The sequence below is a fragment of the Cryptomeria japonica genome, chromosome 9, assembly GCF_030272615.1.
Source record: "Cryptomeria japonica chromosome 9, Sugi_1.0, whole genome shotgun sequence".
NCBI classification, from domain to species: Eukaryota; Viridiplantae; Streptophyta; class Pinopsida; order Cupressales; family Cupressaceae; genus Cryptomeria; species Cryptomeria japonica.
The window spans coordinates 241,171,540-241,243,628 of NC_081413.1; positions in this window are offsets into that span (position 1 = coordinate 241,171,540).

Sequence of the window (72,089 nt, forward strand, 5' to 3'; positions counted from 1 at the left end):
ATGTTAAATGTTAAATTGGTATTGATTAATTTTATAATGGGGTTATAGGTTAATCAGTATCCAATTTCATTCCACGCCTTTGATACCTTTTCTAATTAAGTTCTGAAACTGTCATTTTGCAATTTGATATAGTCGATGTAATTCTACTTGATGATGTTAAATATTATCGTAGGACATATCATCGAGAGATTGAAAAGTAGTGAAATGTTTATCGTTGGGCACTAGAAATTTAAACGATATACTTTGGAAATGATTATCTCCATTTAGATTTTCTTGCTATATGTTTATATTCCGTGTTTCGTATTATGCATCTGGGATTGAAAATATGAAACTGTAGAGGTCGGTTTTAGACCAGCATGTTAATGACGTTTTGATTGGAGATTAAATAGCTTATTTTAGTTGATTAATGGTTGTTTGAGATTTATTAATATGAATTGGCAAAAAAAACTCGTTATGGCTTAATTTGCCTGTTCGATAGTTTGAACCTTAGGAGTTAGAAAACCAAGAACAACTTATCCCTTGATGAGGTAGATAACTGTAATCTGATTTGGACCTTGTAGAAAACTTGATCGCCTTGTAATGAGTAAATCAATTTGAGGAATATTGTCTTTTCTGATTATTGCCTTGCGAGTTTAATTTCTGTATTCGCCTTTAATTATGAAATGGCATGTTTTGCTTTGTTTAGTAGGACCCTGTCGTATGAAATGATTTGGTGTACCTGTTTCAGTCCTCGATTTTCGAGTTGACTATTGTATGGTGGTAGTGTCGTTTTGATCATATCCTCCTTGTGTGTGAGTCGAATGATGATTGTGGTTGACCGTTGTTGGTCGGGTCTCTAGTTAGAGTACCGTTAGTAAGTGTTCATCTTTGAGTCGTGTTTGACCAGATGATTGTTCTTCTTCTTGAACTCCGTTCGTTTGACCATGTGTATTCCTTGGTTTTGAGTTCGTTTGAGTTTCGTCTAGTGTCGTATGGGAAAGTGGCTTTCGATTGGGGGCCGTGCCCAAAGTGGCTGCTGGGTAACCCGTCGAAAGTGAGTCTAATAAGTGATAACCTAAGTAGATTATAAAATAATCTCTAAATAAGATAATGTGCCTTACACATGAGACGAGTGCTATCACAGATTCGACATGCTGTGAGAAGGCTTGAAATGGCAAACTACCTTCCTTGTCTTCACGAGAGGATGTGTGGGTCCACATGAGGCTTGGATGGGCCGGAAGTTCGGATTAGGTTGCCAGGGTTACCAGTGTATGGGCCGGGACCTATGAAGACTTGCCATGGTATCCATACCAGGTTGTGTGATGACACTTGTCCCTATGTTCGCTAGTGTGTTGTCGTTTTGTCCTATTTTGAGTACCTTGTGAGTCGTCCTTTGTCGCTGCCCTTGTGAGTGTCAGTTTCATGTTAGACCTTGGGTGGTGATGGCTCAGTTTTATGGATGCTCTTCTGGACCTTTGTTTTAGCTTTGATTATGTTCAGCTGGATTCTGTTCTTTTCAAGGATCGTTTATGTATTAATGGACCGATGTGGTCGTTTGTATATTGTTTATATATCGCCTTGATGGCTGGATTGTATAGTGTAACCTCTTGTACTCTTAACTTTATTATTTATCAGAGGGGGTCTTGCAGTTGCGCAGACCCGGAGATGTAGCCCTTTAAGGGTGAACTCCGAGATCATTATGGTGTTATGTGATGCATTCTCTTATGTCTCTTTATTCAGCTTTATCATGTATGATTAATTTATGTAAAATGGTTAAGTGGATAATTGGAATTAACTATTAATGCTTATATTCATTTCTTCCTTAAATGCCATGTTGATCGAATGCATAATTGGTTGAGATGCGATTTATCGTAATGCATGTGTGAAATCGTCCTTTTAATGCAATAAGTTGGAATATGGAATAATGTATCTTAGAGTAATGAATTATACTCAGTTGTCATTAAGGAATTTAAATATGCTTGGAAAGATCTCTTATGTTATGATGAAATCCTAGTGTATTAGAATGTTGATGTATGGTTTGTAATTTTAAATGAAAAGCTTGAATGAAGATTATGAATGGATCTCAATGATGAATCTTTTCTTGTGGTTTACATTTCCCCCTTTTGAAAAGAATTATCCTAATTGTGAATTATCTCGTTATTAAGATATTCAGCTGTTGGATTAATTGTGTGAGTAAAGTGTATTGTGAAAAATTAAGTAATCTCGTTGGGAAACTCTTTAGGAGTTAGTTGAAGTCTTCCGCTATGTAACCTGAATCTTGGTATCTTGTTGCATCTTATGTGTTGTAACTTTTAAAAAAAAATTTGCACTCTATTCTTGTAATTTTGGCTTATCCCTTCGGGGTTTCCTGGCGGGGCATTACATTTGGTATCAGAGCCCATGTTGCAAACATTGGGATCTCTGGTGTCGCGTGTGCCCTCTATTTGTGTGAGGTGTATCGACCTTATGTGTATGCTTGTCCTCCTTTTGCATGTGAGTGATTGAGCAGACCTTAGCTGGTGTGTAACGTGTATGTTCACACCTTGTTTTCGCCTTCTTGATGATGGTGTATGAGTGCTTATATGTGCATTGTGTGCTTATTTTGTAGAAAATTAAATGATCATCACCATTCCTCTCTCTCTTTCTGGAAATTAAAATGATTGGGATATGTGTAATTATCTTTGATTTGAGTTTCTTGTTTGAAATAGAAAAGGGTGTGACTTCTTGAACCCTTGTATGAGCCTGATGTCGCTTATGTTTTTAGATGATTAAAAGGGCTATTGGTTAAAAAAAAAATTTATTTTGGGTGATTGGGAGAAAATTGCATGTGTATGTGTAAAGAATTCTCCATGTGTATGTTGTAGGAGTAGCATGATTAAATTCTATTTTAGCAAGGTGCATTCTATGTGGATAGTTGAATTATGTGAAACTGCTTGGTTTGTAGAAGTATTAAAAAGAACATGTTATGGTAGCTTCGGGAGAATATTAATGTGTTCCCTGAAAGATTGTTTTATGTGTTTCTGAAAGATTGTCTTATTTGTCTCATTAAACCAGTTTGATTGAAGATATATTTTAGCAAATGCTCCATCGAACTCATTTTTGGGTATATGAAATTACCTTAATGTGTATAGAAAGTGCGAATGAAAAGCTTGTTTGATGTGCGTGCCTTAATATGTTTTAATTGGGTAATAGCTTCTTGCTTATCTTTGATCGTAAGTAATTTTCTCTAATAGGTTGCAAATTAAGATATGTGTCTATATTGTATTATTACTAAGTGAGTGTTCTTATGAGGTCTTGCATTATCGAAAAGATTGCCTCTCTTGATCTCTGTTTTGGTTTGGAAAACTAGAACCTCCTGTTGCAACCATAATTATTGGAAATGTTTTTGTTAGGCTGATTGTCATCCTTCTAACGGCAGCGAAATGAAAACCGTGTAATTGAAATGATAGGCTTATAGTGAGAAAATGTTTAATGCAGCGTGATCTTGTTTGATCTTGCGTTTTGTAGGAAATGGTTTGGTTATCAAACTCTCTTTCCCTTCTCTTTGCCTAATCATAAGATTTTTAGAAATGATATTGAAGAGTGCATTGATTTAAATAGAATGCCTATAAAACATGTGAAATTGTATGTTTGCTTTCGGCTTCATAGTGATAGATGAAAGTCTTAAGTTTTAGAAATGAATTTGCGTAGCTAGTAATTTAAATTATGAATGCTTAGTGAAATTTGATAAAGCTATAAGAATGATGTTATTTCCTTACATAATTGTGAATTGTTTATGATTTCAGTACTTGAATCTAGAGTAAACTTGATTCAGTTATTTATGTAGAAAGCATAATTGAAATCTTCCTTGTATAGATGTTAGCGTACTGGAAAGTATTCCCCGTAAATGTGACTAAACCCGTGCTAGTGTATTTGTGTGTATTGTAAGAAACCGGTGCTTATTATATGTGCCCATGGATTGGTGAAGTAATCAACCATGGTGGATATGTTGTTTATGAGTATGGGAAACCATACTATTTATGTGATGTTGCTTATTGTTTCCCTGCTGAGTACCAAACCTTGGGTTGTGGGTAACTCAGTATGTTAAGGGGTAGTATTCGAAGTAACCGTTCCTTGAATAGTATGGATTGGCGTACGAGTAATGTCGGCGCGAAGCGACTTTAGCTTCTCTACTTTGAGGAATGATATAGTTGTACTACTAAACTGTATCAAGGTGTACTCAATACTTTCCCTTTGGATGAATCTATTTATAGGTTCATGTGTGCCAGCCCTACTCCGATCCTTTATTTTGAGCATATAGATGTCAGTTTTGAGCTTATTGTTGGATTCTATTGGAGGATCCTTTGCCTTGTCTTCATGAAAGGTAGGTGTATTCACATGTGCTACCAGTTAGTATGTGTTGGTGGGCATGTGGATGGACCATAGTCATGTATACCTCTGACTTATGGCGAGTATCCTGAGAGGAACATCGCTATGCGGAGTGTGACCAGCGCATGCCTTATCTGCGGGGTACACTGCCATGCGGGATACGTCCATTGCGGGTGTTGTCCGCTTGGAGTATTGCCATGCCGTGCTGAGACACGACGCGGGATGTAGTAGACATTTCCATGCGGCCTACCGCTAGGTATTGGGTAGAGCCATGCCACGTGACGACGTGATGCGGGGTGATGCCGAGGTGCACACTGCCATGCCATGCGAGTGTGTGACTTGGCCACACCACATGATGAGCTACTAGGATAGCTAGATGATTGTTCCTTCCTTCCTCGTTGGTGGCTAGCTATTAGTCACGTAGTGATGTAATGTGCACTTATGAATTTCTTTTAATTATTTATCTATTTCTTTGTGGGCCAGCAATTTATTCTACTTTGACCGTGAAGGTTTAGCCACGATCTTGTGATCTTTTGCACTTTTGATTTGGTGTTGAGATTCCGGATTATTTTCTTTCCTTACTGTTGGAATTGAGAATTTATTATCTTTATTCTTCTGTACTTTGGTGGCTAAACTGGTTTATCCTTATTGTTTTCGGATGCTGGTCTTGTGTTGCAATGTGAATTCCTCTCCAAGAACGTAGGAGATGGGCTTGGATGAGTGTATATGAGGAAGTAGACGCAAGGAACCTTGAGGATGGGGGTATGTGAGGCTATGATGCAGCTAGTATCCACTACCTACCTATGTGTGGTGACTATCTCTTGGAGGTTAACCACCTTACACAACAAGGGATATTCACAAAGGTCTTGTATGGAAGGTAGCACCGCTATGGTGTGCCTAGCACCATCAAGCCTTTGAGTGAGATATTGGATTTTTATGATCATATTGTTGTTATGAGATCAGGCATAGAGATGCTGATCGTGCATGTTATCATTGACCGAGCATTAGACATGCTCACATGTGGCCTTTTCTGTTATGCATTCCAGTTTTGTGGATGGTTATTGCTTGTATCATGGAGTAAATTGTGTTAACTTGTCGCTATGTTATGGGACATAGTCTTTGGAAAGGTTTTCTTATGCCTGGCAAGTGTAACAATTGAGTTATTTATGTTGCTCTTATTTCATGAAAGTTGATTTGGTTATAGAAATTGATATTTTGAGCTAGTTCGATTCAATAAAATTTTATGATAAAGATGGATTGGTAAAGGAAAATTGATCTTATGGCATGTTTCTTGTCATTTTTGGTCGATGATTATGGTAATTGTTGTTTACCTCCTTGTAATGCTTTAATTTGGTGAAATGAAAGGAAGAAAATTCTTGTTTCCTTGCTATGATTGTGGATAATTCCTAGAATATTTTAAGGAATGTATGGTTTTAGATGTATCTTGCCAATGGATAATGGCGTCTGTAAAGGATTTTGCAATAATATTTCATTTGATTATGGAAAGATTTCTATGTGCAATTTGATCTTTGTTGAATGAGTTTCAGGGCTGATGTGTACGACATGTTCTTCATCTAGCCTTACGACTTCCAGGAGTAAGTCGGAACCTAGGGGGGGAGAATGTAGTACCCCTACCGTAATCGATCTCTAACCGTGGTTTAATCTTGATTAGTTAATCGTAATATGATGTTACAATCAGATGTTTGATTTAACGCCTAGCTATTGATGTGGTTCTCACACTAGTTGTATGCAGATTTTCAGTGTTCCTATTTCGTGATGTTAGTATCGGACTAATGATTTCATTAAATTGTATATATGTATGCATGTATGATCTTTGGTTGTAGGAAATTTCAGGTGCAACGCCGCATGAGTGTGAGGTTCGTCTTCACCTGGGTGTGCAGGTTTGAGTGTGCCTTTTTAATCCTTAGAGTTGGATTAGGTGGTCATAAGACCCTAGTCGGCCTTAGTCGTGCTCTAGTGAGCATCGCCAGTCGTCGTCGGTAATCCCTTCTTGCTTGGGTTTGCGAGTCGTCTGTTTGGTTGACCTTCTCGGTTTGCATGCTTGGTGTGCCTGGTTAAATTGATTATTTAGTCCTTAGTAATTGTCTTGATTAAATATGCGTTTGTGCATTGATGATTAATGGATTAAATTAATCTGGTTTCCCTTATGTGATTTTCATGGTTATTGGATTGCTCGTTTTTAATTTGGAGTAGATTCGATTTAATGATTGATTTGGAATATTAATGCATTTTATATATGCTGATGAAATGAAGTTTTATATTTTATCGCAATAGATGTAATTGCATTCTGTTGGATTATTAAATTAGAAAGGTTAAATTTGATTAGATGAGAAATCGAATTTTGAATTGATAAAGCAAGTTAATTTGTTGATATTGTTGAAAAGAATTAATTTTTGAGTATTATTTTTAAATAAAGATTTTTATTCCAAAAATAGAAAATTTTGGGTCAACTCTTCCATATAACCCAAATTTGGGAAAAAATGGAGGATGGACATTTTTGGAGGGGATTTTGGCTGGAAAGATTTTTGGGGGTTTTGGAGAAGAGGCAGTTGGTTGAATCTGGCAGGTGGGCTCTCCCTCAGCCATACTAGGATTGCGAATGAAGGTAGGAATTCTGAATTGTCTTCTTGTTGCCAAAAGAATTTATTGTTTTGATTGAAAGAAATGAATTTGTGATTGAAAATCAATTTGTTTGGCTGGAGATTTTAAATGGAAATGTGTATTTTTCTTCATGGCTGTTTGGGTGTTTGAAACCCTTTGTTATTGGAAAGGATGGGAAATCCATCAAGAAAATTTGATATCCAACCCAGTTCATTTAAACCGAACTCATAGTGTATTTGAAATTTATATTCGTGATGAAATTTGGGGATGGCGTTTTTAGCCAAGTTCGAACTGTGTTTTTTTAGGGGAAAAGAAAATTTTAAATGCTTTGTTATCCCTGGGAGTTTGTGCTTATTTACGAACTGTGTGTTCTAATTAAAATTTAAACGTATGTGTTTATACCCCTGTGCGTATCGTGCTTTTCGGATCTGGGCGAAAAATTTTATTTAACCCGTGCTGGGCGTGTGAATGTGTTTTCACTGTGGTCGGGGTTTTGGGAGAGCGGGGAGTGGAGCTCCACCCGCTCCCCTCCCCTCTCCCCCGCTCGCCCCTTACTCCTCATCCCCCGCACGTTCTATGGTTATTCCCCTCTCGCTGTTGTGTAAGCCTCTGGCCGCGGCACACCACGGTGGCCGTAGGGCGCCGCGGACCTGCGGGCACCACAGTGGCGCCGCCCTGTGTGGGTCTCCCTGTGCGAAGCCTTCCTGCGGCGAGGGTTAGGGCACGGCCCGCCCTCGCCACATTACTTAAATGCGTTTTTTGTTGTTAAAAAAAAAGAACATAGTTATTTAAATGCGTTTTTTGGTTTTAAACGTAGTTTATTAAAATTGTTTTTTTTTTGTATTAAAAAAATGCAAATGATATTTATATCATTTTAATGGAAGTATTATTAATGTTAAGTTTAAGTTAGATTCTTGATTATGAATAAAGGTGGAATATCATGTTAAATGTTAAATTGGTATTGATTAATTTTATAATGGGGTTATAGGTTAATCAGTATCCAATTTCATTCCACGCCTTTGATACCTTTTCTAATTAAGTTCTGAAACTATCATTTTGCAATTTGATATAGTCGATGTAATTCTACTTGATGATGTTAAATATTATCGTAGGACATATCATTGAGAAATTGAAAAGTAGTGAAATGTTTATCGTTGGGCACTAGAAATTTAAACGATATACTTTGGAAATGATTATCTCCATTTAGATTTTCTTGCTATATGTTTATATTCCGTGTTTCGTATTATGCATCTGGGATTGAAAATATGAAACTGTAGAGGTCGGTTTTAGACCAGCATGTTAATGATGTTTTGATTGGAGATTAAATAGCTTATTTTAGTTGATTAATGGTTGTTTGAGATTTATTAATATGAATTGGCAAAAAAACCTCGTTATGGCTTAATTTGCCTGTTCGATGCTTTGAACCTTAGGAGTTAGAAAACCAAGAACAACTTATCCCTTGATGAGGTAGATAACTGTAATCTGATTTGGACCTTGTAGAAAACTTGATCGCCTTGTAATGAGTAAATCAATTTGAGGAATATTGTCTTTTCTGATTACTGCCTTGCGAGTTTAATTTCGGTATTCGCCTTTAATTATGAAATGGCATGTTTTGCTTTGTTTAGTAGGACCCTGTCGTATGAAATGATTTGGTGTACCTGTTTCAGTCCTCGATTTTCGAGTTGACTATTGTATGGTGGTAGTGTCGTTTTGATCATATCCTCCTTGTGTGTGAGTCGAATGATGATTGTGGTTGACCGTTGTTGGTCGGGTCTCTAGTTAGAGTACCGTCAGTAAGTGTTCATCTTTGAGTCGTGTTTGACCAGATGATTGTTCTTCTTCTTGAACTCCGTTCGTTTGACCATGTGTATTCCTTGGTTTTGAGTTCGTTTGAGTTTTGTCTAGTGTCGTATGGGAAAGTGTATTTCGATTGGGGGCCGCGCCCAAAGTGGCTGCTGGGTAACCCGTCGAAAGTGAGTCTAATAAGTGATAACCTAAGTAGATTAGAAAATAATCTCTAAATAAGATAATGTGCCTCGCACATGAGACGAGTGCTATCACAGATTCGACATGCTGTGAGAAGGCCTGAAATGGCAAACTACCTTCCTTGTCTTCGCGAGAGGATGTGTGGTTCCACATGAGGCTTGGATGGGCCGGAAGTTCGGATTAGGTTGCCAGGGTTACCAGTGTATGGGCCGAGACCTATGAAGACTTGCCATGGTATCCATACCAGGTTGTGTGATGACACTTGTCCCTACGTTCGCTAGTGTGTTGTCATTTTGTCCTGTTTTGAGTACCTTGTGAGTCATCCTTTGTCGCTGCCCTTATGAGTGTCAGTTTCATGTTAGACCTTGGGTGGTGATGGCTTAGTTTTATGGATGCTCTTCTGGACCTTTGTTTTAGCTTTGATTATGTTTAGCTGGATCCTGTTCTTTTCAAGGATCGTTTATGTATTAATGGACCGATGTGGTCGTTTGTATATTGTTTATATATCGCCTTGATGGCTGGATTGTATAGTGTAACCTCTTGTACTCTTAACTTTATTATTTATCAGAGGGGGTCTTGCAGTTGCGCAGACCCGGAGATGTAGCCCTTTAAGGGTGAACTCCGAGATCATTATGGTGTTATGTGATGCATTCTCTTATGTCTCTTTATTCAGCTTTATCATGTATGATTAATTTATGTAAAATGGTTAAGTGGATAATTGGAATTAACTATTAATGCTTATATTCATTTCTTCCTTAAATGCCATGTTGATCGAATGCATAATTGGTTGAGATGCGATTTATCGTAATGCATGTGTGAAATCGTCCTTTTAATGCAATAAGTTGGAATATGGAATAATGTATCGTAGAGTAATGAATTATACTCAGTTGTCGTTAAGGAATTTAAATATGCTTGGAAAGATCTCTTATGTTATGATGAAATCGTAGTGTATTAGAATGTTGATGTATGGTTTGTAATTTTAAATGAAAAGCTTGAATGAAGATTATGAATGGATCTCAATGATGAATCTTCGCTTGTGGTTTACATTTCCCCCTTTTGAAAAGAATTATCCTAATTGTTAATTATCTCGTTATTAAGATATTCAGCTGTTGGATTAATTGTGTGAGTAAAGTGTATTGTGAAAAATTAAGTAATCTCGTTGGGAAACTCTTTAGGAGTTAGTTGAAGTCTTCCGCTATGTAACCTGAATCTTGTTATCTTGTTGCATCTTATGTGTTGTAACTTTAAAAAAAAAATTTGCACTCTATTCTTGTAATTTTGGCTTATCCCTTCGGGGTTTCCTGACGGGGCATTACACTAGAGCTCTCTCATTTTGCTGGTTTGCTACTGTATTACCCAAGGCTGGAGCTTTTACTTGGTTGGCCCTTTCAAGGAGATTATTTACAAGTGATAGATTATCCAAGTTATCAATTGCAATGCCTTTTCAATGCCCGCTTTGCAAAAGTGACTTGAAATCCATTGACCACGTACTTCTCAATTGCTCTTTTTCTTCTCAGCTCTGGTCTTTTTTGCAAAAGAAGTTAAATTCGTTTGCCTCTTTGCAATCAACTCTTGTTGAAGTATTTCAATCATGGCTGAGATTGCATAAGAAGGCTTTCTTTGCTATCTTATGGTTAGATGCACGAGTTGCCTTGGTCTGAGGTATTTGGTGGGAAAGGAACAAGCACATTTTCCGTAAGGAGGAAACATCTGCGGATCAAGTTATCCACACTATTGAGCAGTCAATTTCACAGTCAGTTAAGGCTTATACTTCTAAAGTAAAAACGCTGTCAGCAACTTTTACCTCTTAAGAATCAGAAACTCTTAATCAATGGACAGGTATTTCTCTTCCATTCAAAAGATCTCTACTTTATAATTAGTCTATTCGAGTTAATAGAAAGGAGATTTGCTGGAAACCCCATATTCTACATTTCATAAGTGAAGTAGTGAACATATATTTTGCATATGTTTGTGATTGTTTCCTTGGACGATTTTCTGATTTTAGAGTAAGAAGAAGCACCAACATACCTATTGACCCTGGGAGAAAAGTATTTGATTAATATCAAGAAGTTTAATTTAGGTATTTTACAAACTAACCAATCAACGCCACATAGGCAGGACCGCCTCCGAAACCATGTTCACTAGGTATTTCCCCCGTGATCTGTAATCGCATTTAGATATTAACGCTTAAAATCATTTCATATTTATATTGTATCGCTTAATGTTTACGTACTCCAAAAGAATCTTTAAATTATATTTTCTATAGCAAAACAGGTTGAATGTAACAATAAATAAGCAAAGTTGTGCGGAACACACGAAAGAGAACAGTTGGTGTCAAAGCTATATAAGCAGTAACCTTTTCCTGATGGACTGCATTAACATTTATTACCTTTGTAGAGAATAGATCTGCAGTTTTCATTTCTTAGATGGGGAAGGGCTTATATGTACTGTTTCTTCTGGTTTCGTTCCTCAGGGCTCCTTTTTCTTTTGCGTCTGGTAGTAAAGTATTTACTATTTATCCCCCTCTTCTAAGATGAATTACATTGTTTTATTTGTTGATATCGGCAACAAGTAGGTACTAACTGATTTGTAATACGGTGATACTGATGATTACAAGAGTCTAATCTGGATGAGTATTGTGGAAACTTGAGCGGTGGATTTCATGCGGCATGCGCGGATTGGAGGAATGGCGAGTGCAACTCTGTATGCATAAACGTGGACCATCAAGAATTCGGAGAGTACGATATGGACAAGAATGGATTGGAATTGATTTGCTGGTGTTTTCATGCTTGTCATAAATAAGCTGCTCACTTATTCCACTAAGTTTGTGTCTCTTTGTGCTGGGAAATTATAGAGCACTTTTGTAAGAATGATGAACAAATAATAATACAGGATATTTAAGTATGTGTTTTTATTATAATAAAGTATTAACATAGATCCATGTAAATAAGATAATGTTATTAGTATAAAAAATATATTTCTTTCTGCATTTGTATTTATATGTTTTTAGATTTTTATTTATTGAGTTTCAATATTATCTAGCATAAAAAAGTTATGGGATTATCTTACTTTTAAATTAATAGGTATGATTGGTCTTTATTCAATCAATACAAGAATCTTAAACAAGTATTACATATTTTTCATTGTGAAATAGTTTTGATAAAATCAATCTTTGATGTTGATCAAAATAATATTTTAATTATGAAAAATATCAATTTTGAGAAAAGTATTAGCATTTAAAAAAATTGACAATATTTTAGATTTTAAAACTTTCTTGAGGTATTGACTTGAAATGGTTTAACCAACTTAAAGTATTATATATTATTATTATTATTATATTTTTGTTTCATCAAATATATATACAACTTCACAAAATCTATTATAACAACACTAATGCAATCCAATATGCTTACTATATTTTTTAAATAAATAATAATTAGTTTAACTTAAAATAATAAAAGAAGGGCTATGTTGTACCTACAATGCCTACCAAAATATATAATATTGGAATAAAATTTATATATAAAAAAATCTATATATATGCAAATAACAAGAATCTTATATATATATATGTGTGTGTGTGTGTGTACGTACACACACACACATGTCTATGTCTACATACATACATACATACATACATACATACATACGTACATAAATACATACATATGTATAATATATACATACATATATACATGTATACATGTATATATGTATATATGTATGTACATATTATACATATATACATATGTACGTATGTATGTATGTATGTATGTAGGTATGTATGTAAAAGATTCTTATTATTTGCACATATATATAGATTTTTTAATATATAAATTTTATTCCAATATTATATATTTTGGTAGGCATTGTAGGTACAACATAGCCCTTCTTTTATTATTTTAAGTTAAACTGATTATTATTTATTTAAAAAATATAGTAAGCATATTGGATTGCATTAGTGTTGTTATAATGGATTTTATGAAGTTGTGTATATATTTGATGAAACAAAATAATAATAATAATAATAATAATAATTTTAGTTGGTTAAACCATTTCAAGTCAATACCTCAAGAAAGTTTAAAAATCTAAAATATTATCAATTTTTTTAAAATGCTAATACTTTTCTCAAAATTGATATTTTTCATAATTAAAATATTATTTTGATCAACATCTAAGATTGATTTTATTAAAACTATTTCACAATGAAAAATATATGATACTTGTTTAAGATTCTTGTATTGATTGAATAAAGGCTAGTCATACCTAATACACATATATATACATATATAAATATGTATACACATATATATACATATATGTATACATATACATATGTGTATACATATACAGATATGTATATGTGTATACATATACATATGTGTATACATATATAGATATGTATATATACATACATACATACATACATACATACATATATATGTGTGTGTGTGTGTGTGTGTGTGCATACATATACATACATACATATATATACACACACACACATACATATGTGTAGTACCCCTATTAGTTTGAACTCATTAGACTCATATTTTATTATTGGTTGTTTTTTAGTCGATACATTACCATGATATGTTATTCATATTTTTATGACATTATGCTTTATTTGGAGATGAGATGTATAATTTATTTGCAGTATTTCAGTATTTGTGATTTATGGCATTTTATGGATTATTGCTATGTACTGACATTTTACTTTATCTATGCAATGTGCAATTATATGTTGCGTGTTTACGAGTGTATTGGATGCAAGGGGACGATTTTCCTTCACTCATTTCGGTGAGACAGGAAACATCGCAATTCTCCTTCATCGGTGTGTATGTCGTGTTTTCTATATTGTATATATATGCATGTGTGGTTCGGTGATGCAGGATATTGCAGGTACAAGTACCGGGTAGGTACGGGGTATCGTCTCCACCTGGCTTCACAGGTCTGAGCGTGCCTTATTTTTTTGATGGAAGTGGAGGAGATAGTAGTTGACCCTATTTTACTCAATTACACTCGTATGAGTGTCGTTAGTTGGTCATCATGTCAGTTAGTTTGGTCTTTGTATTTTGTCATTTTATCTTTTATGGGAAATTGCTTGAGATTTGTTTAATTTGAGTGTTTTAGTGGATTTAATTAATTAATTAATTAAGTTTATGAAATTATCTCATTATTGTATTGTTTATGCATTGAGATTATAAATTTAGTTAATTAAATAAATTATTAAATTAAGCTGCATGGTATGAGAAATATATTTTTATTTTAAAAATAAATTAGATTAATTGTATTTATTATTTTCTAAAGTTATAATTAAATAAATGAATAAAAGGATCAATTAGAATTAAAATATTGTTTTAATTCTTTATTTAGAAAATTAATTAATGTGCATGAGAAAATAAAAGAAAGAATAATGTTTTTTTATTATTGCATGTGATAAATTTAGAAAATAAAATAAAAATTACTATTATTCTAAATTTAGGTTTTTTGTGAAAAAGCTATTGAACCTAGAATTTTAGTTTAAATAGGGGTTAGGTCTTTATTTTAGTTACACAGGAACAAGTCAAGAATTTAGGTGAAGAAATTTATTGGAAGTTATTGAAGGGATTAGGGCTCTTCTACAGATTTCTTCTAGGAAAGCTATACTAGGTTGGATGAATTCTTAGTTGTGGGTTTTTAGTAAATATTTCTATTTTTCTCTGATTGATGTGTGTGTAAAGTTATTTTTAAATACAAACCCTCTTCTAGTGAATTCGAGTTTTGTTTTAAAATCCATGCCTGATGTGTATTTCTAATTTATGGGAATTATGTAATTTTGAGAAAATTAAGAGAAATTATTATAGAAAATTTGTCAAGATTTTAGGATGCATGGAAATTGCAAGATTTGTGAGAAAGGGTATTTACCTGAGAAATGGTTTTAATTACCTTAAGAAAATAAATTTAATTACACATTAAATTTATTTGGGTTAATTAAATTTAAAAAAAAAATATATATGAAGAAGGATTAAATTCTGTGATTATGGAATTATTGGGAAAATATTGTTTTTTTTATTATTTTACTTAAATTCTGTGAAAATGGAATTATTGGAAAAATATTATTTTTTATTATTACTGTTAAAATTTTATTAAAAAAATAAATTTAATTAAAAGAAAATTAAAAAAATAAAAATAAAAAAATAAAATAAAAAACAAAAATTAAAAATATAAATAAATAAAAAAAATAAAGGGTAGGGCATACTACCTGCAGTAGCATCTGCTACCAGCGGTAGTACACAGTACTGCCGACGGTAGCAGCTGCTACCTACAGTAGTAGTGCTACCGGATGGTAGCAGTGCTACCGACAGTAGCAGTGCTACCAGATGGTAGTACTAGCTACCGGCGGTAACTTAGGCTACCGTGCTAAGGACATTAAAACAAATTTTAAAGTGTTTTTTCATTTAAAAAAAAATTAATTTACAACCCCTGTGCGTACTGTGGTATGACTGTTTCGGGTTTCGTACCCAGGGGTTGGATAAATAAAATTTATTATGTATATATGTATATAAATAGATATATGTGTTTATATATATATTTATATATTAGATATGTTTTTCTTATGGTAGTTATTATAATATTTTAAATGTATTTAAAATATTATTTAATTATAGTTTGGAATGTTTCAGGAATAGAGCTTATAATTTTTATAAAAATTTTGAAAATACACTAGGAGAATTATTTTTATTTTAAATGTTTTTGGACAAATGACAAGAAGAATGTTTTTTTTAAATAATCGTATTTTCTTATTATTGGAAAAATCTTTATTCGCAAATAATTTATGCTTTGGCTATTTTAAGAAAAGATTGCCTATAATAGGATCTTGCGTATATTATGTTTTTTAGTCAAGCTTAAATTCCATTGGTACTTTGGTTAAATTGTCATTGTGTCCTATGTTATTATTTCTCCTAGACCAGGTGTTGTTGGATAACCTATTTGATATGAGCCATTGTGTGTTTTTGTCCAAATGGTCAATCTTGGGTTGGTATTTGTGTATCCTTCACCTGTGCTTGTTAGGATTGTTTATGGTTGTCTGTTTCGCCATAGAGTTCTCGTAGAGAGAAACATTTCCTGTTAGTGTCCTAGGAGAGAGAGTGGCTTTCAAGCGGGGGTCATGCCCAAAGTGGATGATAGGATAACCCATCGAAAGTTAGTTAAATATTAATTAGGGGGTGGGTAGATTAAATATTAATTAAGATAAATATACCTTGTGCATAGGTGAGTGCTAGTACAGGGCTCATAATGTTATGAGAAGGCTTGGAATGGCAAACTTATCACCTTGTCTTCACGAAAGGATTGGTAGGGTCCGCATGAGACTTAGTTGGAGCCAGAGGCTCGGGAGAGGTTACCAGGAGAAACCCGAGGATGGGGGCCGAGACCTATGGAGGCTGTACCATGGTAACCATCAGGCTATGCAATGACAATCTCTTCTCAGAGTCATTAGTGTTTTGTGAGTTGAGTCACATGGATGTTTGCAGAGTCTTGTAGTCCTTTCGTACTTGTCTTACTTTGCTTGCTTGAGAGTTTTCTACTATTTCCTAGCACGGTGGGGTGGTTCCATTTCGAGATCACATGGTCGGGTGGTAGTGCTACTTCCCATCGAATGTTCTAGATTGTATCTTCAAGCGAGGAAAGGCTTCGCTAGTGTTTCTTGGTTCATTTACCAGCTCTTGTTTGAGATCATTGTTCAGTTGAGACCTTGTGGTCATTGTATCAGACTCTTATGTAGCCTTGATATGGTATCTTTGTAGTTAGTGGTATTATTGGAAGCCATGTATTTATGGATATTGTAATATTATTATGTCAGTGAAATGAATGTTATTGTTTTGATCTTATGTTCAAATGGTTTATGGAAATTGGATGCATTGGAATACTTTTATTTCTTTATTATGAGATTTGGATGTATGTATACTTTTAAAATTAAGTATTCAATTTATCTAATTAAATGGATTAACTGTGGTGTTAATATAATCTACGAAATTAATCTTCATTGGTTACCCTTAGGAAAACATATGATAGACTTCCGCTGTGTTGTTAAACGTGCAATGGTTTTAGTTAGTGCACTTAGTCTTTAACAAAAAAAAAAATTATTTCACCCTTTTGTTGCCTAGTTGTGTTGTTTTCCTTTAGGGTTCCTGGCGGGGCATTACAATATGTCTCTCTATATCTATGTCTATCTAAATATGTAAGAATGTGAGAATTGGCTATGTAGATATCCACCCAAGATCTAGAGGCTTATTGAATAGCTTAATAACAAGAGAGAACAATAGAGACAAGAATAAACTATATTCTCATCATTGATGCTATGAACTAGTCAATGTACATAAGAGGCTCCCTTGGATATATAGCCAAGGTTAGTGAATTAGAAAATGACATGACATGATAAGTAGAGGGGGAAGATATCATCCAATCTCAATTAAGACTTTGATATGTGGGAGAGAATTCGGTTACTTTAAATGTATGAAATTTGAAAAGTTAATTTATCTTTTTTATTTATAATTATTAAAAAGAAAATAAGATAATAGTTATCATATTTGTAAATATTAGAGTTAATGGTATAATATTTCTATCCAACCATATATCTCTCTCCATCTCCATCTTACATCTCACAAAATCTCTCTTCCCCCTCTATTTGTCCCACTATATTATTATATCTCCCTCTTGATCCCTCTTTCTATCTCTCTACTTTTCCACTATCATCCATCCCTCTATCTTCGTACCTATCTCTCACACTCAAACACACCCACAGACACCCACACACACACACACACACACACACACACACACACACACACACACACACACACACACACACACACACACACACACACACACACACACACACACACACACCCTATGTTTATTTATCCTGGTCTCTATCTTTTCACTCTCACTCATGCACACACTCCTTTCTTGCTTCCTATCCCAGTTTACATCTCTCTCCTCCTCCCACTCTGTTACTTTTCACAATCACATCCTTTATCTCTTTCTTACTCCTTTATCTCTATATTCTTTAATCTTCATCTCTCTTTCTATCTATATTGACCATTATCACTATCTCTATCTTCTATTCTCTCCATCTCTCACTCTTGTTACCTCTACCTCTATCTATATATCACTTATTTATATCTTTATATTTCTATCTCCCCATCACCTTCTTCCCCTTTATATATCTCTTTGATTCTCATCTCCTCTCCCTATTTATCTTCCTTCATTTTCATCCATATCTATCTATTTACATACATCCATGCATCTCTCTCTCTCTCTCTCTCACACACACACACACACACACACACACACACACACACACACACACAAACAAGCCCTACTTCTCCCTCCCTATCTCTATCTCTATCTCACACCCCCCATATCTGATCTTAGATTGAGAATAAGTGAGTAGTAAAAAACAAACCTCATGGTGTTGAAGTAAGTATTCTAATACCTTGCCTTATTTTTTTATTTTGAAAGAAGACTAATAGTAACAATTGAGAATTATTTGGATTTAATTACACTCTATAATTATTACTTTGTAATGTGAATATGTAGGTTTAATTTCAATTAGATCTATTAATTAATTATATTCATTTCAATTAGATCTATACTTTATAGGCCAGTTGGCTATTTATATTATAGCACACATATATAGTAGTCATGGAAAATTATAATTTGGATGGTTTGACAAGCAAGAATTTAAATAATAATTTTTAAACAATAAATGGCTAACTAAGAAGTAGATAAATATTTTCCTCTTATAACATAAAAGAGGCAAGAAAATAAATTTGATAGCTTATATATGTTTATCACATATAAATTGAACTAATATTATTTTCCCATGGGTTATTGATAAGGTATACAAATGCATTAAATGTATATATAATACAACAATTCACAATTATTATGATAATATTTATTTAAAATCATTTATCAACTATATGTATATAAATTATAGATATTAAGTAATAACACATAAAATCTAATAAGAGCTTAAAGAGATGATATATTTATTTTCTAATTTATTAGATAGATATATAATATAATCATATGATATTTCAATATTCTAGAAAAGAAAGGAATGATTATCTATTATATTACATATTTATATAAAATTTTAATAAACCCTCCAATATTGAAGCAACATATCCATGTAGAATTATAATATTGAAAGGAGGCATATGTTTATCAATTTATATTTTAATGGATACAAGATTTATGCTTGTCTTTTCTGCATTCAAGTACAATGTAGAGAAACTCTTCATTTAAAACATTGAAAATGGGGAATCACCTCCTCTAAGAGTAGCAGAAACCCTACTATGTCTACTAAAGAAACAAAACTCCTTAAACTCACACTAGAAAGAAGGAAGTGTTGAATTGCTAAAACAACTAACCCTAATGCCAGAAAATTAGATAGTAAATTCACTATATCCAAAAGCATTCTTATTGATGTTGAACACTCATAACAAGAAAGGACAAATGAGAAGAATAACATGCAGGGTACTATTGAGTAGGATACTAACCCTGGTAGACATTTATTAGTTAGACTAAAGGAAAAGTATAATAAAGCAAAAGGGAAATGCAAAGTAGATAATGAGGGTGGAACTCATTCTGATGAGGAATTTTTATTGGAAGCTAAGGATAATAGTGGAGAGTTAAAGTCTGAAGGTAATATTGAGCCAAAAGTGGAGATTAAGGATGTGGGGGGAGGTAATATCATATTTGAAGAATAGGAAGAAGCTAAGGTGGTTTATCATGAGAGATCTATTGAGTTCTTAGAATAAAAAGGGGATGATACTAGAAAAGAGGAATTATAGGAGATTGAAAATGAGAAAAATAGAGATGGTAACTTGGTGGAAAGCCTAAAAGTCAAAGTGGCATTCATGCAAGTGATATTTATTGATTTGAAAACTAGGGTAAAGAAGTTAAAAGTTTTCAAAAATCAACTTGAAAATGTTGTAAACTCTCTTACCTTTATCGTTCATGATATTATGATAAAGGCAATGATGGGCATGGTTTCAGGATAATAAAGTTAAAGAAAAATCTAAAGAATGATGTAGTAAATTGAAAGGATAAAGAGGATGACACCAATGGATACATCTCTTTATACATAAATTGGAAGAAAAAGTTGAAAAAGTTGTTGAAGTGTTTGGTTTTCATCTTTGACACCAAGAATCAAGTCTTTATGTTAGTGTTTTCTTTTTAATCATAAACTTGTGGTGGCTTCTAGGCCTTATTAGTAGTATAAGTTCTAAATAGATTTAACTAAGATGGGGCCCAAACCATTACAAAACCATCACACTAGCACACAAGAAGGAAGATCTCACAAGCAGTGAGACCACTAGGACAACAAAATAGATTTTGAAAGGCTTTCCTCAAACTTTAACAAGTAGGACCACCTTTAAACTTGGACAAAAATAAAAATGACAATAATTTGGGGACACCCAAAAACCTTGTGATATAAGAATCACCTAGCCATTCCATAATATCATAAAAAAAATTAACCATTGAATAAACTATCAGAAAAAATAATTAGAGGGTTTTGAATGTCATCTTTGAACCTTTGTCTTGTAGAAAAAGCTACAAATAACACATCATGGGCCACCTCAATAGACCTTCTATCAAAAGAAACACTGGGGACCTAAGTGCTTTAAGGTAATAACATAGGGTCTTAAGAGTCCCATCCAACAACCCAAAGCTAAGAAGAACCCAACCCTTGCTCCAAGAAGGAGGTCCTAAGAGAATTTCCCTAAAATGACACACCAAACCTCTAGGTTCCACCTCCATAGGGCCACTATAAGGAGCAGAGAAAACAACACTCCCATTTTTCACCCTAGAAAAGCACACCACATGATTGATAGAGAAAGGGCCTAAAGTAGAGACACCCAAAAGAAGTAGTGTCCACCAGAGGAGACAACCTTCCACCATAAATTTAGGCACAAGGGAGGAATCAACTTCTTTGGTTAATCTCCCACAAGATAACTAACCCTTAGCACTCCTCCAAAGCAAACCCATAACTACCAATGGAGAACCAACTCCAAAATAGGGTAACTTATTAGTAATATACATTTATATGTTTTTTGTAGTATGATTGTTGACTCTTTAGATGCTAAGACTCTATGTTTAATTCTGAAGACTTTGTTTAGGACCAAGTGCTAGATTTTAATTATGGCTAGATGGTATACTATCAGTATAGTTTTAAGGTTAGTGGGTAGATACTTGTTGAAAAAGTTTGATTATGAAGAATAATTTTAGTTAATTAAGGGACGGTTCTTTTTGTGCTTATTACTAGATTGACAACTTTTGGCTATTTCTAGGCTATTAGTTATTTCCATTGGTTGAAGCTTTGAAATACTATTTTGTATATAGGATCATGACCGTTGCCCTTCTTAATTAATCAAAAAAATTATATATATCATATATATATTAATATAATTTTTCTGTATAAAGATGTTCTTCAGTAATAATATTCACCATACATACTAGATCAATGAGCACTCCTTGTGAGAGAATTCCTTTTTGTTTTTGTAATAATATAATGGTCTATTACTGCCTCATTATCTCTCTTGAGTCAAAGATAATGCAAGGGTTAGGATTAGGCTTGTCTTTCCCAATGAGGTTCACAACATGGTTGTTGGGTTTTTATAGACATGTCATTAGGAGTCATATAGATTGGGTCCTTGCATTCAACAACAGTAGTAGAAAGGGAGGCAAAGGATTGGTAAAGATTTCTAGGTTTTAATTATGGGGTGCAACAGATTTGTTTCCTTTATCATTCATACTTTCCACAGTTATAGTGTTAGAATCAATGAGGTCTTAGATCACGTGTTTTAATTTATAAGACTTCCTAGTATCATGGTCAAGTTGACATTGGTATTGGAAAAAGGCTTTAGAATTAAATGAAGCTAGAAAAAACTTAGAGTTGTCTATGGGTTTAATGAGAGGGAGATTCATAAAATTAGCATTAATCAATTTAAGCATGAAAATATACAATTATTTAGAAAGAGGAGTAAAATAACAACATGTAGAATTTGTTGATAAAGGGGTCACATGTTATGTTGCAGCTACCACTTGTATGCCAATATGATTGGAGGAATTATTATTGAGATTAATGAAATTATTGTTTTGTTTACAAAATATTTGAAGGGATTGATGAACTTCTTCATTATATCAACTAGAGCCATTATTGAAGAGGATTCACATTGAATCACTTGAAGTTGATAATTATGAGACATTGTGCATAAGTGTGTAACAAGAATAATAATAAAAACAAAAATCTTAACTATATTATCCTTTTGCAAATTGTTATTAAAAATTATTCAAACATCACCATTAGGCACAAGATAAGAAATTTGTGAATGCAAATTTTTGTATCTATCAAATCCATCAACTCCATTAATGTAATTTAAGGATATATATCATTTCAAAAATGTTGCACAAATGCATTAGAAATTTTATGGAAATATTTGATTGAACAAGGAGGCAAGGAAGGTTTATCTCTTAATGTATGGGTTAATAGTTTTTCCATGAGTATGTGATCATAAGAGATGTATCTACAAAAAAATTGAAATATTTTCACATGAGTTTGGGGGTTACCTTTTCTATTGCATGCCTTCAAATGGGGAATAATAATGTATTGTGGGACAAGAGTGTACAAATTATGTCATGGAAAAATGGGCTATCTATATAAAATGTAGAAACATTGCATTTGAATTGGGTTAGGGGAGCCAATTATTCTTGCAAAGATGAAACACTTTGGGACATGTTGCTTATAGTGGCTTTGGGAGATTAATTGGAGTTGGACATTTGGATTGTGGTGGAGGTGCAACATTATGATAGGTAGATGGAGAATTGGAATAAGATGGTGGAGCATTCTGATAGGTGAGTAAAGGAGATTATTGGGAAAAAATGAAAAGATAATTGAATATGCAAGAGTATTTATTGATAGGAATACTCCCATGACTAACATGTGTAGCCCGAATATTTTGTGTAGAGGTAGTCATGATAGATGATGTATATATAGGTAGATCTAGCAAATATGCAAGAATGCAATGGCCAACTTGATTTGTAGGATTGAAATGATTAAATACTTCAACACAACTTTTCATTTTAATGGCATTATTATCAATAATATAGCAATGGTAGACAAAACATTTATATTTTATTTATCACTTTGAGTCATTCTCCTCAAACCCTCAATCAAGGGGATTGCATCACTACCTAAGTGTTCTTGACTCATCCATTTTTGAATTTTATCTAAATCATGGTTAAAATTCTCCAATTGGTCAGTAGTCACTCCAATAAAATAGTCATCCCTATCATGAGAATCACAAGGAGAATGGTTGTCCAAAATGTTAGGCATGTCTTGTGTAGTAATAGAGGATTCACCCAAGTTCCTGTAGAATAAGTTCGTCAACTCAGGCTTAATACCCTTGGCATCTAAACTTTGGGAAGCCACAAGTCTATAACTTATTCTCATGTGAATATTAGATTTGGGGAAAAGGATCACAAAACTCATACATAAAGAGGGAAAATCTATTGAAAAAAATTGTACTCATAATTCCTCTCAGACAATTGATAATGCAAGTAAATTACACAATGCAATTTACCAAGAGAGTGATTAATTGACACTAATTAAGAAAAAATCACTATATAAATGAGAGATTTGGATAATTAATATTTATAAATCTTAAAATAGTACTAAACAACGAAATCTAAGCATATAAATAAGAAATTATGCATGCACAAATAAAAATCATCAAAATAATTATGGTTTTTGTTAATTAGACCTCTAAATTTATGGAAAGCAAGTGCATAAATGATTTGTTTAAAAAATGATAGAAATGATGACTCAATTAAATACATGCAAATCATATCTAAAATAAAAAATTTAAAATTAATGTAAGCATATTTCAGGTTCACCAAAAATATAATGTTAGCAAATAAGGTTCACCAGTTTATGCATGCAAACTATGAATCAAACCTATTTATCACAACATCACTTTTGGAAGGAGAATGAACTCAATAGTCTCAATCTCAAACTTATTAGGAAATGGTTGATAACAAGGTAGATGGGAGGATTGGGAGTTAGGAATATCAAAACTTTGAACAAAACTCTCGTGGCCAAACAAATTTGTAGGACTTATCAAGGAAGAGGGGAATGGAATGAAATTTGGAAGGCTAAATACCTAAGGAATTCTCCCACCATTGAGGAGTTCTTGGATTCAGAATAGATTCCAAGTGGTTCATTCATTTGGAATAGTGTTACCCAAGCTAAAAATATTTCTCTTCTCGGCAGCATCTGGACCATTGGTGATGGAAGGAAGGTGAACTTTTGGGATGACGCTTGGATTGGAGGGGCCCCTCTTAATAAGATGACCACTCATACACTCATCCAAAATTGCAAAGAGAAGATAGACACCAAATTTGAGGACTATTGGAGAGACCATTCTTGGGTTGATCTCACTTACATTGATCCCAAACTCAAGAAGATTAACTTAATGATCAACCATGTAGTCTTAAATTCGGTAAGGAAAGACCACATGGCGTGGCATGGGATTTTGTCTAGGACCTACTCGGTCTCTTCTACTGTCCTTTTACTGGCTCAATCCCAAGTTCCTACTCCATGTTGGGCCAAGGATTGGCATCATGGGTTGACTCCCAAAATTAATATCTTTCTGTGGATCCTCTTGCAAAACAAAATTCTGACTACTGACAACCTGAGAAAGAGGGGCTTCTTTTTTCCAAATATCTGTTACCTTTGTCTGAATAATGAGGAATCAGTAAACCATATCTTTTTACACTGTCCTTATTCCACTTCTATTTGGGGGATGTTTTTTTAGATGTGGAGACTAAATTGGGTGTTCGGGGAGGAGATGCAGGATTGCTTTGGAAGCTGACATTTCTCCACCAATAACATTACCATAAGAAATATTTGGAAGTTCTCATTTGCCCATATCCTCTAGGGGATATGGAAAGAGAGAAAGAACAAAATTTTTAGGAATGAAACTAACACCCCGTAAATGGTTTGTTTTAAAAATTAAAAACATTTGTGTTGAGAATGTGATGACCAAGGGAGTGCAGTGTTGTAGCAATAAGGAGGATTTTGATGTTCTCAAAAGATGGAATATCCCTGCCTCTTTGAGTGCCGACATTAACCAAATCAAAAGAAGCCTATGTTGTTGGTCTTTCCCCCCAATGAGTGGTTCAAGACCAACTTTGATGGGGCGGCTAAAGAAAACCCAGGCCCGACTGGTTGTGGTGGAATCATTTGTAATGGGGTTGGCTTTTGTATAGGAGTGGTCGCCTATCCTTTAGGCATTCAAACCAATCATTTAGTGGAAGCTATGGGAGCACTTCAAGCTATTAAATTAGCCTCCAAGTTAGGGGTTAATTTTCTTTGGTTGGAAGGTGACTCTAAAAACATAATTAACTACCTTAATGGCAATCATCAACCCTCGTGGACCATCAAGAACATCATAGACTCTGCCAGAGATCTACTAAAGGGGTTTAAGAAATGCCACATCACACATGTCTTCAGAGAGGCTAATCGAAGTGCAGACTGGGTGACCAATGCAACAGTACGGAGTGAAACTATAATTACCTAGAATGATGAAAGGGATCTACTATGTGAAACACATGATATAGTTATTTATGAAAGATTACATGGTAAGAAGGGACAAATTTAGTATCATTTCTCGAAGCGAAAGACAATGTCATTGCAACAGGCATTGGCTCTGCAGGTTACCAAAGAGGAATTATAGTCATCATTGTAGTGTAATCTCACATTCTTTATGGGCAATTTTAACCCTCCCCAACAACTACATTAGAAATTTTTGTAGTAATCGAAGTGAATCTCTCAAAGACTCTGGCAAGAAGAATGTTATCAGTTTGAAGCTTCAGATTGGGATTAGCAGAACCATGGGAGGTAAAAGGAAGAGAACAAAGATGACTACCATTGAGAAATGGAAGAGTTGTTTGCAGGTCTGGAGCATCCTCCATGCTACCAAGATGATGTAATTTATGGAGAAAATGCAAGAGAAACGACCTGAAATCACCAAGATTTTCAAGAAGGGTTGGAACAAAGGGACTCTCACCTTTGGAAATAGGAAGATTAAAGTGATCAAGACAATGATAGTGGAGGCCACTGATATTCTAGTGGAGAGCATCAAGTTTTATGGGGATAGAAAAATCTCTGATGCTGCTGTGAAGAATTCTCGAAGAATGAGGAGGAAAGGGCTAAGCTGGTAAAGGGCAGCCACACCTACTTTTTGCCTAAGGTAATCAAATTAATTTGGCGAAAGGTTTTACTTGCTATTATGAAGTTTATCAGGCTTGATGGTAGATATACTAGGGTTTATAGCTACCACTTTGTTCTGCTAAATCATTTTAGGCACAAGGATAAGATTTCTCTTCCTTACTATCTTTTTTGCTCCCTTAAAATGGGGATTAAGGATGCCATTTCCAATCCCCACATTAACCCAGCAATGCATGAAGGCTTGATGGTGATTCTATATAATCACATCACAAACATGACCATCCAGATGAATATTGCAAAGATCTAACTCAGATGAAGATTTTGACGAGTTGGAAGAGGAAGAAGGCAACGACTATGATATAGAAGAAAAGACTGAAGATGACCCCCAAATGGCTGGACCAAGCAGACGAAAGAAAAAATCAGAACATGGGAGACAAAACAAAGGGTTTGCTAAAAATAAATAGAGAGGGGAGGATGATAGTTGGAATGAGGAGGAGGAAGGGAATGATAATGACACAGACACTGGAAGCGAGGAGGCTCAAACCCAGGTGTGCTTGAAACAAAAAAAAAAGAATTTAAAAGGTAGGGAGGTGGAAGAAAGGTCACCTCTCAGGTCTGATTTGAAGTAGAAGAGCGTCATGGAGGAGGACACGACAATGAAAGATGATTAAAATATTGAGGCCAAAGAGATTAGTCTGGAGGTCAATCTTAATACCATGGATTTCAAGAACTAGGAAAAGCATCAAGTGGACATAGGCCTTTGCATAAATAACGGGATGAAGAAATTCAAACAAGAACTCAACTGGATTCAAAAGGAAATAAAGGGCATAAAAGTCAAGAAAGCCCATGAAGTTGGGAAAATTGAAACCTTACAGGTGCTAGGTTCCGGAAATTTCAACTCCCTCCCAGAATGTCTTAGTGAGCTAACCAAGGCAATTGACAATGCAGAGGAGATTATAAATGCCAACCGCAACAGTTTTACTTTCCTGGAAAACAAAGCAGATGCTACTGATCACAAAATGGATGGTATTGAGAACACACTTAAAAAAATTGGGGAGCAGAGCCACAGGATCCTGAAGGCTGCCTCGGCAAGCATGAAAACCCTCGTTCGCAAGCTGGAGAGCTACCAAGGGGAAAAGGCTGCGGAGGGTATTATTGAGGTCAAAGATGACACCCTCGAGGATAAGGAAACTAGGCTCGAAAGAAGAACCAGAGCCAATACGAAAAGGATGCAGAACCATAACAAAGAAATAGAGGACATCAAATGGGCATGGGCTGCAAAAACTATGGATCAGTTGGAGCTGGAAGTGGCGGAGATGCTTCAAAATTTGACCTAAGCTTGGGCTTTTGTCAGTCATTTTTGGTTTTTAGTCCTTTCTGAACTTTTACTTGCTGACATTTTGTATGCCAGCTCTCTTTTCTTTAGTTGTTGTCTTTTGATCTTCCTTCTATACTAGGTTTTAGGGACCCATCAAAACCTGTTTTCCCTTAATCAAAAACAAGGTAAATTTATTACTCCTTGATTGAGTTGAAAGTGGTTGTTAAAATGATATTAATTGAATGCAATAACTAGGGTTAATGATGTAGAGTTGACAACAATTAGCATGCATAGACTATTTTAGAATAAATATGTAGACATAGAGCATAGATCTTGAAATGGGAAATAGGGAGGAATCTATAGTTGAAATATAAGATAGAGATAATGCAGACAACAATTTTAAATTTTTTTTTTTTTGAATTAAGATTTCTTTCTAAGCCTCTCCCTAATATTTTGTCAAAGAAGCATTAGACCCCAATGTGGGTCAGTCTTGTCTCGATCTTTTTACTTCTAAAAAATTAGATTATTTGCATCTCAATCTACTCTTTTTAGATTTATATTTGTTGTTAAAAGTATATACAACATGTGAATTATTTTATAAAATGTCTCAAATAAATGAAACTCATAAACTATAATAATTATAGTATGTGCGTAAAATGTTGTATTTAAATTATGATAGCATATTCAGTGGTTGCAAAGATTGAATTTATATCGATCAATTTAATTTGTTTCAATTTTTTGAATACTTTTTAAATTAAAATACATCTCTAACTTCACATAGATAGTCTAAAGTCTCAAGATCTTCTCAACAGAACAATTTTATACATATTTATATGTTTCTAGATTTTTATAGGTTATTTTGTTATGTTGAAAGCTATTATTAATCACATATTGATTTAAACAATTTTGTAAATAAAATAAAAAGTCATTAAATTTAATGTATTGTTGGTTATAAAAAAACTACTGCAATTACAAATGGATGTATTAAGTTAAACTTGTCTTCCCATGAAATTTTCTTGGTGAAATGGTGCTTGAAAACACTACAGTGAAATTCATGGTTTCAGCCTTGGAGATAGAGTTTTATTCCTTTTCAAATGTTGTAGTATGTAAGAAGTTTTATATATTAAATGTGGTAGTATGTAAAATGTTTGAATTACATAGGGTTTTCTGCATGACTTCTATTGGTTTTGACATCTCAAAGTTTTCAATTCATAAGCACCTTGTATTTTCCAAGTAACACTGATGATTTTTTACCTCTAATTTTGTAATATTTTATTTTGATATGATAGAGGTATTCTTGAATATATTCTGTATTGTTGTTTGGTGAACCGATAAAATGTTTTGTTCCCTTCAACTTGGCCATTTTTTTTCATGTTGGGGAAACTGAAAATCTTTCTCGTTATAGTGATATGGTTTTTTTTTTTGTGGAATACATTTTTTTTTTCCTATTTTGTAATAATTTTTTTGTCCTATTTCTTTTAGTGAGATATGGTTCCTGTTAGCTAGTGATTGCATTTTGTTATTTAGCATGATTTTCTATGTAAGTTTATTTATCCCGATGAAATAAGAAAGATATTTTTATGTTCTCTGTGACTCTCAAAGTGTTTTGACTATGTAGTTTTCCACTATCTAAATGTCAAATGCTCTTAGATTGTTTTTTTTTCAGCAATATTATTTAAGATAAAAATTCTTCCTTATTAACATACTTTGTATAATAATTATAAAATTGTACTGTCAAAACCTAATTTGGGCAAGATGAAGTGTTTTACACCTATAATAATTTTTAGATAAAAGAACTTTGCTTTTACTTGGATGAATTTGGAACATGTGGATGGGACCATGTCACAAGAGTTATAGCATGTACCAAGCACTAATAAATTGCACATACCAAACATTAATATTACACTAAATATTAGCTTGTATGAAAAAAACAATAATTGACATGTACTAAATACTAATAAATTTGCACTTACTAACTACTATTAATTGCGGGGAAGCTTAACATAAAGCTTTCTTAGGGTCTATTTCTTGTGGTTGTCCCTTAGTTTTCTCTATGTTGTCCCTCTACCTCTTTTGGCTTCTTGCTGGCTTTTGTCTTTGCCAACTGTTTCTTTTTTTGTGTTTTGATCTTTCTAGCTGGTCTTTAATGTCTTATCTTTTGATTATATTTTTGTATTAGGGTTTTGAGGCCCCTTTAAAACCTTCTTTTCACTTAATCAAAAACTACTAATAATTGGTGTGGAAGATTTGTGCCTAATTTGACATTCAACAACACAATAATTTAATATATAAAATATGAATGCTACAACTAAGTCATTGGAATTGGTTCCTAAATTATGTCTTACTAGGATTCTTTTTATTGGACATACCAAACACTAATAATTGGTATGAAAGATTTTTACTTTATTTGACATTAAACAACATTGACACAAAATAGAAATGCTACAACTATGTCATTGGAATTAGTTCAGGATAATGTGTTACTAGGGTTCTCTTCATGCACTGTTACAAAAGTGGAACTTTCTTGAGAATGAATAAGACATTGGGATTGAAGATATATCCAATCATTGAAACATCAACTGTTTCAAATGAAGCCTTTTCTTTAGTTTATTATATTTAGACAAAGTTTGTGTGTTAATGTTAACCTATTTAAGGTTTTCGCCTATTATGATAATATTGGCTGGTCAACCATTGGGTAAAGTTGTTAGAGACATTATCAATTGAGAAATCTGAAATTTGACTCTTTTTATGGGTTTTTTTTTATTTAGTTTCTTTTTAGGGCTTGATTTTTCTCACTTGGAAAATTTTGAGAAGTGTGATTGAAATGAAAAAAATAATCCTTGGTTTTCAATGTATATCTTTTTAAAACATGTTTTTTTAAAAAGTATTGTATGAGAAATGTGAGTTTTTACTCCTTATAAAAATTATGTCTTATCTTTATTCTTGAATGCACAACCTTCTTTCTTGAAAAATGTTTTTTATTCCAATTGTAATTTTTTTTTTCCTGTGAATTTGTAAATAAAAAATTATATTGTAGATAATAATTTATGCATGCATTTAATAATATTTATTTTTGATTAAGATAAATAGGTTTTACAAGGACTCGAAACCCAAATCCATCCAAAAATTAAACATAGAAACCAAGGTCTAACAGGCCGCTAAACAACAACAGAAACAAGGGATTCACCCCAAAATAGAGAACCACAAGAAATAGACCTAAACAAGACACACAAGCAAAACAAACTAAGAAAGAGCTTTCATAAGCTCAACATTATTCTGGATCGCTTTATTATTAATCTCCTGGAGTTCCTCCATAATGAACCTTGAAGTACCTTTTTCCTGATGTTCACTCCTAGTCATGGTAAAAGGTCCCATGGATACTTGCACCTCCTAGTTCATCTTAGCCAAGTTGATATCTGGGGATCTCTTGACTCTGATCATCTGCTCCTTTTGCATGGAAATTCCTCATTGAATCTGTTGAGGCCCTCGACGCTATTATGCATGGCTTCCCTATTAACCTCCACCAAACCCTTAAGTTTACTTTTCATCTTCTGTATTTCTTTCTCTAGCCTATTGATTTTAGCCTCATGTTCAGTCTTCATAACCTTAATATCTTTCACAATTTGTTGGGACAACTTCAGGAGTTTGTCAGTCTTATCTAGAGATGGGATCTCAGTGAAAGTGACAATGAGATCCTTAATACCCTATTTCACAATATTAGTTTCCCGAAAAACCCATTAGAAGCACTTGTCCTAATACATGAATGACTTTCCTAGGAGCTTATCAACATCCATTTCATCATCTTTGGTCTAATTGGCATCCACATTGAGGGGGATGTCAAGTTTAATTTCATTATCCTCCTTGTCAAGAATCTCCACCTTTTTTCCAATCTTCTATTTTTTTTCAAATTTTGCGGGCCCAAGATGTGGGTCTGCAAAATAGGGGATTTCTTTTTAGCAGCCCATATAGGTGGGTTTTTTCTACTACTACTACTACTACTACCAAGAGTGGTATTCTTCAGGGGAACCTCATCCTTTGAGGGTTTATATTTTGAGTCATCTGATACATGGATATCATTCTAGTCCATAGGCATTCTTCCCTCTGCATTGTCAAACTCTGTATCTGAAACATCGTGAAACTCTTGGTTGGCTAAAGACTTAGGTTTTTTCAGAGTAGGGGAGGGTTTAACATCATGGGCTTTCACATACCTCATTATTAGGAGGATTAAACCCTCATGTAGAACAAATTTATCCTCATTCTTAGAGTGCTTACTAATAGATAGCTCCAAACAAGATAACAAATAAAATGGAATGGAAATTCTTTTATCATTCCTAAAATGATTCTGAATCATGAAATGATAAGAAAAGATGCTAGCAAAGTGGTCATTGAGGGTTATGTACCTCATTATGAACTCTGCCATATCTTCCCAGAGACTCTGAAGGTCCAACCTATTGTAGCTGTCATTCAGATTCTTCTTAACCCTTCTTCTTTCACTTTGTTTTTCACAGAAAACTATGAGGGCTTTCTTTCAAATTCTTCCTTTTCTTGAAAAATTTCATACCTTCCATACTAAGCCTAGAAATCTTAGCAATAAAGGATTCATCAATTCTAAACTCTTCCCCATACACACACAACACCCGATTATCCCAATTGCTCACAAACAAATCTGTGAGTTGATGGTTTTGTCCATGAAGTTTCTGAACAAAGGGCTCCATTCCCCCATCAATGACTTCCCTCCAGACCTCCTCATTTTTCTCCCAAAGCTCACACGAGGACTTCTCCATTATGTTCTTGTCTTCCCCCATTATGTTACTGCTTTTGTAATTCTTTCCAACAACACCAAAACCAAGCTTCAAACAGGTGCAAAACAAACAGAGTCACAAGAACAATCTAGAAACTCACCTTCACTTCTTTGTATGAAAAGTCCTAAACATGTGATCTGTTATCATTAATGTTCAAGTGAAGAAGATTTCCGGTGTTCTTCCTCGCCAACTCACACAACTGGAATGGAAAGGAATCCCCTTCTTGCCACCACTTTTCATCATCTATAACCACAACAAGATTAGCCACATGGTCAGCTGGCCTGTTACCCTCCTTCAAAACATGCGAGATTTTAATATCTTCAAATTTGGTCATCATTTCAAATCATTCTTGAATTAAATGGTTAATCGTCCAACTAGGAGGATATTTTTTGTTCAAACAATTTATTATATTTAACGAATCACTCTCTAGCCATACCTTCTTAAATCCTCCATGGCTAGCCATTTTAAGCCCAATGTAGGCCACATTTGCCTTGCAAAAATGGTTTGTCTGAGTGCCCAATGGGAGTGCCACTGCCAAGCCCACCATTGTAATCACACGCAACTCCCCCATAGCATGCTGGCCTAGGATCACCTTTGTCCACCTCGACAATATTAATCTTGATCCACCCCCTAGGAGGAGCAATCCAATCAATGTTGGGTCTTATGTGTTTCATTTTAACAGTAGGTCTATAAATATCCCAATCAATGTGCCATCTATTGATGGTATCCCAGTCCATTTTTGAAGAGCTAATAGCTAGATCATACTTTCAGGAGGGGAAAGATGCAATGAATTTTTCCTTAATAGAGGATTGAATACGACGAGTAACCATGGCAGTCGGAGAATCTTTGTCTCTAAAAATGCGATTATTTCTTTCCTTCCAAATGCCCTAGGCTACATGAGGGAGCATAAAATTCCAAAGAAACTTAAGAGGTTGATTTTTCAAGGGATGCAACCATTACAACCAACATTCCAGTAGACTAAAGGGGAAGCACCAACTAATACCCTAAATGTTAAAGAAGTGGGCCCAAATCTCCTAACTAAAAGAGCAATGTAATAGAAGATGAGTAGTATCCTCAACGTCTTCCTTGCAAAGAAAGAAATGATTAGGCAATGACATCCCCGTTGTGCAAAGGTTATCAATGGAAAGAACTTTATTTTGCATAAACAACCAAAAGAAAATGTTCATTTTGGGGATCATGAATTTATTTCAGAGGCAAGACCAAAACAGGACCAGAGAAAAGTATCTAGAGAGTAAAGCAAAGGCCTTAGAGACATTAAAAAAACTAGAAGGAGATCCCACCCATACAAGAGAATCTTCAATAGGAAAAGAGGGAATGTGGATAAAAGAGAGCCATTTCTAGGGAGGAAGGAGCAATGGATCATAACTAGAAAAGTCAATCCAACTACTATCCCAAATATAATCAACAACCCAGAAGCCAATCTGATCTTTACACTTCTCCATGAAAGGGACCCAACTGTAATCAATCAAGGGACAATCACCAACCCACCAATCTTCCTGTAAAAAAATATTCTGACCATTACCAAGGCACCACTTTGAACCTTTAGAGATAAGGGATTTTGTATATATAAAGCTTGACCAAAGGCTAGAAGAATTCTAGACCATGCAGAGACCTTCAAGAATATCTTGAGGAGATCAGGATGAGTGAACGTACTTATAATCAATGATAGTAGTCCATTCATTGGACTCCTTAATCTCTCTCTATAGTTTTTTGGCCAGCAAAGCCATATTAAAATCACAGATACGTCTAATGGCCAGCCGACCAAGTTTCTTTGGCATGTAGGCTTGGTCCCAAGCAACCAAATGAAGGCGGATTTTAGATTCAGTACCTATCCACAAGAATTTCTTTTGGATATTTTCCATTCAATCATCAAATTTGGTAGGGATTTTAAAAAGACTCATGGCATAAATAGGGAGATTCTACAAAGAAGCTTTAATAAATTGAAGCTTACCTGCTTGACTCAGTAAAGAACCCTTCGAGCCCACAAGTTTGTTCTAGAACCCATCAATCAAATTAGACCAAAAGGCATCCAGAGCTACACCCTAACAAAGAGGGATCCCTAAATAGGTATCACAGAAAGAGGCCATTTTATACCCCAGAACCTTTTCAATCTTAATTTGTCTATGGATAGGGGTGTTCAGGAAGAAAATGGAACTTTTAGCGAGACTAATCTTCTAACCCAAACCTTTTTCATATAGAGAAAGAAGCTACTTCAATGATTTAGCCTTCGAGTTTGAGCTTTCTCCCATCAGTAATGTATCATCCACAAATTGTTGATGGGAACAAATTTGAGGGCCTGAAGATGGTCTAAGACACTTAAGTCTACTATCCCGGACTTCACTTAGGATAATCTTACTGAGAGCTTCTCCCATAATAATAAACAAGAAGGGCAAGATGGTATGCCCCTATCAGAGACCCCTAGAAGCCGAGAAGAAACTAGAAGGAGATCCATTAATCAACACCAAAAACTTGGGAGTTGATATGCACTAATTAATCAAATGAATGAAACGATCACCAAATCTAAAAGAATGAAGGATCCTAATTAGAAAACTCAAGTCCACCTTGTCATAGGCCTTTAACAAGTCAAGTTTTAGAAAAAAAATTGAGTTTCCTATTCACCGAAAGGGAATGGATGTTTTCATGAACCGAAAAATATTGAATCCAAAATTTGATTCCCCAGAACAAACACATTTTGTTTCTTAGAGATCAAGTGGGGGAGAAACTTCTTTAGCATGATAACCAAAATTTTAGAGAAAAAATTATGAATAGAACTACATAAACTGATAGCCCTAAAATCTTGGAAACAATTGGCATCAGGTTTCTTAGGAATCAACACAATGAAAGTGGCATTTAGCTCTTTAAGAAGGGATCTAGATCCAAAGAACTTCTAAGAAGCATACACAACATCCTCCCCCACAATAGACCAAAAAAGATGGAAGAAGAACATAGGAAAACCATTAGGCCATGAAACTTTATTCCCTACAAAAGAAAAAAACCGCTTTCTTGACCTCATCAGCAGAAGGGATTCTAGTAATCACATAATTCATATCTTGAGAAATACTCACCTGGATTTGATTGAGAATTTCCTCCCGAGCAGCCAAGTCAACCTGAACATTGACTGATAAAAGGTCAGAAAAGTAATGAACAACTTCAGAGCTCATGTCCTCCTACTTGTCAATCCAATGGTTATTGACATAGATCTTCTTTATTCTATTAGAAGCTCTATGCTTAAGGGTCGTCATATGAAAAAAATTAGTATTCTTATCCCAATTTTTCAACCAAATGACTCTAGATCTTTGTTTCTAAAACTCCTCTTCTTTATAAATAATATCATGTAATTTGGACAAGAGCTCTACTTATTTGTCCATTATAATGGGGTAGTACCCTTGAGATTGAATTTGAAATTGAATATCATAAAAATCCCCTTTAAAAGAATCTTTGATTTGTTAAATATTGCCAAAGGAGGACTTATTCCATTTTTGGACATTAGTTTTAACATTAGCCAATTTTTGGCCACTCTATACATAGTCGTACCATGGACCTTAATGTTTCACCATTCTACACTCTTGTCCACAAAATCAGGATTATGAGTTCATAATTTTTCAAATCTGAATAGGAAAGCCTTTTTCCTACTAAGGGAAGAAATGCTCAAAACAATTGGAAAATGATAAAATCCAATCCCAGATAAAGAGGATAAATTACATGAAAAATCTAGCAACCAATCAGGGGATATAGGGCCCTTGTCAAGTCTGACTTGAATAAGATTTGTCCCACTTAGCCTATTGGACCAAGTGAACTTAGACCCATTCAACTCTAGATCCAGCAGCCCCTGGGCATTACTGAGATCCAAAAGATCCTACTTGCTATCTTCATAAATTAGAGCCCCACCACTTTTCTCCATATTTGAAATGGGGCAATTAAAATCCCTCATCAAGATCCACTTTTCATTACTAAAAATAAGTCTAGAGCTTACCAAAGAATTCCAATAGCCAACTTCATCTTTAAAAGTTTTTCAAAAAGCATTTTAGTCTCTTGAACAAGGCGGATTCTCGGTCTGTGATCTCAAATCATATTTAACAAGAGATCATGTTTATGGGGGTGATTGAGGCCCCTTATGTTCCATGAAATGATCTTCATTTAGAATGATCAGGGGAGCCAATCCTTATGTCCTTAAGAGTCCACTGTGAGCCATCAACAATATCTGATGTACTTTGCTTGTCTCTACTAAAGAGGTTTCAGGGTCTTCCAACCCCTCTTGGTTCTAAGCCACAATCTTCTCTATACCTGTTCTTGGTTTTAACACCCACACATCTCGACACCACCCTAGCATTTGAGGGGGGAGAACTCTGACACTGATTCTTAGATCTAACTTCAATAAAAGGATTAGGATCCTCATCCTCTGGTCCAATATCCAATGGGGAATTTGGAAGGGAAGCTTCAGAGGAAGAAGAGTTCAGTTAACCCAAATTATCTTGGGAAGAACCCGTATCCACAATCAAGTTCAAATTTGTTTTGACAGCTACAATGGGAAGGGAAGTACCCAAAATCACCTTATTTTCCTCCAATGGACAGGGTATCTCTCCCTAATCAGGGCATTCCGGAGGTGGAGACCCACAATGAGCCTCCTTCAAATCACTCCCCATAACTTCCCCCTACACCATCTGACAATCTTGACTTTTAAGATCTAGAGCGATCGTCTCAAGAGCCTATAAACACCGAGGCCTACTAGGCAAGTCCATAGCAATAGCCAACTTAGAATATTTTTTCCTCCAAACTTTCTTAGACTGATTCTTCAAATGACAGTCCCTGGCTCAATGACCAACCTTCTTACAATGAAAACAAGTAAAAGGAATTGATTCATATTCCACTTTTTGAATCCATTTCCCAAGTTTTGAGTTAAAAGTGATTTCTTGGGGGGGGTGTGATGATTGCTTAATATTCACATAGATATGAGCTTAGAACAATCTTCTTTTAGTAGTAGTCATTAGGTCTACTGAAAGAAACTCACCAAAACAAGCAGCCAACCCATAAAATATTTCCTCATCCCAATATTTCAAAGGGAGACATGGAAAATGAACCCAAATAGGGGATTCATTACATTGCCAATTCTTTGGGTTGAAACCAGGTTCCCATTTCTTCAAAGCCAAGGAGGATTTCCTCAGCAGCAACGGTCCTCCCGCTAACACTGATTTTAAATCCTTGTCACATGTAAAGGAAAATGAGGAAAAATCATTTGCCATTATAGTAACCTCAATTTGGCCTCTTTCTCTCCATTTACGAGCAACCCATGCCCTCACAGATTCAATATTGGGTCGCGGCCCCACAAATTTTCCCACCAAAATAGATTCCATATTGGCCAGATTTTTATCGACAATGCATTCGAGAATGGATATAGAACATATTCTAGAAATGGGGTTAGCACTGTGAGAAACATGGGAAACCAACTTACCTTTCAGACGTGAACAAAATAAAGTTGTCCATTTCTTATCGCAGTCAGAAGCAGAAGAAGAATCCAGGCGCCTGGCAGGATCACTGGGAGCCTCAGAACCCTGCGAGCTATCGAAATTGTCGGACGAGGGATCATTGTGGCACATTGGAATGCATTGTTGGTTGGTTTACAGTTGCATTCATTTCTAAAAAAATATATCTTAATATAATTTTGACCAACCTTAAACTACATACACTAAGCTTTTACTTAGTATGTGTTATCTTTTGTGGGCCTCGCCTATGAATTCAGTTTTTGTTTTGCCAGCCTATAAATTTCGTTCCTCATTTTGCCAGCCCATTTTGGATGTCATAAGAGTACCTTCATTGGCTTATTTCAATATAATTCTATTTTAGTTAGTAGTTTTGAGTTGTTTGCGTCCAGATAAAAAAAGTTAGCAATTTTTCTTATTAAAGTTAAAATTTTAATTTATTATATTTCAACCGTTCCAAATTTGCATGCATAATCCATAATTGATATATTACATGTATTTATTTTAAACATACAAAATGATATCTTCCAAATACATGTATTTATGATATTTATTTTAAATTTATACATATGTATTAATCTTATTATGATTTTTAAATAGTATCAATTTTTTTAAATAAATAATTTCATTGTTTTCTTTACATAAGTGTATATAAGATATTTCGTATTATAATTTTAATATAATTACTCATTTTAATATATGATTATATCAACAATAACAATTTTTTATGAAAAAAATATTTTAATAGTTTTATATAATGAACTTTAAATTAAATAAAAATAAAAGAGATTATTTATTACATAATAAATTTATACACATTTTTTCATCTATATCTTACACTAGCATACCTATATTTTAGAAAAATCTATATAAAACTATACTTAGGAAATATTTGTGAGCGTCATTTTGACTCGTGCAAAAATATATCTTCCAAACATGGAATGGCTTCTTTCAAAACATAATAGAAAGAGGATTTTCATAAGATGTAGCTACAATAATTTTTTTATTGATTATTAAAATAAATAAAAATAAAATTGATTATTTATTGCATAATAATTTAAATATTTTTTTTCATTTATGTTTTATATAAAAGAAATATTTTCTTGATATTTTTTAGATAAATGATTATATGAATATTAAAATTATTATAAAATTAAAATAGAAATTAGTAAAAATAATTCTAGTTGATGTAAATATACATTATATTTAAATTATTTACGCTTTCCATCTATTCGTAAGCCATCGACCCAATAGTTTTACCTTATTTATATATTTAATTTAAATTATTTTTCAATAGAATAGAATCCGTTAAAATGAAAAATGGATTTAAAATACTATGTAATTTAAGTAATAGGTTAATAGAGAAAGATATTAAATTAGAAAATCAAAATTCTTATGCATGGATTAAATTAAAATTACAATTAAATAATTCAAACATAATATAATTTTTAAAACTAACTGTTATTTTTAAAGTTTTTAACTTTTATACCTATTCTAATCTATATATAATCATTTTATCAAATTCAAAATAACATCATATTTTAATACATTAATTTTTTTTGTAATATTTCTAAAAATTCTTGGATCACTCTTCGTTTAATATAAAGACTAACTTACATATATTTGATTTTAATCAAATATATATATATATATATATATATATATATATATATATATATATATATATATATATATATATATATATATATATATATATATATATATATATATATATATATATATATATACGCCGAGAGATATCCTTATTGAGGTGCCTATCATATATATATATATATATATATATATAATACGCCGAGAGATATCCTTATTGAGGTGCCTATCATATATATATATATATATATATATATATAATACGCCGAGAGATATCCTTATTGAGGTGCCTATCAGAGTTCAGGTACATGATAAAAATAGGCACCTCGATAAGGATATCTCTCGGCGTATTATATATATATATATATATTTGATTAAAATCAAATATATGTAAGCTAGTAGCAGTCGTCGCAACATGGGAAACAATAAAAATAAATCAAAATAGAACTATATAATATTGTATTATTAATGTGTAATATTCTTATTGCAATTATTATTATTATTTTATATTTGTTTGTACAAAAATAAATTATATTATAATATTATTATATTATTATGTCAAGAGGCGTAACCTACAATGGCATCATATAGAAGTCATCACTAGTAATGGTGTAAGAAAAAAGAAATGCCTTTTATTCTTGAGGAAGTGAAGATTAATCTGAGCTGAAGCTGTCATCAGTTGCAACCCCCTTGAAACCCCGATGAGAAGGAAGGAAAAAAAATAAAGTTGAAACTAACGATAATGGAAAAAAAAAGAATTGCTTGACTGTTAAAAATGCATGGAGAAGGAAGTGCGACCATCTTAATGCATGGAAGCAAGAATATGAGGGGTTACTGGTGGTAAAACATTTCAAGTGATACACATCAAAATGCAACGACAAAAATTGAATAAACTTGGTGTTTTTAAAAAGCTATGGGTTTCATCATTTCACATTTGAATTGCAATAAACCATCATGCTCCACCAGACGAGTGTCCAAGACTTCCATTAAATTTTCATTATTGGGTTTTTTAAGTTTGTAGCAGAGATAACTGTTAATACTGAATTGTTATAATTGTTGGGTATATGAAGCCCAATAGTCACATGGCTGTTTGTCTTCCCCATAAGACTCTTCATTTCATATTTGATATAATTATATAAATGGCTGTGTGTAGCCCATATAGGATGTACTGTAATTGGATATTGGTTAATAAGAATTCTCCTTGCATTTCTGGTGGACATAGCCACTTAGTGGTGAACCACATTAATCTTGTGTCTTGATTTCTTTGTTGTGTCTATTATTCTTTCTGTTGTTTTCTGTTCATTATTATGTGTTTTCTCTACTCATTTTAAAGTAACAATTGGTATCAGAGCTATGGTGAAATATTGAGCAGAGATGGGATCCGATTTGATAGTTGATCATGGATATGGGTGCCCTTACTTTGTGTTTGATCTCGAAGGTGGGTGCTTTTATGTTATCAATAAACATGCTGAAGTTTTAGATGATGAGGCTGAATCAATCATCAAAAAAATTTCTTGGTAGTCTAGACTCAGTAGAGAGTGATGTCCAAGTGGAGGATGAGACCAAACATCATTGGTGGGATGGCTGGAAAAAGGAGGAGACTTTGGCTAAAGAAGAAGATGTTTTGTTGTATTCGCTATTTGAAGAAGAGACTGGTTTGTTTCCCTTCCAAGATGAGGAGGATGCCTCCTAGGGTGAGGATGATGTAGTCTCGAATCTAGCGAATGAGGATGACCCTGAAGAAGAACAAGCATATTGCAGAAGTGATGATTTATTGTTGCAAATTGCAGTAATGGAGACAGAGTGGAATGCATTGATTGTAGATACTGCACAAGTTTCTGCACAAAATACAATAAATTCATTCAGTGAGGCAACCGTGAGAATTGGGAGTGATGTTTGTAGGCTATTCACACCTGTACAAGATTTTTATATTTGGGTATTAAAATCTGATAATGGTGATCTTCTAGACATTCTATAACGGGGGAGCACAAGAGCAAGAGACTTTGATGGAGGAGTGTATTATGCATTCGCAGACAATGTCGTTCCTAATTATGGATTACCGGATGAAGTAGTTAGAGAATATGTTTTTAACTCTGATCTGATTTGGAGAAGATTAATTCGCACTGTTCATGAATAGATTTTGGTGATATTAAAATCTTCTCAAAGGTTAATTGTAGTATGAGATTTGGAAAGGAGATGCAGTGAATGTTACAGGCTGTGCCGGTTGGACTTCACGGGGGAGATTGTTGGGTATATGAAGCCCAATAGTCACATGGCTGTTTGTCTTCCCCATAAGACTCTTCATTTCATTTTTGATATGTTTATATAAATGGCTGTGTGCAGCCCATACAAGATGTACTATAATTGGATATTGGTTAATAAGAATTCTCCCTGTGTTTCGGGTAGACATAGCCACTTAGTGGTGAAACACGTTAATCTTGTGTCTATTATTCTTTCTGCTATTTTCTGTTCATTATTATGTGTTTTCTCTACTCATTTTAAACTAACAATAACTATGGTTGCAGAATAAATAGATTGACATGTTTGGCTGCATGGTAACACATCCTAAAACGGTGCAAGTTCTATCACATGGGCTACTAGGTCATAGGAAAGGCTCCCTTTGATTGGTATCTTGTGCCTCCATTGACACCATCTCATACTCTGATGCTCTTGATGCCCATGTTTACATATAACTTTTGACAACCAAAACTTAGATGTTTTCTGTATATCATTCATTGAAACATTTTTTAATGTTGCATTTATGTGGTACTCCGCATTACTGCATCCAAATACCAAAGACTTAGAAAAATCAGAAATAGTTTTTATATTTTTAAATCTTAAATACAAAAATATAATATTTCTAATTTTAAAAATTCAAAATTACATGCCTATACAAATAGTGCAAAAATAATATTTTAATTCTTAATTTTCAATTTAAAATGATAATTTTTTTTTTATATGATTCTAAATCTTAACACAAAAATATAATGTTTCTAACTTCAAAAAATCAAGAATAAATGTCTATATATAAATGGTGCAAAAATAATATTCAATTTAAAAAGATCAAAAATAATTTATATGTTTCTAAAATTTTAAAATCAAAATTATAATGAGTTCAAGTTCTATTTTATAGGAAACATTTAAAACTACAATTAAAAATGCCAACTTTCTATTTTCTATGAGTTGTTTCCCTTGATCAATATTTCCAAAAAAGATTGTAATTTGGGAAATATTTATCAATAGAAATAGATGTTAGCAATTATAAAGAGTTGAAGTAATATTTTATAGGAAACATTGAAAGCTACAATTAAAAATACAACTTTCTATTTTTTATGAGTTGTTCGACAAACATAAACATGGATAACAATTATAAATTATTTTTAGAATAAATATGTATAGTTGAATTGTTTAACACTGTTGCTTTGATAAAAAATAAATAAAAAATCTTAATTTTCAATTTAGAAAAATCAAAAAATAAATTTTGTGTGAAAATTTTAAACAAAAAATATAATGTTTCTAAATTCAAAAAATGAAAGTTACATGCATACATTTAGATATATAATGTTTCTAAATTTAAGAAAATCAAAATTACATACATACACAAATATTTCCAAAATGACATATAATTTTTAATTTCCAATTTAGTCAAATAAAAAATTATTCATATGTTTCTATTAAAAATAAAAATATTATCTTTCTAAATTAAAAAAAATAAAAATTGCATACACAAATATTTCAAAACAATTTAGTATTTTATATCACATTTTCTCTCTTTATAGATTATATAATTTTTCATATAAATATGATTTTTCTATTGATATTTTTTTTATCTCTTAGTTAATTTTATGTTATTTTATTATATATTAATAAATTTTAAAATTTATTTATATTTCAATTCCAAAAATAAAAAAATTAAGCTTTTTAAATTACATTTTATAATTACCCTTTTTTGTGCCACAAGACATTTAGCACATGGTTGTGTTAACATAGTTTTTATACAACACACACATGTATGTATGTATGTATGTATGTATGTATATATCCATATATATATATATACATGTATATGTATATATGTATATATGTATATACATATACATACATATATATGTATGTATACATAGATACATGTATATATATACATACATACATAGTATGTATGTATATGTATATATATACATATATATGTGTGTGTATGTATGTATACATATATATACATACATATATACATATATATATATGTACATATATATATACATATACATACATATATATATATATACATATATATATATATGTATATATATACACATATATATATACACATATATATATATATATGTATATATATATATATGTATGTATATATATATATATATGTATGTATATGTATATATGTACATATATATATACATATACATACATATATATATATATATATGTATGTATATGTATATATATATGTATATATATATATATGTATATATGTATGTATATATATGTATGTATGTATATGTATATATATATATATACATATATATGTATGTATATATGTATATGTATATATATATGTATATGTATATATATACATATATATGTATGTATATATGTATATGTATATATGTATATATATATGTATGTATATGTATATATACATATATATATGTATGTATATATACATATATGTATGTATGTATATATATATATATATGTATATATATATATATACATACATATGTATATATATGTATATATATACATACATATATATATGTATATATACATTTACATACATATATATATACATACATACACACATATATATATACGTACATATAAACACAAACACACACACACACATATGTATATATGTATAAATTGAACTTTAAAATTAACAATAAATTAAAATAGTATACCTAATTGACTATGAATCTAACTCAAACTACCATACTAATGCTAAATCATTAGAAAACCTAATACAATTCATTACCATTTATAATCTTAAGGTCATAATTTTCATTAATTAAGCTAGAACCATGGTTTCCTTTTGTAGGGTTGAATTAAAACCTCAATGATGTGCCACAAATTAAATTCCATATAAAAGAAACACTTTAAATTTCTATGATATCAATAATAAAAAATTATTTTTAAAAGACGTTCAAAAGAAGAATGTCTTCCAAACTTCTATCTATAGAAAAGCAAGATATTTAAATCTTTATTTACCTAATTTGAACTGTAACCCTAAAACAAATTTAACCCTAGAATTAAGCTCTAGCTACAAGTTAAACTATAATCTAACAATAATTGAACCCTATCACTATATTTAACCCTAACCCTAATTAAAGTCTATCCCTAAACATGACCTTAACCCTAATTGAAACTAATACTTATCCAACCCTAACCTTAATCTACCCCCAACCTTGATCCCAATTAAACCCTTACCATAATCAAACCCTAATTGTAATTGAATCTTAACTCTAATTACATATAATCTTAACCTAAAACCCTAGACTCTAAACCCAAAACCTAACTCTAATTTAACCATAGCCCTACAACCTAACACTAACTCTAAGCATGATGTAAACAGAACCCTAACCATATTGTTAATAATAATCCTAGACCCTAATGCTAACCCTAACCATGATGTATACCCTAACAATAATCCATAATCCTAGACCCTAAACCTAGCCCTAGCCTTAGGCATGGTGTAAATCCTAACCCTAAACCTAATGCTAATCATTACTTAGACCCTTATATAATTAAACTAAACCCTAACCCTAACCAAACCATAATTCTAAGCCTAAACTGATGAATAATGATGAACAATTAGTACCAAACCGGTATTGAGAGGGGGGGGCTGAATCAATACAATCAAAATAAACTTTCCCTAAACCAGTTTGACTGCAAAGACTACACTTAACTGGTAAATAGTAACATCGATCCAAAATAGGGTACTATCAGTAAAACCAAGAATGACTGTGACAAGTATAAACTAGTTATCACTTAGATCTTCACCTCACCTAAAATATCCTTTCCACTTCACTCATATGCATAAACAGGTAATACATCAGAAATATAAAGACTATTGGTTTAGCATGCATTACCACTTAATCATAAAACACTAAATTATCACATGAAAAGCATCACACATGACACACTATTTTTTCACGTGGAAAACCAACTGGGAAAAACCGCAGTCGGGATGAATACCCACAAGTTATTCTTCGAACTCTTCTAAAGTCCGCTCTGTTAGGAGCCTAGTCCAGTTAAAGACTTTTACAATAGGTTCTTCTAGGAACCGATCCTGCTAGGGATCACCCAGTTAAGGGATGGCTAAATACCCGGTTAAAGGCTAGAACCCTGTTAAAGGTTACCTCACAAGAGGATTTGAAGAACTCATTGAATTGAGTCACCCTGTTAAAGGATTTACACGAAATCCTATTAAAGCTAGCCACTTAAGGGATTTTCCAACTGCTGAAATGGTTAGAAGTCAATAGGTAATACACTGATCTAATAACAACACTCAATGCCAAGGCAGATCCACTTTGGCTCCTTTGCTTCTGCAATCACACTTTGCAGGTATCAACACACTTCTCCAGTCTGGCAAGAATCAAGTATCTCTTCACTTGGATACACACATAACATTTGCTAGCAACTTCAAAATGAAAAACATCATTGACCTTATAGGAAATAGATAGGTCAGTAGCATAACCCCTAAACCCTAAATATTTAGGTTTAACAATTTAGTCGATTCAATCCTAACCATTAATCACACTACATTGAATACAATAGTCTTGAATAGATCTTAAGATTTTCTCCAATGTTCATTCTTTGCCGCTTCAGGAGGCTCATAACCCATCACGCGCTCTCCACCATTTACAGACTTCGCACATTCCCAAGGTAGATAGGATCTATCTTCTTCATGCAAGATCCTCAAGGAAATCCTTCATGTGTACAAGGCTGACATGGCAACACGATCTGGTCTTCATTAGAATGATAACTCATCATAAGATGTCATCGATTGAATCACACAGACAATGCATCAACTAGAATCCCTGAAGCTGAGACTACCAATCGGTAGTCATGCCAAATGAAACCCCGATACGAAACTTCCATATACCGGTTCTCATTCCAACATACCCGTTCACCTTGAACAAACATATTGCTTCACTTTTTCACATATACCAGTTTACATCATCATACCGGTTCATACTTCAGCATATTGACATCAATAGAAACATACAATATCATCATGTCATCATGCTCTGCACACATGCCAACAATCTCCCCCTTTGGCATTGATGGCAATATACAAAGATATCTATCTGCTTCGCATCTTCTTATCCCCAAAACTGTAGATATATTCTCCGCTTCACATCTTCTCCCCCTTTGACAACAATGCCAAAGTGGAGGTACAAATAGCTATGTCCCACTATGCTGCTCCCCCTAAGGAGTAGCATCCTTCAACACACCAATCCTGAAAAATATTTATCAATGCAATGCCTGACTGATGTGGAGCACACACCTTTAGTTCACCTCTTGAAGGGGTAGCACCCCTAGTTCACTTCTTAAATAGGTAAAGGTAGCCTTCGGTAGAGGCTTGGTGAATATGTCTGCTAACTGCTCCTTACTGGAAATATGTTCCAATACAACCTCTTTGTTATGAACTTTTTCCCTCAAGAAATGATACTTGACCTCGAAGTGCTTGGTTCTAGCTTGCAAAACCGGATTCTTGGAAATATTAATTGCACTTGTGTTGTCACAGATAATACTCACCATTTCAGATAAAAGAACTTTGAAACCACTTAATACATGCTTCATCCAAATTGTCTTGGTGTAGTTCATAAATGCTGCAACATATTCCGCTTTTGCTGCAGACTGAGAGATACAACTCTGCTTCTTACTCATCCATGAGACTAGTCTACCACCAAGAAAGAATGCACCACTGGTTGTGCTTTTTCGGTCATCCACATTACCAACCCAATTAGCATCTGTAAACACTTTTAGGTTGAAATCATTACTGTATGGATACCGTAATCCATAGTCAATAGTTCCCTTCAGATATCTAAGAATCCACTTGACTGCTACCAAGTAGGATTCTCTTGGACTTTTCTGGAACCGCGCAGTAATGCCTACTACATGTGCAATGTCTGGTCTGCTATGTACTACATAGTGAAACTTACAAATCATTCATCTATATTCCTTCTCATTCACCAACACTGAGTCATCCTCTTTTGATAATTTACAACTGATCACCATCGGTGTACCAACTGGTTTGTTGTCTTCCATGCCAAAGGTCTTCAACACCTCTTTGACATACTTGGATTGAGTGATAAAGATACCATCTTTTATTTGTTGAATTTGTAGTCCAATCAAGAACTTAATCTCCCCTATAAGTGACATCTCAAAGTACTTCTTCATGTCATCTGCAAAATCATGACTCATCTTGTCATCTCCACCAAAAATTATGTCATCAACAAATACCTCATAGATGAGAATCTGATCTCCTTCTCACTTCAGATAGATACTGCTATTTTCACTTGTTCTTTCAAATCCAATCTTCACAAGATGGGAATGTAAGCATTCATACCATGCTCTAGGTGCCTGCTTCAATCCATACAGGGCTTTATGTAGCCTACACACCATGTCACTATCTTCTGATAGGGAAAAACCATCTGGTTGCTCTATATACACCTTCTCTTTAAGTATTCCATTCAGAAATGCAGATTTTACATCCATTTGATATACTTTGAATCCCTTGAAGGCTACATATGCAAGAAGCATACGAACTCCTTCCAATCTAGCTATTGGAACAAAAGTTTTTCCATAGTCTTCTCCTTCTTCTTGAGCATATCCCTTACACACCAGTCTAGCTTTATTTCTTACCACTGTGCCATCTTCATTCAGGTTATTTTTGAAAACCCATTTGGTGCCAATGACATTTTTATGCTCAGGTCTAGGTACCAAAGATCATGTACCATTCTTTTCTATCTAGTCATGTTCCTCTTCCATTGCCTTGATCCAGTCTTCATTATTATGTGCCTCTTTAAATGTTTTAGGCTCAAATTCAGAGATCATGCAAGAATTTTCTCTGACCTTTCTTCTTGTAAGAATTCATGCATCCTTGTCTCCTATGATCTGTTTTGGATCATGATTCAGCTTTACATACCTAAGAATGATCTTAGCTATTTCTTCTTGCTTTTCTTCTTCATCCTCATCTTCATCAACATCAACATCTATTGGTGTAGGAGCACTATTACTGGTGCTAGGCTGTTTTGCAATCGATTCCCAGAAGGTTACAACCTATTCATCTACCACTCGCTCACTGCCAGTTTCCTCATTTTTCTCAGAGGATTCATCAATTGTGACATTAATAATTTCAACAATTTTCTGAGTCCTATTGTTGAAACACTTAAGAGCTTTACTCTTGGTGGAATATCCTATGAATATTCCTTCATCACATTTTTCATCAAACTTGCTCTGATGTTCACTCCTCTTGATATAACATTTGCTACCAAACACTCTAAAGTAGCTTACTATAGGAGTCTTACCAGTCCAATACTCATAAGGTGTTTTATCCTTACCTTTCTTGATGAGTACCCAGTTCATAGTGTAGACTGCAGTGCTCACCGCTGCTCTCCAGAAGGTGTGAGTAAACTTCCCTTGAATCAACATCGTATTGGTAGCTTCAACTACGGTCCGATTGTTCCTCTCTGCTAGGCCATTTTGCTGTGGAGTCCGGGGGGCAGATAGTTGCCTCTTGATGCTGTTCTCTTCACAGTACTTGTTGAATTCATTGGAAGTGAATTCTCCTCCTTGATCAGTTTTTAGGCACTTAATCCTCTTACCACTTTCCTTTTCGACTAGTGCTCTGAAAGATTTGAACTTTCCAAAAGCTTTAGACTTATCTTTCAAGAATGTGACCCACATCATTCTTGAGTAATCATCAGTGAGAATCATAAATTACCTATCTCCTTGCACACTCCTAGTTTTCATAGGACCACACAAATATGTATGCACAAGATCAAGCAAATTGTTTGCAGTGAAAGGTTTACCTTTGAAGGTTGAGGAAGACATTTTCACCAGTTGACACTCTCTCTACAAAGGATTCTCTAGTTTTCTCAGCATAGGTAATCCTCTAACTACCTTGATCTTACTGGCCTTCACAATATTATCAAAGTTTACATGGCAGAGTCTCCTATGCCATATCCAACTATCATCAAACTTAGCCATTAGACATGTATTGATATTTGCATTCAGCTAAAATAAGTTACCTCTGGTCTGCATACCAGTGGCCATCAGTTCACCACTCTCTCCTTTTATTTTGCACACTCCATCTTTGAATTCCAGAGTGAGTCCATTATCATTCAGCTGGGCAACACTCAAAAAGTTGTGTCTGAGACCTTTTACCCAATACACATTATCAACATTTCTTTTTCCATTCAGAGAGATGGACCCTCTTCCTTTTACCATACATGGTGCATCATTACCAAATCAGACCACACCACCATCATACTCTTCCAGAGACAAAAACTTACTCTGGTCACCAGTCATGTGGTGAGAACAACCACTGTCAATAATCCACTCATTGGAATTATCAAAGCGAGAGACAAGACCCTTCTTGTTTGACACATCTTCCTTAACTACTACAAACACAATGTCTTCACTTTCTTCATCTTATGATTCCTCACTAGTCACACCTGCATCAACTGCTACAAAATAGTTTCTCCTATTTCCTCCTTTGAACTTCTTGAACTTCTCCAGTTTGTCCTTATTATCACCATTAGGACAGTTTACAACAATGTGTCCTATCCTATTGCAAGAAAAGTATTTCAAAGGGATATTGCCTCTGTATTTACCAATTCCCTTAGGAAGTCTCTTGGCAAGAAGAGCTTCAAATTCCATCAGGATCTCCTCATCATCCATTTCTTTGCTTTGTCTTGGCTCACAACTAGTACTAGCTTCTTTTCCCTTTCTAGATGGTGTTGCAGATGCTCTAAAAGCTGATTCAGCCTCCTAAATACTGCCATCATAATTGTTTAGCTCATATGCGGTCAACTTAGTAATGATGGAGTCTAGGGATACCTTTGTCTTGTCTATAGACCTCAACTCCTGAATAGCAGCAACCCTTATTGCATAGACCGGTAATAAGGATCTCAAGACTTTGCTAACAATAGTGGAATCATCTATTTTACCTCCTGCACTGTTGATGTATCCAACAACAGTTTTGATTCTTATTCCATATTGTTGAATGGTCTCTCCTTCAATCATCAGCATGTCTTCAAACTTACCCCTAAGCCTCTCTTCCTTAGCTTGTTTCACATGCTCATCACTGCCATAGATATTCTGCAGAGCATCCCTTACTTCTTTGGGATTATCTTTATCCCGAACATCAGTAAACTCAATGTCAGATAGACTACTGATTAGGGCTTCCATGACTTGCCCATTCTCCCAAATCTCTCTTTTTTGGTCATCAGTGAGAGTACCGGTAGGAATAACATAAGAATTCTCAACATAGCTCCTGCATTGAGCACCCATGCTTTTGATGTAGATCTTCATTCTGTCCTTCCATATCTTAAAGTTATATCTATTGAACTTTGGACCTTCCCTCTTCATCATTAGAGTAGGATCTTTTCCTCAAGCGGTTAAGCTTACAACATAGAGGATTTGGAAGATGCTCTGATACCAATTGATGAATAATGATGAATAGTTAGTACCAAACCAGTACTGAGAGGGGGGGTGAATCAATATAGTCAAAACAAACTTTCCCTAAACCAGTTTGACTGCAAAGACTGCACTTAACTGGTAAATAGTAACGCCGATCAAAAATAGGGTGCTATCGGTAAAACCAAGAATGACTGTGACAAGTATAAACCAGTTATCACTTAGAGCTTCACCTCACCTAACATCTCCTTTCAACTTCACTCATATGCATAAACAGGTAATACATTAGAAATATAAATACTACTGGTTCAACATGCATTACCACTTAATCATAAAACACTAAACCATCACATGAAAAGCATCACACATGACACACTAATTTTTCACATGGAAACCCAACTAGGGAAAACCACGATGGGGATGAATACCCACAAGTTATTCTTTGAACTTTTCTGAAGTCTGCTCTGTTAGGAGCCTAGTCCGGTTGAAGACTTTTACAATAGGTTCTGCTAGGAGCCGATCTTCCTAGGGATCACCCGGTTAAGGGATGGCTAAATACCTGGTTAAAGGTTAGAACCCTGTTAAAGGTTACCTCGCAAGAGGATTTGAAGAAATCATTGAATTGAGTCACCCTGTTAAAGGATTTACACAAAATCTTGTTAAAGCTACCCGGTTAAGGTATTTTCCAAGTGCTGAAATGGTTAGAAGTCAATGGGTAATACACTGATCTAATAACAACACTCAATGCCAAGGCAGATCCACTTTAGCTCCTTTGCTTCTACAATCACACTTTATAGGTATCAACACACTTCTCTGGTCTGGCAAGAATCAAGTATCTCTTCACTTGGATACACACATAACATTTGCCAACAACTTCAAAATGAAAAACATCATCGACCTTATAGGAAACAGATAGGTTGATAGCATAAACCCTAAACCCTAAACATTTAAGATTAACAATTCAGTCGATTCAATCCTGACCGTTAATCACACTGCATTGAATACAACAGTCTTGAACAGATCTGAAGATGTTCTCCAACATTCATTCTTTGCCGCTTCAGGAAGTTGATAACCCATCATGCTCTGTCCATCGTTTACAGAGACTTCACACATTCCCAAGGTAGATAGGATCTATCTTCTTCATGCAAGATCCTCAAGGAAATCCTTCACGCGCACAAGGGTGATGTGGCAACATGGTCTGGTCTTCATTACAATATTAAATCATCACAAGATGTCATCAGTGGAATCACATAGACAATGTATCAACCAGAAACCCTAGAGCTAAGACTACGAACTGGTATTCATGCCAAATGAAACCTTGATACAAAACTTCCATATACCGGTTCTCATTCCAACATACTGATTCACCTTGAACAAACATACCACTTTATTTTTTCACATATACCAGTTTACATCATCATACCGGTTCATACTTCAGCATATTAACATCAATGACAACATACAATATCATCATGTCATCATGCTCTGCACATATGCCAACATAAACTTGATCATAACCCAAACCCTAATCATAATTGAACCCTAACCCTAATTATTTATAACATTAACCCTTAACCCTAAACCTAACTCTAATTTAATCATAACACAAAAGCGCAACCTTAAATATTAATCCTTAGTCCTAACCCTAACCATAACCCAAAACATGTCTCTAACTTTAACCCTAGCCCTAATACTAACCTTGACCTTAACCATGATGCAAACCCTATCCCTAACTGTAATCCTAACCCTAACGTGACACCCTAATGCCAATTCTAATAATGATGTAAACCTAACCCTAACCATATCACTAACAATAATCTTAAACCCTGATGCTAATCCTAACCATGATGCAAACCCTAACCATAATTTCATCCATAATCCTAGACCCTAAACCTAATGCTTACCATTATGTAAACCTTAATTATGTCCATAATCTTAGACCCTAAACCATAATGCTAACCATGATGTAAACCTTAATCTTAACCATAAACCTAGCCATAATCATAAGCCCTTACCCTAAGCATAATCCCAATCCAAACCCTTATCATGAGGTAAATAGAACCCTAACCTTAACACTAACCCTAAACCTTACTATAACACTAAACCCTAAACCTAACCTTAATCCTAACATTTTCCCTAAACTAACTTTCTATAAACCTAATCATAATAGTAAAACCTAACCCTAACTGTAATCCTAACCCTAAAAAATAACCATGATGTAAACCCTAACCATAATCCTAAACTTAACCCTACCCATTATGTAAACCTCAAAGAAAATCCTAACCCTAACCCTAACCATGATGTAAACTCTAACCGTAACAACAATCCTAACCATATCTCTAAACAATAATCCTCACCATAATCAAAATCTTAACCCTAACCTCAATCATGACGAAAACCATAATCCTAACCATAACCTTAAACCCTAACCCTAATCATAATCTTAGCCCTAACCTTGACCCTAACTTAATCATAACCCTAAACCCTAACCCTAAAAATGATCCTTATTTCTCACCCCAAAACCTAACCCTAACAATAAAACTTAACCCTCATATTTTATTTAGAATGTTAGTATTAAGATTATTTGTTCAATTAATAGGATTATTTAACCCTAACCCTAATTAAACTCTAATCCTAATTAAACTCTATCCCTAAACTTGACCTTCACCCTAATTTAAACTAATCCTTATCCAACCTAACCTTAATCTACCCCCAATCTTGATCCTAATTAAAACCTTACCATAATCAAACCCTAATTGTACAATTGAACCTTAATTCTAATTAACTATAACCTTAACCTGAAACCCTAAACCCCGAACCTTAAACCTAAATCTAACTTAACCATAACCCTAAACCCTAACCCTACACCTTAACACTAACTATAAGAATGATTTAAACCTAACCGTAACCATATTGTTAACAATAATCCTAAACCATAATGCTAATCCTAGCCATTTGTGTTAAATATGACAAATATAACCTCTAAAATTTAAGAAATGATATGTACAATAATTAAATTTAAAATTAATGAATTGATCAATAATAAACTATTTTTAAATTGAAACCTATAACCACCAAATTGAAGCATAACTCTAAAGCTAACCCTCAATCAATATAACCCTAACCCTAACCCTAAATCTAACCCTGAACATAGTTCTAACTCTAAGCCTAAACCTAATCATGATATAAACCCTAATCCTAGCCATAATCTTAACCATAACTTTAAACCTGAAGCCTAACCATAATCCTTACCGTGACCCCAAATAAGATGTAAATTTTAACCTTAACCATAACTATATCCCTAACCATATCATATAAATCATAACCCTAATCATAACCCTAACCCTATCCCTAAACTTCAACCATAACGCTAACCCTTAGTTTTAACCCTAACCCTAATCTTATCCCTAAACCCCAACCATAATCCTAACCCTGATATTTAACCCTAAACTTAACCCTATGCCTAACCATGGTATAAACCCTAACCCTATCGATAATCTGAAGCATAGCCCTAAATCGTTAGCCTACTAGCCATAATCCTAACCATAACCCTAAAGCCTAACCCTAATCATAATCGTAACCTAAACACTAGAAATAATACTTAGTCCTAACCCTAGAACCTAAACCATAACCTTGCATCTAACTCTAAACTTAAACCCTAAGCCTAAGTATGATATAAACCTAACCCTAATAATATCCCTAACCATATTCCTAATGTATGTGTCTTGGTTCAAGCCTTAAATTTTCTCTCACCCACTTTCTCAATTTTTCTTACCACAGAGAAATAATACAATTACATACAATTATACATTACACATTACAACCCTAATCCAAACCATGGCCTAAACCCTTACCCTAACCATAATCATAACCCTAAATCATAACCTTAACACTAACCATAATCCTAACTCTAACCCTAACCATATTAATGATGTAAATACTAACCTTAACCATAACCCTAAACCCTAATCCTAAGCGTAATCATAATCCTAACCATAAGCCTAAACCCTAACCCTAACCATTACTCTTACCACATAGGTAATTAATACAATTACATACAATTATACATTATGCATTACAACCCTAATCCAAACCATGGCGTAAAGCCTTACCATAACCATAATCATAACCCTAATCCCAACCCTAAATAGTAACCTTAACACTAACCATAATCCTAACTCTAACCCTAACCATATTAATGATGTAAATACTAACCTTAACCATAACCCTAAACCCTAATCCTAAGCATAATCATAATCCTAATCATAAGCATAAACCCTAACCCTAACTATTATCATAACCCTAAACTTGACCATAATCAAAACTCTAAACGTAAACTTCTCTAAACATAACCATTAACCTAAAGCTGACTGTGATAAAAACTAGGTAAAAATAATCCTAAATCCTAACCCTAACCATAATTCTAAACCTAAACCAACTCCTAACCTTGATGTGAACCCTTGTCGTATCCCTATCAATGAACCTTAACTCTAACCATAATACTAATCTTAACCCTGTCCATAACCATAATATTGACCATTAAATAATATTTAATATTATCATTAAATAAATTCCTATATATATCTTACATTTTAGTATATGCTTTAATCTTGTAAAACATATATATTTATTAAAAATAGTCTAAATGGATATATTTCATATACCTAGATATATAATAATATAATCATATAATAATATTAAAATACTATTATATAATTCAACTCAAGAAAAAGATACTATATAATTATATAATGCATTTATTTTATGTTTTCCATGTTGCGTTGCGTGACTGCCACTAGCATATATATGACTTAAATTTTAATTTAATCTATATAAAATACGTCGAGAGATATCCTTCTCGAGGTGCCTATTTTTTATCAATTTAATACCCTAAATTGAAATAGGCACCTCGAGAAGAATATCTCTTGGTGTATTTTATATAGATTAAATTAAAATTTAAGACATATATGCTAGTTATGTAGAGATATATGAAATTTTAAATATCTATTTAAGACTATTTTATATAATATATTTGTGTTGCAAGATCAAAGCAAATACTAATATTTAAGATAATATAAAACTTTATTTAATCACGAGTATTATTGTTATGGTTAGCATTAGGGTTAAGGTTAGTGTTATGGTTAGGGTTAAGGTTTACATCATGGTTAGGTTAGATTTATGATTAGGGTTAGGGTTATGATAATGGTTAGGGTTAGCATCAATGTTAGGGTTTGGTTTTGGTTTAGGATTATGGTTAGCTTTAAGGTTTAGGATTACAATTAGGATTATGGTTAGGGTTAGGGTTATGGTTACAATTTAATATTAGGGTTAAATTTATTAAGGTTACAGTTTAGTGTCAGGATTACAATTATAACTGGGGGTATGGTTAGGATTACAATTTGGTTTATGGTTATGTTTTGGATTAGGGTTAAGGTTCGTATTATGGTAAGGGTTAAGGTTCATATTATGGTCAGGGTTATGATTAGGGTTAGGGATTAGGGTTAGGAATATGATAATAGTTACAGTGTATATCATGGTTAGGGTTAGCATCAAGTTTTGGTTTTGGTATAGGATCATGGTTAGGGTTAAGGTTAGGATTAGGGTTAGAATTATAATTAGGATTAAGGTTAAGGTTAGGGTTAAGATTGCAATGGAAGATAGTATGCGATGATAGCTATAAGAGTTAGGGTTTGGGTTAGGATTAGGGCTGTTAGGGTTAGGATCTAGATTAGAGGGAGTTATAGTATTATCGATAAAATAATAGTTATAATTGGTTTTAATTAACGATTAGAGTTATTATTGTAGGATAATGCTTTGGGTAAGGGTTCAAGTTCAATTAGAATCAGTTATTTAATAAATCTTTTTATTAAAATAAATTATATTATAATATTATATATTACATGGAGATATATGAAATTTTATATATCTATTTAGACTATTTTTAATCATATATATTTGTTGCAAGATCAAAGCAAATTCTTAACTCTAAGATATATTAAACTTTATTTAACGATAAGTATTATGGTTATGGTGAGGGTTTACATCACAGTTGAATGTAGTGTTAGGCTTAGGGTTAGGGTTTACATCCTAATTACAGTTAGGGTTAGTGTTTTGGTTTTTGTTAGCATTTAGGGTTAGGATTAGTATTATGGTTATGCTTATGATTATACTTAGGGTTTATACTTATGGTAAGGATTATGGTTAGGGTTATGGTTTAAATCTTGGGTGGGTTTAGGGTTAAGGGTTATGGTTAGGATTATGGGTAGGATTAAGATTTACATAATGGGTAGGGTTAGGGTTGGGATTATGGTTTAGGTTTACATCATGGTTAAGGTTTATAATTACATCATGGTTAGGGTTATATTACAATTAAGATTATTAGGGTCATGATTGGGATTATGCTTATAGTTAAGGTTATTATTAGTGTTAGTGTTAAGACTAATGGTTAGGGTTAGGATTATGGTTAGTGCTTACATCATGGTTAGGGTTAATGTTTACATCATGGTTGAATGTAGTATTAGGTTTAGGGTTAGATTTACAATTATGGATAGGGTTAGGTTTTAGAGTGAGGGCTTAGGATTATGGTTAGGGTTAAGGTTTACATCATAATTAGGATAAGGGTTAGGATTATGGTTTTTGTTATCATTTAGGGTTAGGATTAGTAAATTATGCTTATGATAATGATTATAGTTAGGGTTTAATGTTATTGTAAGGATTACGGTTAGGGTTATGGTTTATATCTTGGTTGGGTTTAGGATTAGAATCATGGTTAGGTTTAGGTTTTAAGGTTATGGTTAGGATTATGGGAAGGATTAAGATTTATATAATGGTTACGATTAGGGTTCAAGTTTAGGTCATGGTTAGGGTTATGGATTGTATCATGATTAGGGTTATATTAGGATTAAGATTATTGGGGTTATGATTGGGATTATGGATATAGTTAGGATTATTATTAGTGTTAGTGTTAAGATTTAGGGTTAGGGTTAAGGCTATAGATTATGGTAAGGTTTAAGATTTACATAATGGTTAGGGGTAGGGTTTACATCATGGTTGGATGCAATGTCAGGTTTAGGGTTAGGGTTACATTTATGGTTAGGGTTAGGTTTTAGATTTAGGACTTAAGATTGTGGTTAGGTTTAGGGTTTATATCATGGTTAGTGTTATGATTTTGGTGAGCATTTAGGGTTAGGAATAGTATAGAGCTGAAGGTTTACATCATGGTTAGGGGTAGTATTAGGTTTAGGGTTAGGGTTTAATTTTGTTTAGAGTTGGGGTTATGGCTCAATTTGGTTTATGGTTCAATTGGGTTTTAGGAAATCAATTTTAGGAAATCAATTTTATTTATTTTTAGGAAATCAATTTTAATTAGGATTAGTGTTCACCTAGGGTCACTTTTAATTCTAGGGTTAGAGTTAAGTTTAGGGTTCAATTAGGGTTCAAGTTCTAGGTAGTGTTTAATTCTAAGGTTAGAGTTAAGTTTAGATTTAGGTTTCAATTATGGTAATATTAAGTTTAGGATTGATATTATGCTACAATTAGGGTTAATATTGTAGGATTATGCATTGATAAAATTTATTATCTATTTCTTATGAAATATTAATAAAAATCTTCATTATTATATAAAATTTTTCAATACTTCTATAAAATAAATACCTTTAAACATTGTTCTAATAAAACTAAGACATTTTAAAATAGCTTAAAGTTTTTTTGAATTAAAATTATTTTCTTTTAACCTTTTAATTTTTTGATAATTAACATAAAAATTCTTTTTGACATTTCTAAATTAATAATCATATGTCATTTTTGAAATATTTTTATAACTCAACTAAAATAGAAAAATCACATATATATGATAAATTAGTTCTAAACTTTTAATACTAAATATTTTTATATCTTAAATTTTACAATATTTGTATATGTAGGTATCTTTGATTTTTTGAATTTAGAAACATTATATTTTTATGATTAGATTTTAGAAACATAGAAAGTTTTTTTGATCTTTCCAAATTGAAAATTAAGATTCTTTCATTCTTTGTTTTTTTTTTTTAATATTGCTTCTATTTTCATTATTCCAATCCTTTTAATATCCTAACAAGTTAACAATAACAACAACAACATTCTATTGGGGCATAAAAACTTAATAAATTAAAAAATAAATAAAATTCATTGTACTACTAAAAAAATTTATAATTGATTGTAGAACTAAAATATCTTGTTATCTTCCTATCATATGTTGTATAATTGAAAATTAATTGATATTATTTAAATTTAATTTTCAATGTAGACAATGATATGCATAAACATTCCCCATCCATAAAAATGCATATTTGGTTGATAAAAAAAATCATTCTTGTAAATCAAACAAATCTAGATCATTCTTAAATCCATAAATCACAAACCTTATATTTGATTCATTGCTTGTAAAATTTGTAATGCTTAAAGTGCATGTTTTTAATTTAAACTACACTTTTATATGCATTTGAAATGCCTTTATAGATTAATTAGTTTATTTTTTGATTGAATGTCAATATATGCAAGCCTTTGTAGAGAGGGGCTCAAGCATATACCTCTTAAAGCATGTTTTGTGTACCATACAAATTGCTTACTCTAAAGAAGAAGGCATAAATCCTAAACTAAAAGAGATTTATTTTGTCAATGGTAATGTTGTCTCGAAACAACGAAACAACGAGAATAGGAGAATTAAATTTCTTTATATGAATTTGAAAATTGAAAGTTGCTTAATCAAATTTTGGAAGTAATAAAATTTCAATTTTTACATTGTCTATGAATTAAAACTCAACTAAGAGATAAATAAAATATAAATAGAAAAATCAGATCTACATGATAAATTAGAAATTATTTTGTTAAATTAGAAACATTATAACTTTATGATTAAAATTTAGAAACAATTTTTTTTTTTGATCTTTCTAAAAACTAAAAATTATATATTATTTTTTAAATATTTGTGTAGCATGTAATTTTGATTTTTTGAATTTAGAAACATTGTATGTTTATGTTTGAGATTTAGAAATATATAAAATTATTTTGAAAATTAAGATTCTTTCTTTCCTTTTCCTATCAAAATATTGCTCTTATTTTTCTATTAAAATATTCCTTTTTTTTTTAATTGAAAAAATAACAGATCTAAATAAAATTTGATGATATCTTAATAGAGTGCTACTAAGAATGCATTGGTTGAATACTGAATATATATCCTCTCCCACTCTTGCTCCAAGTATGAACATTATTTTCTGAAACTTGTAAATGAACATTATAATATGATATCTAATGAACCTGGGAAACTAATGAAATAGCCTACCTGCACACTGCTAAGATCCAGAATTATAATTATTTTTTAAAACTCGTAGAGACATTATTTTTAGATAATACAAAAAAAATATTATTTTTTGAAACGGGTAGAGACATTATTTTCAGAAAATACAAAAAAAATCTGTGGAAATAGAAAAAACTAACAAAAAATCAAAATGAGGTATACCTGATTTGGGTGAAACTCCAAATTTTCTGTAGAGTAGAGACACAAAAAAGTTTGGGCACAGAAGAGAAGAAAATACAGTCCTTTAAGTGTCAGAAACAAAGAGATTACAATGTTCATTAAAAGAATTGGTTATATATTTATGAATAACTTACAGGACAGATTACTCATAAAATCTAAAATTTTACAGACGATAGAAGAAAAACGCATACTCCATCCATGCGTTGTTCAACTTATGAATGCAACCTATATTTCCATAGATTGCAAACAAATTAATCGCAACAATGTTTTCATTTCATAAGTTCTATAGTGGCCTGAGCTAAAATCTTTGTATTGCTTGTTAGCATGGGCACCACTTTTAACATCAAATGCTCATCTTAGGAGCACCTTGCATGCACAAAAAAGCAATCTAGATTACCCTTAATATCTCTTTTTTATTCACCTTCGGCTCTTCCTCAATTAATCTTCGCTCTCCTAGGATAAAAGCCTCATTTTTCTTGTAGATACTGCATGTCTGTATACAAATCAAAGGTTGCATCAGAAGGTCATTTAGATAGTCATTCAAATGAGAGCTAGTTCTATGTGGCAATAATTTTGTACAAAATAAAACCAAACAAAAAATGTAAAATGAAAAATTAATTACCAATTCGAGAAGCCCATCTTGATGTGTTTCCTAATTATGCCAAAACACAAAATGGTAGCTTTCAATTTGTTCTTATGTGAATCTGCTGTAAACCCAATTGGCAATCATATTAAACATAGTCCTATAGTTTGGAAAGGATTTGTTTCTTTTTAAAGCTACTAGGAGTGGAGAAATTGAAATGCTTTCCCAAACACATCCAACGATGGAGAATATAAATTAAATCAGAATACATATGGCTTTGTAACTGACTCTTTGCAATTCCATAAGTTTCATATTTTCCATTTCTGTTCGGTTTGTAACTATCTCCAAATTATTAGTTTTCTTTAGTGTTTACAAAAAATATTCTATTTTTATTCTATCCTTCATTGCCCCTATTGTGACTGTATAGGTATGCCTCTCGGTGTAATTAAAGTATGGAAATATGGCAAGAAAATATACATTTTATGTAAGTAAAATAGATGTATTACTAAATCTATTATGTAATAAATAATCTTAAACTATTGAAATATGTTTTTAAATATCTTATATACATCAATATCCGAAAACATAAAAGAAATATTTTATTTAGAAATAAATAGACACTATTTGAAAATCATAAATAAAATTAATAAATATTCTATTTAAAAATAATTAAATAGAAATATTAAAAAATACTATCCTAAATTAATTATACAAATTTTATTTATTAAATTTTTTTATTGAAAACTATTTATAGTATTTAGTAATTTAAAATATAATTTTTATTTTAATGAATTATATTCTATATAAAAATAATTCAATTGATCATATTTTTAGATTGATTAAAAAAATATTAATTTTAAATTTTATAATCATTTTAATATTCACAAGATCATTATATCAAATAAATAATAATAATAATACATAAAATATGATTAAAATTTTATACATGAATTACTACTTTAATCACAAGAAAAGATGAACAAAATATATTTTAAAATAGTGCCTTGAAATAAAACTAGCGTACCTCCATTTTTTAAAAATATAAGTAGAATACGTCAAGAGATATCAAGTTATAAAATATTTAATATGAATAAATAATAATAAAGAGTTTAATAATAACAAGTTTGGAGTGAGTATAAATGGATGTATGCCACTCTTGATGGCAAATATACAAGGCCCTTTGCCTATCATTTTGCTTTCCTAAACCATTTGAGCCACAAGGTGAGAATTTCCTTCCCATTTTTTCTTGCAATATCTTTAAAGGATAGCTTAGCTAGACATAAAAAGGACTAGGTCAAGTACCCTATTTTACATGCTAGTCTCATCCTTTTGATTTTTGAACATGCCAAGTCCTTGTCGCCTATGTCGTCCTCTCCCCTTGAGGTTAACACTAATTAAGAGATTACTTAGTCTCAAGAGGATGATTACCACACAAAGACAAATGATGAGGATTTTTCCCCTCATGCGGCTACCACTAAAAGCAAGGGGAAAGCCATTTCAACTTAAAGACCTAAACCTGAAACTCTGTATAGTTCCAACCCCCCTGCTGGTAATCTCCTAGTTGGCCCTAACCCTGCTGTTGCTCCTAGTGCTAATCCTCAGAGTCAGGGAAATATTCACCCTCTCTTGGATTTTTGTGACTCTCCTCCCATTCAGAACACTGAGAGCCACTAGCCCTTTCCCAAAAATCTTAATCCTTCTTCAAACTTGCTCAACTCTAAGATGGAAATTGTTACAGATGTTTTGGCTTTAGCTAGGGATGGGGATGTTGACACTTTTAAGATCTTTAAGTGGATCTATCATGAAATTAAGTATGTTCAGTGAAAATAGAAGGCTAATAGAAACAATTTAGAGATGGTCAACAATAAAGTCAAGAAAATGGAGAAGTTGTAGGTGACTTGTGAGATTAGCCCTAGGTCATTGAAAGATAAGGCCTTAGTCAAATACTATATTAAATCCACAATTGAGGCTTTTGATTACTTCAAAAAGGGTTATAAAGCTAGGATTGCCACTTAGGAAGATCAGATGGATAAAATCAAGGATGAAATAAAGATGATTATTAAAGCAAGTCATTGGATAGTTTCAAAAACATGATCAATAGTGTCGAGGAGCAATTTCAGCAGAAGTACATTGTGGAGGCGGATACAAATATTGAGCAGGAAACCATTTCTGGACCAAGTAAAAAGACAAAAGGAATGATGAAGAGAAAGGTTCCGCTCCTCCTCCTGATTTTCAGAAGCTCAAGAAAATCACCACCACTATGATGGAAATTGAAAAAGAAGTGGTGCAGTGCATGAGAGTGCTGGATTGGTACTGGTCCGATGTTTTTGTGTTGGTTCTCTGTTAGCTTTTTATATTACATCTCTTTTTGTTTAGTTTTGTTGCTTGTATCTTTTCTTTTTGTTATGCCCCTATGATGGAATGTTTCTTATGGTTTGTGTGCGGCCGTTTTGTTCTAATTGATGTTTTTAGGCTTAACGACTCGTTAAGTCAAAACTGCTCTCTTTTGTTAAAGGATTTAAGGCCCCTTCAAAACCTATTTTTTCTCTAATAAAAAACAAATTTTGAAGTGAATAATGTAATGTATAAATTGGTGGTTGTATATTTGAATAATTTGATTAATTTATATAAATTTAGTTATAAAGTATTTAAAGTTACTATCTAAAAAAGTAAAATATACTAAGCTCTGTATTGTATTGAGATATTCAGACAAGGCATGCAACTAATTTGAAAAGTCACCTCAAGGAATTTAGCAACTCATGGATTACGATGATAACAAGATGAACAACAATTATTTCTTGAATAGACTATTATATTGTAGACATTAAAAAAATTTAGAAGTACACCAACCTCAAAGCACAATATAATCCAATACACCACATCTACCTAACATCTATAATAATTATAACTAGTTTTAAGACACAAACCAATATTAGGAGTAATTATTTATAATATAAGTGATTTGATGTTGAAATTTTTAAAAAAATGAATATGAAAAATAGAAATTAATTTAAATTGATAAGTTGTAAGAAATATTTTTTATAATATAAAATGTTTTTACAATTTATGAAAATGATCAGCTTAATAGATCAATTACGTTGAATATATTTGTTGTTGATTGCTAAGAATACAATTGTCACAATTCAAAAAAGATAATTTTTTTGTATTATTAACTTCAACAATATCTAGACTTATTCATCCTTTCTCATGTCCAAAATATTTTTGTCTTTTTTGTTCCTATATTGATAGAGAATTAGTTCAATTTAATTTTTTTTTTTAAGAATGCATAATTAATTCAATGGAGGATACCTTTTTATTATGTTTAGTATTTTATCTCTCCCCAAAAACAATGTCACTTGACATAGTGTTCAAATTGTTAGGATACAAATATTGCATGAAGTAATATTCTATAAAATTTAATGCTTTAGAAAAAAAATTGCGCAATGATTTTGCAACAAGTACATAATGAATAGTAGCTAAGTATTTCCATACACATTTTCGCCAAAAAACATATAGCTCAACATGATGTTCAAATCGAGGAGACACAAATATTAGACCAAGTAATATTAGACATAAATTTAATATTGTAAGAGATAATTTGTACAATCATAGTACAATGGGGTTGTAGTAAATAATAGCAAAGTCGTGTCATCTGAATTAGTTACAAAAAGGATATTTCTCTATAAACTATTCATTATTTTGTAAATCATATTTGGGAACACATGAAGAAAGTAATATTCATTATTTCAATGATTTTGTTTATCATGACAAAAAGAAACTAATTTTCATCATTTCATAAAATAATCAATCTAAAGTTAAAATCATGGCCATAGTTCCATCATTTTTCCAAATTCTTCTTCATATAACTTTAATTTCCCAAACAATTATCAAATTCCTAAATCCACTTCACAAATATCTAGACTATTATGAATGATTCAATGCTTGAGCATTGTTCTTGGCAAGAACATATGTGAAAATAGAGGATGCATTTGAAGACAATGCATCTTTTATTTCTATCACTTGCCCTACTCAATTGCCTCAACTTTCATATGGATTCCTTTTTACGAGATGAAAATCTAAAATAATTAAATACTTACCCAATAATAAGTATTTCCTATTCAAAATAATTATTAAGAGAATGCCAAACTTACCAAATTAAACTAAATATTATCAATCAAAACCATCATAAGACAACGATACCCACAGATAGAAATTCATGAAACCAAGTAATATATAAAAAATTCAACATATATCTACCTTGTCTTTTTTGCTTTTGGCCTTCTCATTTGTAAATATTATCCCATGATTTTTCTTTATCATAGAAAATACCAAGAAAAATCATTATATAGATTAGTAAATTGTGAATAATGGATAAAACAATTAAATAGTGGTAAAAACCGAGGTTCAAAATGGAAACTACAATGTTTTTTTTTCAAAAATCAATGGAAACTTGCCAATTAGGTTACATATGTAAAACATGCTAGAAATTAGAAACTACAAAAGACATTCCTAAAAGTAACAATAAAATAATACCTTATGAAAGCATGTATGATAGAGTATAATAGATTATGAAAGAATATTTAAGCAGACACAAGATTAGAATAGCTAGCAAGAGAACCAAAGTGTACATAAAGTCAAGTATTTTCATATATCTATTTATTAATTTTCAAATACAACAAATTTACATTTTTATGAAAAGATGTACATAGAATTTGTTCATGATTCTTTTAAGAAAAATAAAATAATTCTCTATTATTTTTGTACCATAAGGCTTCTATGTTGTCCAAGAATTCTAGCTTTACCCAAATTACCCAGAATTTACTTACATATGTAAAAGAAAATATCAATGCATGTCTTAAGATAATAAATCAATAATAATATATCTCAAAATTACTATTAATATTCGAAAGGACTAACAAATTTTAAATTATATATAGAATTTATAGTGGTAAAAGAAAAAGTAGTAAAGTTTGTGACCAATATAGAGTATATAATCTTATGTTTCCAATGGTTAGATGTTATATTTGAAAGACTATACTTCATGTCCTTGTCATATGATAACTTCTTATCAAGGAGATTTGTTTCCTTTGTCCAATAGAGATTCATGTCATAAAGATGTAAGATAGATGAAATCTAATTCTAATATAAATTTATGGCTAATAAAAAGAAACATTTGATTTGTCAATTATTCATGACATGAGCAATTGACAATGACATCAAATGCAAATGGTCAAACTTGACTATATTACACCATATATAAATAAATAATATATTAATAGGTTATACTTATCAAAACCACACTTTCATAATAATTTATGGGGCATAAAAATGGATTTTCCAATTTCAATGTATTAATAATTGACAAAAATCATGGAGAGAGAAGCTATTATATCATCACATGCAAATGAGAGGGCATAAAATGAGGCATGATACTATTTGGTTAAATGCATGTTGATAAAAATTAAGCTATAATGGGCTCGATGGATCGTAACATCATAAAAAATAAGAATATAATTGTATATAACATATCATGCATTTGTAATGCATAAAATGATTTAATGAGAAGAGAAAACAGTTTCTATGTATATGAAACTACCATGCAATTTTTAAATAGATTTAATTTGAAGAAAAAATGGTTTCTATGTGTATAAAACTACCATAAAACTATGCATGTGATTTCTAAAGAAATTGCCTAATAACTATGTTCTCATGGAATCAAGGATGCAAAAGGGTAGATAGGAAAAGACTCCTTTCTTATGTAGAGATATGAAAATAGTCAACAAGAACCTAGTTTGAGTTAGTGCATGATTGCATCATAGAGGCAAAGTTCAAAATAATAGTTAGACTTAGAGAGTAAATTGAACATGCAAGTCAAAATACAAATTTAATATATTCCACTAATTAGAAACAAGGAATCCTCAAGCGACTTAAATTTTTTGATAAAATGATAGACATCGATTCTTTCATACATATTCATTATGAAAAGAAATAGATGCTACTATGCATAATTGAAACAGAGTTATAATACAAGCCTCATGTAAGAATTTAATTTTCATTCTACAACAAGACATCTATGGATTTGCGTTATCTAGTAGGTCATGAAGTAGATTGTTAGATTTTCCTCTACACCATGAATTACTTGATGCTTCACTTAAAATATGCCAATCACATTGATACTCTCCTCTAAAAATGTCAAGGAAATATTCCCCATGGAGTGCCTTCAGGCCATATCTCATTTCTCATTATTTCTCTTTGCAACATGATGCCTAATCTCTCTACAATTTATAATATATCCTCAATATGGTAAATTAATTTAACAAATTATCACATTTCTATGTATGAGAATCTAACTCTCCCTTACCTCTGTATTCTTTCACTTGACTCCCTATCTTTAGGGTTTTTTTTTTATTTTATAGAAATTTTTATCAACGGTTCAAATTATTTAGTTTCCTCGTTTGTCTTATGTTTCCCTTATTAAAATTTTACCTTACTATTTTCTTTTTTATGCGTTTCGTATAAAATTTCAATTAATAAATCTTCTCATATCAACTTTTAAGTAAGGAGATATATATTTAATTTAAAAATATATAAAAATATTTCAAAGTTTCTATAGAAAATCGATGGTTTTAATTTAAAAGATTTTTAATGATTACTTTCTAAGAATTCATAAATACTAATATAATATATGAATTAGTTTTTTTTATGTTTTGAATATACAATTTTTATTATCTAATTTTTTTTTAAAATACAATGATTAATATATGAAAAAAAATAGTAATAATATATTTAATATAAGAAACTTTCCAATCATTGGGTTGACAAACATGAGGAGATGAGTCAGGAAGTTGTTCAAATATTTTCCTCTCTCTTGGTTGAAGAATGCCTTCTGGATTTAGTTGCATAGGATGAGATTCTCAAGGAAATCCGGTCAAGTATTTCTCAAGTTATGAATGAAGAGAGTATCAAAATACCCTCTATTGAAAAGGTCAGGGAGACATTTTTTTCTTTTGAAGGTAGTTAAGTCATGAGACTTGATGGGTTTCCTATGTTCTTCTTTTATTTTTTCTAGAACATTTTGGGAGAGGATGTTGTGAATGCAACTAAGGAAATTTTTTGGTTCCCGCTCTCTTCTAAAAGAGCTTAATGCCACTTTCATTGTATTGATCCCCAAGAAGCTAGATGTCAACCACTTTCAGGAGTTCAGAACCATTAGTCTGTGCAATTCTATCTATAAATTTTTTTCTAAAATTTTTGTTCTCCATCTGAAAAAGGTCCTTCATATTTTAATTTCGAAGCAACAAAATAATTTTGTCCCGAGCCACCAGATTTTGGATTCTATTATTTCTGTCCAAGAGAATATTCATTCTCTTTCGATTAATAAGAAGCCTAGTTTTTTTGTTGAAGATGAACTTTCTTAAGGCTTATGATAGGGTGAATTGGCAGTTTTTAATTAGAATGCTTCGGGCCTTTAGTTTTAGTGATCTCTTCATCCAATTGGTGAATCAATGTATTTCTACCCCCAAGTTTTCTATTTTGATCAATGGATATCTATCTAGATTTTACTCGACTTCTAGAGGACATAGATAGGGAGATTCCATTTATTTGTTCCAATTCATTTTAATGGGAGAAGCTTTCATTAGAATTATATAGAGAGATGTCAGGAGTGGTAGGCTTAAAGGTCTTTCGCACTCTTCTGGTACCCAGGTTTTCTTCCATCAATAATTTGTTGATGACACTTTGTTGTTGGGTGAAGGATCAATGTCGGAAGCTAAGAATATGAAGCAACTTCTATCTCTTTATAAAAAATGTTTTGGCCAGAGGATTAGCCTTCCTAAAATATCTATCTTCTTTCTTAACACCCCTGACCATAGGAAGATCAAAATTGCCAAAAATTTTGGGGTGTAAGATAGCCTCCTCACTAGCCACTTACTTGGGGCTTCCTCTCTACTCTGGGCCTGTCCCTAACTATTTCTGGTCATGTCTAACTAATCAGTTCCAAACCAAGTTGGTTGGATGGAAACATAATCTTCTGAGCCAAGATGATAAGCTCCAATTGATCAAAGCCTCTTTGCAAAATTTACCTGTGTATGCTATGAGCTTACTTAAGATCCCTCCAAAAATTGTGGATCAAATGTAGAATATACAAAAGAATTTTCTTTGGACGGATACAGAGACAAAAAAATGATTCTATTTGGTTTCCTGGGATTAGGTTTGTCTCCCAAAGAATCTTGGGGCTCTTTCCATTAGATGTATTTGAGAATTTAGCAAAGTTTACCAACTAAAAAAATGTGGAGATTTCTTATGGGTTCTAATGAGTGGATCTCTATCATCTAGAATAAATATCTTGGTCCAATTGAATCTCCTAAAAAAATATTGGAATACCCTACCATCCCTTAGGCTGCTTCGACCCTTTGCATGAATATTCTAAATACAAAATCCATAATCTTTACGGGTTTGAGAGCGAGTCTTGGAAATGGCCAGAAAATTCGATTCTAGGAAGATTGGTGGGCAGGTGATGGCCCTCTGATTGATAGTGCCTAGGAAAATCATTTCAAATATTTGTGTGTGGACCAGGTTGGCTTTTGGGTTGCTGATTATATTCAAGAAGGCTGGTTGCTTGACCTTATTAGACTTGGTCCTATGTTGAAACCTCTTCAAATATGGCTCTCTTTTATACACTTTCCTTCTTCCTTTGTTGAGGATTCCTTGGTTTGGGGTGGCTCTTCCTCTGGTGGTTTTACTATTGTACAAGCCTACCCCTTCCAGTCCAGAAGCTTCTCTCCTACTCCTTTTTTGTCCTTCCTCTAGAACCAACTTTTGGCTCCTAAAATTAATATTTTTTCTTGGCTCTTTATGCAGAATAAGTTTCTTTCTATTGACAATTTGTGCAAGAGAGGGATACCAATTTCTAATAGATGCTTTTTGTGTAAAGAGAACAGTGAAGATATCTCCCACCTATTGATTCATTATGATTTTTCTCTAGATATATAGGCCTACTTTCTTGATCTATGGGGGATAATGTGGTGCTTCCCCCCAGTCTTTTAGATTGTTGGATCTAGTGGAAATGCACTTCAGATAATCCCCCTTTTTTGGTGTTATGGAGCTTCATGCTCTCTCATATTACCTGGAGCATCTGGAAGGAAAGCAATGATCATATTTTTACGGACAAAGAGTCCTCAAATTTCTTTGTGGCCCATCGTATCCAGAATTCAATTAATGAATTTTTTTTTCCTTCTACCCATCTCACTGGTTCAACCCTTCTCTTCCTACACCTGCATTAGATTGAGATATCATTAATAGATGGCACATCAATTAGGATATCTCTAAACCTACTATTAAGATTAAGCATACTAGACCAAATATTTATTGGGTTTCACCTCCCAGAGGGTGGATAAAAATTAATGTTGATGGGGTGGCTAAGGGGAATCCTTGGTTGACAGGTTGTGGGGGAGTTTCACGTGATCATAATGGTAGACTTATCTTAGTAGTGGCACTCCCATTGGGTACTTAGACAAACCACTTTCCTGAGGCAAATGCATATTACATTGAGCTTCAACTTATTGTTTATGGAAACCATAAGAAAGTATTGCTTGAAAGTGATTCACTTAATATCATTAATTTTCTGATTAAACAAAAGCCTCCTAGTTGGATAATCAGACATTTAATCCATGACTACCTCATTATGATTACCAAGTTGGATGAAATCTGAATAACCCATGTTTTTTGGTAAGTTAACCAACATGTGGACTATGTGGCCAATTTAGGTGTGGTGTATGAAGAAATCAAATGTTGGACGGTAGGGGAAAATTTCCCAATACACTTGTGTGATCTAACATGAAGGGATGCATAAGATATTGTATACTTCCAAAGGATGAATATTAATGATGTTGTCATGTGACATGAGTAAAGACACTTCTAGTAATAAGTGGAATTGATGAAATGCTAGGGCTTCTAATTGTTCTTAGTCTCTTAGTTTTGTGTCTCCTGGTTAGGCTTTGGATTAATACTATGAACCTGAAAATTGGCAAGGGAAATTCGATCATGGGGGGAGATAAAAACATAATGTAACTGTCCTCATGCTATAAATGTGAAGAGAATAAGGAAATGTGGACTGAAATTGTGAATTGTGGTCTTGCACCATACCTCAAAAAACTGCATGGTCGAGATCCTAGGGCAACGAAATGGTTTGTGAAGGGTTGGAACAATATCATTCTCAATGCTTATGGTGCTAAATTTAGAGTTGATAAGATGTTTATAGCCAAAATTACTGGTTTGCAAATGGAAGGGAAAAAGTTTTACAGAGAGAGGAAAGCGATAAAGGAAGCCCTATGTGTACTCCTTGACAAGCATAGTGAAAGGGATAGAGTGAGGAAAATGACTGATATGGGATACAACATAAAAGACCTGTTGAGTCTTTGGGATGAGATGGCGGAGGTGATTATGAGGTACATCACATTGGATGACCTCTTTGTTAGTATTGTATCCTATCATTTCACTATTTTAAATTACTTTAGACATGCTAGGAAAATTTTGTTGTCATTTTATTTACTTTCTTCTTTGGAGCATAGTCTTTCGAATCATACTAAAAAAAGTGATAACCCTATTCTTCATAAGGGGTTGATTCTCCTTATCTTGGAATATGCCAAACTAAATGAGGTCAAGCCATCCCTTGTCTATAGAATTAAAAGCAACCCTATGAGAAGTCAATGATGAACGGATAGTACCAAACTGGTACTGAGAGGGGGGGGGCGTGAATCAGTACAAACAAAAACACAATCTTAAACCAGTTTGTCAGCAGACACTGTGCACTGACAGACAAACAGTAACACCGGTCTTTAAACAAAGTACAACTGGTAAAAC